Source organism: Mya arenaria, chromosome 6, assembly GCF_026914265.1.
Source record: "Mya arenaria isolate MELC-2E11 chromosome 6, ASM2691426v1".
Taxonomy (NCBI): Eukaryota; Metazoa; Mollusca; class Bivalvia; order Myida; family Myidae; genus Mya; species Mya arenaria.
In genome coordinates, this window is record NC_069127.1 from 36756653 (window position 1) to 36811281 (window position 54629).

Below are 54629 nucleotides of genomic sequence, written 5' to 3' on the forward strand. Positions count from 1 at the left end.
AATATCCTCTATGTATAAATATTATCGCGCCATCTAACCACGCACGTTTCGTACCAACTAAAGAGTTTGATTGACCAGTTTATTGGAGGTTAGAGACTACCAAACAAATTTTACCACTGTGCACGCGAACTAGCACTGTTTGTTAATGTTCCACAACACCAAACCGGCATCATATATGGGCAAAAAGCTCCACTTGTGTACTAAACATTCGACAACGTTAGGATAAAGTAACGTTCTTGGAGGAATGTTGACAATGTGGTGAAATTGTTAACAAAACGAAGATCAAGTAGATCAAGCAAGTTCATGTTTTTGTTTAAATCACAAACCATATTCAACTCCTAAACCTTTACAGATAGAAAGTAGCCAATGGTCTGAGATGGTATTACCATGCAATCATTCACTGTCACGGGCTAAAAAAGGGAAAAAATACACTGAGTAGTAACTTCCGCATTGGTGTTATTTGCCCTGGAACTTGCCAAGTACTGTTTTCCAATTTGCATTGTAACCCTCATTTAATATAGAACTAAAATTCTTGATCATACGATATTATGATCGTTGATAAGGTGGGCATAAAAAACTAAGAATGCCCAAGAACACACTATTCGCAATAAAACAACTCTCTTTAATCAGACAGTTTACTTAATTAAACGCCCACAAACAGGTACATAAGCATATATAACATAAGTAATTTATATAATTTCATATTTCACCACATCCTGTTCGCATTTCTTACTTGGGGTGCTGTATCTCGGGTAAATGAGTTTTGTGTGCGTCACTTTAGCGCGGTCAATGGTTTGTAATTTCAGATATATCAGTGTGTGTATACCACGTGATAAATTACGTCATCTTTATATATGCTACGTCGGAAGGCAATCTTTTGCTTAAAATAAAGACTTAAATCAAAGATTACTTTTCGCTTACAACACCATTTTAAATTAAAAAGGCCACTCTATGCCGCTTAAAGGGCTCCACCTTTGTTTTATAACCGGAGTTTGATAAGGTGATTATAGTTTCATCAAACACTTCGACAAACCTGTTTCCCAAACAATGTTTTGACAGTGCTCCGTCAGACGGCCGTATCGTAAAAGGTTTGTCGAAGTGTTATAAGAAATGTAATTTTCTATGTTTGAATGCAATGAATTAGTAGAAAATTGATTTCCCTTTGTATCGATGAATATCTCCGTCAGGTGTCGCAAGTTAAATAGGTGCACGAGGTTTTCGTGCAAATCTCAGTTTAGGCTCATTCAGCGTTGGGCAGCCGATGAACACGAACGTAAATTTTAAGATTTTGTTGCTGCATTTTGAAATGGTTTAACATGATAAAACGAAGGTATAGAAAGTATGTGTTTTCATGTTAAAGTATTATAAAATACATGCAGTGTTTATATGAAATATTTATGATAGATATTTATTTTTGTTACATGTACATCTATCAGTCGGTTGCCCGAGTGCTATATACAAATTAAAAATTAGTAATTGAATTTGGTTGTTTGTCATTATTTCGGAGATAGTAAATGGAAAGGGAAACTACCATCTCAATCAAAATTTGGTAAAAGACCGAAGGCGGGGCTCCTTAAGCGGCATAGACTGCGCTATGTTTCATTTAAAATGGCAAAGAAAGTGAAAAGTTATCATTGTTTTAAGTCTTCAATCGAAGCAAAATATTGCCTTCCGACGTAGCATTTATGACGCAATTTATCACGTGGTATACACACACGGTATATGACAGTGTGTGTATACCACGTGATAAATTGCGTCATAAATGCTACGTTGGAAGGCAATATTTTGATTTAAAAAAGACTTTAACAAAGATAACATCGCTATTTCTTTACCATTTTAAATGAAACATAGCGCAGTCTACGCCGCTTACGGAGTCCCACCTTCGGTCTTTTACCAGAGTTTGATTGCGAGTTTAGTTTCTTAAAACACTTCGACAAACCTTTTCACAATACGGCGGTCTGTCGGAGCACTGTCAAATCATTATTTTGGAAACAGGTTGTCGAAGTGTTTGATGAAACTAATGACCTCATCAAATTTTGGAAATGATACAAATGTGGGGGCTCTGTAAGCGGCATAGACTGCCCTTTGTTTCATTTAAAATGGTGTTGTAAATGAAAAATTATCTTTGATTTAAGTCTTCATTTTAAGCAAATGTATGCCTTCTGACGTAGTATATATGACGTAATTTATCACGTGGTATACACACACTGTATGATATTGTAGATATTACTACATACTTTTAAGCTGTCCAGGGTTTATTTTTTTATTTGGTTTCTGGGATTAGCAATAGACTTTACAGTTTGAAAATAGTAATAGAATCATAAACTATAATTGGTCTTGATATATTCTTAATAAGTCATAAGTTAGCTTAAGAAATTAATGCTAAAAATTCCCTGGTTCAATGGAAACATCGTGTATGGCGACATATTTTTCTTCTTACTGCATTTCATCATTTGTCTCACTGATTTTCCGTCTAATTTTTATAAAATTCTTGGGGTAGCTTTGTAGCATCCTTTGCCCCTACTTTTGCTTGTTGGTCTGCAAGTTCGTTACCCCTGATGTTTTTGTGTCAAGGTATCCAATGCACTTTCAAAATGTTCTCTTTTTCATCAATAGTGGACAGATGTGATTTTATGTCAAGTATAGTTTCAATGTTTTTCGAGGGTAGCTCAGCAGAAGCAAAAGCTGTGTGAATTGTGCTCTGGCAGTCGGTGAATATTTGTATTGACCTTTTTATCCCGAGTGAGACTAAGAACTGCAACGCTATTTCTATAACGACAAGTTCTCCTGTGTAGTTGTTGCTATTACTTGAGACACTCTTGTTAAGAAGCATTGGGCAACTATTGTAACCCTCGAGGAGTATAGCAGCCCCTGCTCCTGTTGGTCCTGGGTTACCTTGTGTGGAGCCATCCGTGAAAGCCAGAATATATGTGAAATTGCAGTTTTCTAGAATTGCTTCAATGTTTACGACTTGGTTTTCTTTGCTTTCCGAAAATGTTTGTGTATTTACTTTTGCTTTAGTTTTTGATAGACCTATGGATTTTATGTTGTAATGAAACTCATTTTCAATGTTTTCTAGCTTAATGTTGACTTTCTTTTCATTGAAGCGGCTAATCAAAATAGCAAACATGGTTGGCTTTCCTTTTCTATGGAAACTGTTGATAATCCAATCATTAAAGTCCTGCTTAAGTGGTTCCTGCTCCCCCTTTTCTGCGATGCGCACTACTTCTTCTGCTTGTCTATGTCTAGCATGTAGGTCCATTAGTAACGTATTGGTTAGAACTTCAAGAGCTTCAGTACTTGTACTAGGAATACAACCACTTGCTTTAATCATGGCACTACGTTGTACTTTCTCATATGATTTTATACATTTGTCTGTTTGGGTGGCTGCAACAGAGATCCCATAGTCAAGAATAGGCAAGACTAATGCATTATACAATTTCATGTATGTGGTCTGACTACAACCGTTTTGTTTCCCAATGAAAGTGTCAAGTCCCTTTAAAGCTCTAAACCCACTGCTTGTTTTCTCCTCAATTAAATTATCAAATGACAATTTGTCATCCAATGTGATTCCTAGCACTTTCTTTGTTTTAACTATTTGAACTTCTTTGTTATTGAAAATTATTTTGCTGTCACTGACGGCGTCTGATCAGTAGAGCGTGGGTTTTCTCTGGTGCTATGTTCATATGCCATCTATCACACCTATCCTCATTTCTTCAAGATCTTTGTTAGAGTCCTTTATTGCATCTTCGGGTGTTTTGGTGCAATTCCATACACTTGCATCATCACTGAATTCAACATGTTTTCCCTTGACTCTGTCCATGCTGTCACTTGTATACATATTACACAGGGTCGGACTAAGAACGGACCCTTGTGGAATTTCTACTTTTGGTGTCATTTTTTCGGATTGGTAATCATTCACCAGAAGGTATAATTTCCTGTCTGTTATGTATTATTGTAAGTACACACATAACCTACCCTCAATTTTGTTGTCATGCGCTTTGAATCATCAGACCAGCTCTCCGGACCCTTTCAACGCACGACTCATAATCCATTACCACCAATGCTGTAGTGTTGTTACTGTTGTTATTTTCCTGAACACTCTGCACTAGACGTAATAGGGTCTGAGTACATGATTTGTTTTTCCTGTAGGCATCTTGAGAATTCGACAGTGCATTTTCTACTTCTAATATCCAAGTGAGTCTGTTTTTTATAATTCTTTCCATTAATTTTCCAATAATGCTCTCTAAAGTAATTGGGCGGTATGATTTTGTTTGATTATAGTTGTCTTTTCCAGGTTTTAGCAACATGAGCTTTGGATCTGTCTTAAAGCCGATCGGCAGTTTCCCTGTTTTCCAGCACTTCTGGTAAAGTGCAAGAAGGCTCAGCTTCATTTTATCACCTCCTATTTTCAACATTACACCAAATATCTTTTCTTCCGGACTAGGCGCGCTGTGCATGTCAAAATTCGCTATCACTGATTCAACCTCGTCTATGGTAATGTACGCATTTTCATACCCGTGTTGGCTCAGAGCATCTGATAGATTTTGTCTTTCTAAAACTTCCAAAGTTCTAACTTTGTCTTCAATGTCAGTGAAATGAGCAGGGTCTTAAGTTTTTACCTCCAGATGTTCTTTTCCTTATCTCTCTTTCATTTCGATGAAGATTTCTTCATCTGTTACCGCTAGTGAGTTGTCATCCCTCAGTATTGGTTGAACTGCACATTTCGATTCATTGTTTCGTGCCTTATTTATGATTTTCCAGAACTTATCAGGGCGTTTTGTATCTAAATTACTTGTTAGTTTGTCGAGATATTCATGTTTGATTTTTCAACCGCTTCAACAAATTCTTTTTTGGCGGTTTGAACCCTTAATTCATTAGCTGGATTAGATCTTTTCTGAAAATTTCTTTTATCAGCTTTGATTTTTTTTACTGAAATTGGACAATTCTTCAGTCCAGTAGCCTTTGCTGTGTGGACAAATGCTCTTTTTCTGTATCACCTCTTTAGCACATTTAATGATTATGTCCACTAGAGATGTGTAGTCATCTGTTTTGATATCATTATAGTCTGCAAGCCACTCACTAAACCTTGTTTCACTGACTCTATCCCATTTTGTCCAATCAGTCTCTCTAAAATCCCATCTTTTTATTGGGTGCCATCTCTCTTTTCCCCCTTTTTCGAAGGTGATCAATTTGTGGTCTGAATTAAGGTAAGCCTCGTGTTAAACCTTCCATTCACTTATGCTTTGTGCGAATATATTTGACGCTTTCGATAAATCAATAATTTGTTCCTTTCTAGTAGGCATCTTATTATTTAAAACTAACATTTGGGTTCCTTGTAAATAAGCATGTAGGATTGTTCCTAATTTATTTTCTGTGTTACTGTTCCAGTATTTATGTTGTGCAATCAGATCTCCAAGAATTAGCATTGGTTTTCTTAATCTTTCCGCTTTTAGTACTACTTACATGAGTTTGGTCATCATTACTTGGTATGTTAACTGAGCAGCACAAAAACAGAATTGGTCATGGTATATTTCGCACCAGACTGCTTCTACATCACAAGTCTTTAAATCTTTTCTTTCAAATATTTTCAGACTATTATCAATCATTAAAGAAACCCCTCCCCTTGCATTATCCTTCTTTCACTAGTGACCCAATGCCACCTTTTCTTGATTTTATCTTTTATGTTGTTTCTGACAATGCAAAAATCTTAATATTTTGAGCTTTCACTATGCTTTCAATAAAACTAAAAGAGGTGTTAAAAGATATTATGTTCGCCTGAGCAACCTGTATGATTTTAAGTATTTAAAAGTTTTCCAATTTCATTTATTTGTACAAGACCGTGCAATTTTAGCAGTGTTTTTTTTCTGAAAAATATATAAAGTCTCTTTTGCAATCTTTCAAGCATGTTGACGTATACAGGACAGTCTCTAGAACCAGCCGAGTGTTTGTCTTTGCAATTTGTGCATTGCTTTTTGCTTCTGCAATTGTTGGTCTTTGTCTGACACGATAACGATAGTGTTAGGGGAAGGAACTCCAGACTATGGGGGCGTTTCGACTAGCTACTTTGGATGTTTCGACTTTTGGTGGAGACGTTTTGACCAAAATGGGAACGTTTTGACCAGCAACTAAGTTCCGGTTACTTTTGTTGGCCACACCTATGCCCGGCAGACGAAGTGTCCTGACATTCTCCTTTAGGTGTTTCTTCACACTCCCAGTGTATGTTATGCATCAGTCAATTGTAACCACGCCACCCCCCAGGTCCGGGGAATAGTGGGGACTGACTTTCGGTCCAGCCAACCCTGGGTGCAAATTCCCGCCCTGTGGGGATGAATAGTCCACCTAAATGGCCGTCAACCAGTCTTTTGACAATTTTTAGACTATGGCAGACTGGTATACACATGAAATGTCAAAATAATAAAAAAGTATCCCTGATCTAGCATGAACCACAAGGGAGACAACTCCGATATGGTAAATAACACACATGCCGAAAAGTTGTCTCGCTGGAACATGATTTTGTAGGGTGGTTTGCACAGCTTGTAAACTGTATTTTGATTGGACAACCTATCGGAAACCAACCAATAGCAAAACTAGATACATTAATCTTGCTAAACACGTGATTTATTCTCTCCCGCGAAATTTCTGCAAGAAAATAAACACGAATCGAAAGTTGAAATTCCATTCAAAAGGTATGTACACGGCGTGTTTAACTTTCTAGTTGTGATAATAATGAAGAACTATGTATAAAAAATAAAATAACAGTTATTATTTTACTATATTTTGTTGTAAAAGATAAGAATTTGGATATATTATGACCCCACTGTAAGATTTACGGAAATCCACGAACGCTTACGAGTGTTTCCGGAATTCTGTTTATCATTATGTACTGTGTCAGTATTTGATTTTAGCGAGAATTGACTGTTGTTTTCATACTGTATGTTAGGATTAACATTTAATTTAACGATTATTTGTAGTCCCTGGACAAGAATATTCATTTCAGAGTATTTAACATTGTTTGAAAAACTGTTGTTTTCGGACAAGCACAATATTCGGATAGAAAATTTATCTGAATGTTGTCTATGTATGTTGGTCTCATAAATGGGCAATATTATGATCAATATATTTTATCCAATCTATTTTTGCTTAGAAATAAGCATTTGTTGATTGGAATTGTTAATTTCATCATTTTTTCAGGTTTCACTGTTATTAATTTTTGTTGAATGGTGTTTAATTACTGTCACTGATATGTTCCATTTCTGGCTTCTTTTCGGTAATAGATATTTGAATAAAACTTCATTTTGTTAATATTTTAAGGTCATGTCCTCATCGGAATCTGATTCAGCAAATGAATACCATTTGAGAAGCTCGCAAGACTTGTTCTTGGATAGTCCCATTTCTGTGAAACGCCTAAGGCAAAGACTTAACACACCTGAGCCCGAGGAAGCATGTGATGTTATTGTAATAAGTTCTGACTCGGGCACTGAGACACAGCCCCCTGAAACCGACAATTTTGAACGTTCATCCTGTTCCAGCAAACATGTAAGTTATGTTATATACCTTATTCCCAGTATTTGAAATAAGTATTCCAAATAAGAACAATATAATTATATAGCTTCCTTTCAGTCACTAAACACGGAAATGAATTTTTGTTAATGGTTTTGTTTGGTATTTCTTCCCAATATTTGTTGTTATTTTAATACGCATGTTATAACAAGTCAATTAATGTTTTAACTACAATATTTGAAAAGAAAGGAACATTTTGAAGTATCATCTTAGGATATAAAAGTTATAAAAATATGGTAGTGTATTAATTAATAATATTAAGTTAATTACAAAAATATATATATACTTTTTTGCATTATTAATGTGCCAAATAATATATTTTCAGACCTTCTGAGGCACACAGAATCACCATTGGACACCCCATCCACATCAAAGCAGTAAAGGAGAAAACTGACCATCGGGAGTGTCGCCACAGGGCTGAATTGTGATTATTATACCCCCCAAAACAAAGTTTGGGGGGGTATACTGGAATCGGGTTGTCCGTCTGTCTGTCTGTCTGTCCGTCTGTCCGTCCGTTTTTTTTTTTTTGTCCGGGATTCATCTTTGTCGTTATTGAACAAATCTTTTTCAAACTTTCAGATATTAATGGCCATGATGTAAACTTGCGCCTCTATGAAATTGGTACGGGTCACATGACCCTGACCAGAGTTATCTCCCCTTGATGTGTTAAAGTAGGCAAAATAAGCCCTGTCCGGAATTCATCTTTGTTATTATTCAACAAATCTTTATCAAACTTTCAGAAATTAATGGCCATGTTGTAAACTTTCGCCTCTGTGAATTTGGTACAGGTCACATGACCCTGACTGGAGTTATCTCCCCTTGATGTGTTAAAGTAGGCAAAATAAGCCCTGTCCGGGATTCATCTTTGTTATTATTCAACAAATCTTTATCAAACTTTCAGAAATTAATGGCCATGTTGTAAACTTTCGCCTCTGTGAATTTGGTACAGGTCACATGACCCTGACTGGAGTTATCTCCCCTTGTAGGCAAAATTAGCTTTGTCCGGCCTAACTCCAGGGCAAACAACCTAGACATGGAGGGGTGGGGGGTATTCGTTAGCCTATGGCTTACAGTTCTAGTTTTTCACTATATTTAAGTGCATATAGACTAATTTTTAGAAGATTTGTGTTGTGTTTGGTTAATATCATGTTATATTATTGTTATATATTGTGAAAAATGCAAGAAAGTATAGCTGTGTTTGTTTGCTAGATAAAAAAAGACCTGGAACCGTTTTTTGGAGTCATTTTTTACATATATGCCATATGATATGGCTACCTCCCCATTACAAAAAATATCATAAAAAAATTATTTATCAATATTTTTTCAAGAAATAAAAAGTTTTGTACTTTAAAAACATTGTTCTAACAAATAAATCTTGTTTTTTGTTCAAAACTTAACATTTGAAAAATGAGTGGTTCATGCTACCTGATCGCTCATTATTGTAGCTATGGGGATGAACTGATGGAAAATCCCCGCCAAATGCCCTGAACCCTGGGGACACTAGGTTAAAGGCCCATTCGCCACTATGTTTAGCGCGAAGACAAAACCACGGCATTCACCCTGGCACTGCATTTACCATTTGCCGATATTTGAGGACTAATAATAAAATTAAAATCAATCGGCATGTTTGCACTTGACCCCATCTGTAACATTTACCTTTGTTTATTTAAAACTTTTAACCAACAAAATCCTTTACCTTTATATTATTACGGGAGTAAGTTTTTTCGATGTATATACATATTTTGTATAAACATGTTGATTATATAGTGTTGCTTTCAATCTAAACTATCTTTATCATTAACTTCAGTGAAATCCCCGCCAAATGCCCACGCCCCGCACCCCTGGGACCCTAGGATAGGCCAAATTCCACCTTTTATGGCGCAGACAAAACCACTGCATTCCTCCGGCACTGCGGGGCCACATAGAAGTAAAAACACGACCCATTTCCAGTATACCACCTGACCTGGTGGGGCTGTGGATACAACTGACTGGTGCATAACACATTCACTTGGCACTGCGGAGCTACCTTAAAAGTTAAAACTCGGCCAATTTCCCGACTATCCCCAGACCTGGGGGGACCGTGGTTACAAATGACTGATCAAATAATGCATAGATCCTTCCCATAGTACTTTAAAACACTTCCCATACAGACAAGCAAACAAACCCACTCTCATCACAATTAAGTGATAATAATTTTCTTCCGAGGGGCAGTTATCATAAATTTGGGCTTTTAAATGCTGTTAAAACGTATATGGTTATCTAAAGCGTTAGTCTTTTTTAACATCCCTCAATGACAGTCTGTCACAACAAAATAATTATAAATGGTGAGCTCAAACATTGAGCTTGACATTCTTCAACCACTGTAGAGGCTATTTTTCATCGCCCAGAACTAATCTTTCAGTGAAATCACCATATGGTTGGCTAAAACATTGGCAAAAGCAAGCATGCTTGAATCAAAGTATTGAAATCTTCATATGCCTGAATGTTGGAGTTGATTTCGCAACATTGTCAATACTGTAAGCAGCCATGAACGTCGTTTTTAACCTCCTTTCTAAGAGTTCAAGCTGCAGACAACAGTTTATAAACATTATGATCTTTGAGCGAATAATGTTATGATCATTAGTGTTTACGTACATTTTGTGTGTCAAGTATAATTCATCAACAAAAAGGGTAAATCGTGAACACGACTAAGTGGGACAATGTAGGACTTCCAGTTTGCAGGTACCGTGATTAAAGGTGTTTGTTAGGCTGTTAATGTGATGATGTCACAGCGGGATAATACATTTTTTAGTCTGGAATTAGGAAAATTTGCGTGAAATTAGTGGATAGATCTTTTAACATCTACATGAGACGGAGTGGATGAGTGGCACTTGTTGATTTTCTTTTCACTATAGTAGGGTACTAAAACATGCTTTTTTTAATAGCAAAGTGACTTCTCCCTCCAGTCAAACTAGGGAGAAGTGGGGAGACTTTTGGGAGAAGTGATACTTATTATAACACCCTATACAAATACTTTGCCAAACCACACACATCAGCTTATATTCACATTCAAATTGATTGGTTTTACTATAAGAAATTTTCATATAAGTGTGTTTTTCTATGTCACATAGTGAATCTACAAATGGCATCTAAAAAGAAACAAAAACCAAGACAGCTAAGCATTAGTCCATAAAAACAGCTGCTTCAGAGTCTGACAATTTTTTATTTGGCGACTCTATGCATCCATATCCCACTTGGTGTTTTCCTAGCCAAGAATGACAGATCCCAGCGCTAAGTATATTGAGCGGGGTAGGGTACGAATGTCACATCATTCAGCCGTGCTATTATTACTTGTCTATGGTTCAATAATTATCAATATGCTGACATTTTAGAACCAAATGACTTTTAAAAGCACTGGCCTTGATGTAAAAGTTACATGTACCATTACATAATAAATGGTTGTGAATTAAACTCCGAAATATGTTCTGACAAAATGGTGATCTCCTCAGTTTTTTTGACATCATAAATTAAGGAAAATACTGTAAGTAAACGCTACATAAAGCAAAAAAAGTTGTGTGATTACATAACATTTTTTATCATGAACATTTCACTATAAACTGATGATCGCCTGCTTCAAAAGCAAGAATGTTTCAAGTGTCTTGCCTTGTTTGTACAATATATATATATATATATATATATATATATATATATATATATATATATATATATATATATATATATATATATATATATATAATCAATTATTTTTTGACTTGATTAATGATACAAATAGGCGAAATCTGGGAATTATAGGCGACCACTTCGCCCAAGTCGCCCCCTCGCAAGAGCCCTAGCTTTTATGGTGCAGCCCAAAACATTCTGCAAAGGACTAAATAACCAAGCCACAATTCTAGTTAAGGATTTTATTAGACAAGCTTGTCTCACTTAGAACATGCACGAAGAGCATTTCATCTTCATAAAGCTTAGACTAATGTGTTTAAATTCTGTTTAATACCAAATACCATAAGTCCTAAAAAAAATACATTTGGTTTGGGTTACCCGACCCTACCTACGGAATGGGCGCTGATCCTACAGCTTTTAGTCAGTTTTAAAAAAAATTGAAAAAACTAAAAAAAAAATTAAAAAAATGGTTTTTAAATATGGAGTTTAAAACCTTAAATGCTTATACAGATAATAACTTTAACACCATTCTCCAATGATGAAAATGACATTCTTATATAAAGCCTAATTAAAAAAATAAAATAAAAAAAATAAAAAGCCTACCTACCCTACCTATTTTTGAAAAGGGTGTAACCCTAACCAAGCAAAAAAAATTTAAGGCTTAAGGGATAGGATTTGACTACCATGTAGCTTCTCCATATAAGCAGCCACTACAGACTCTTTGACAATTTTTGTTTCGGCGAAGGGAGCATAATGAATGTCCAAATGATAAAAAAGTTCCCTTAACCAGTCTTTCCAAAATGTGCTGGTCTGCATCTTGCAAATGTTATACTGGTCTGACAGCTCTTTCGTGAATGATGGTCTTATTGACTGACATATTTTGAGGCAACTAATTAGCAAAAAGTTACCTAAAAGCAAAATGTATGCAAAACTTTTGTCTTTTCGCTTATTATTAGCCCAAGTGGTAGTATACCACTACAGTGATATTTGACGTCACAAAACATCACAAAAAGTCTGGCATTTCCGGTTTGGATCATGATGTTGATTGCTCGAGATAAACAAGTAAATACGATATATCTGTAACAGCATTTTATTACAACTGTTTTGATAGGTTTTTGGATTGTATAAAGGCACTATCAAAAGCTTCAGCACTTAATATGCTTCGGCTTCGGTGTCATGATTGTTCGGAAAGGCAAATACTGCCACACATTATTATGGCTACCCAGCATACTATCCAGAAGTACAGTATCTCAGAGGATCGAATGGCTTCATTCATTACAGATATTAATAATTCAAATAGATTATTCCTGGACATTTTAATGTTAAAATTGTAAAAACTGTCTTAAGATATATAACCATTTATGAATGAATTGCTGGGTTGATGCCATTATCGGGGTATGAACGCAATTGGGTTGGTCAATGTGTGTGGAGTCTGAAGGACTGAAGACCAACCCAATTGCGTTCATATCCCCGATAATGACATCAACCCCGCAATTCATTCCTTATATTTACACCAATAGTCATTATTTCATTCAAGAATTGTTAAAAAACTACTTCATTTCATTTAAGAAAACCTTTCAGTAATCCGTTCTTACCCATTCTGTAAATAGAACGACCCGACTATAACCGGAAACATTTTTTTCAAATGACGTCACAATAACGCGGGAAAAGATCAACCACTTGAAATCACTTTAAAACGTAAAAATTGAAACACTTCTGGCACCAATATATTTAAAATATAATAAACTAACACTTTCTTAAATGTAGATCTATATTTTATGGGACCTGCTGACACAATACAACCAATAACAAGATCAATAGCTTTCATGTTTATTGTCATGCAATGAATTACGATCCGAACATATCCGAAGATGTTGCGTTCATCGATTGATGAACGCAATTGCCGCAAGGCAGTTCATTTAAGGTATTGAAGCTGAGGTGTAAATATACTACAATGAAGATCAATTTCAAAAAAACATGATACTGCTATTTGTTCAATAAGGGCATTTGAGAAGATAATAATGATTATTATAAATATGCACTTTCATATTTCACTGTTGCTTGTTTAGAAAATGTGCTTTTTGTTAAATTAAACTTTACTATCAATTCATATATTGTTTTTTAGTTCGACTATTCGAAGAATATGGAGAGCTATACAACTAACCCAAGCGTCAGCGTTGGCGTCACACCTTGGTTAAGGTTTTGCATGCGAGCACACATAGGTTTATATCTCAGCAACTACTTGAGGTATTGCATTGAGACTTTATACAATGGTACTCAACCATCCAACCTACTTAATTAACAAGTAAGATAACTCTACTTTGCATTTAATGCAAATAATAGGTCTTTATTATTCGACTTTGAAATTCTGGTTAAGGTTTTGCGTGAAAGCACACAGATTAATATCTCAGCAACTACTTGAGGTATTGCATTGAGACTTGATACAATGGTACTCAACCATCCAACCTACTAATTAACCAACTTAGATAACTCACATTTGCATTTAATGCAAATAACAGGCCTTTATTATTCAACTTACAAATTCTGGTTAAGGTTTTGCGTGAAAGCACACATACGATAATATCTCATCAACTACTTGATGTATTGCCTTCAGACTTTATACAATGGTATACAACCACCCAACATAATTGAATAACCAAGTTAGATGACTGTGTTTTGCAAATGATGGCCCTTTATTATTTGACTTAAAAATTCTGGTTGAAATTTTCCATGTAACCACATTTATGTTAATATCTCAGCACATTATGTATTGCATTGAAATCTAATCTAACAGTGATCCATGCATGTTTTGCCAAATTTTTATGCCCCCGAAGGTGGGCATATTAAAATTGCACCGTCCGTCCGTCCGGCTCTGTAACATTCCCTTGTATGGACAGATTTTAAAATAACTTGCCACATGTGTTCCATATACCAAGACGACGTGTGGCGTGCAAGACTCGTGTCCCTACCTCAAAGGTCAAGGTCACACTTAGTGTTTATTCACAATGGAGTGCTGCATATAAGGACATAAAGTATAGGTTGTCGTGTCCGGGCTGTAACTTTCTCTTGTATGGACAGATTTTAAAATAACTTGCCACATGTGTACCACATACCAAGACGACGTGTCGCGTGCAAGACCCGTGTCCCTACCTCAAAAGTCAAGGTCACACTTAGTGTTTATTCACAATGGAGTGCTGCATAGAAGGACATAGAGTATAGGTTGTCGTGTCCGGGCTGTAACTTTCCCTTGTATGGACAGATTTCAAAATAACTTGCCAAATGTGTTCCACATACCAAGACGACGTGTCGCGTGCAAGACCCGTGTCCCTACCTCAAAGGTCAAGGTCACACATAGTGTTTATTCACAATGGAGTGCTGCATATAAGGACATAGAGTATAGGTTGTCGTGTCCGTGCTGTAACTTTCCCTTGTATGGACAGATTTTAAAATAACTTGCCACATGTGTACCACATACCAAGACGACGTGTCGCGTGCAAGACCCATGTCCCTACCTCAAAGGTCAAAGTCACACTTAGTGTTTATTCACAATGGAGTGCTGCATATAAGGACATAGAGTATAGGTTGTCGTGTCCGTGCTGTAACTTTCCCTTGTATGGACAGATTTCAAAATAACTTGCCAAATGTGTTCATCATACCAAGACGACGTGTCGCGTGCAAAACCTGTGTCCCTACCTCAAAGGTCAAGGTCACACTTAGTGTTTATTCACAATGAAGTGCTGCATATAAGGACATAGAGTATAGGTTGTCGTGTCCGGGCTGTTACTTTCTCTTGTATGGACAGATTTTAAAATAACTTGCCACATGTGTTTCACATACCAAGACGATGTGTTGCGTGCAAGACCCGTGTCCCTACCTCAAAGGTCAAGGTCACACTTAGTGTTTATTCACAATGGAGTACTGCATATAAGGACATAGAGTATAGGTTGTCGTGTCCGGGCTGTAACTTTCCCTTGTATGGACAGATTTTAAAATAACTTGCCACATGTGTTCCATATACCAAGATGACGTGTCGCGTGCAAAACCCGTGTCCCTACCTCGAAGGTCAGATCACACTTAGTGTTTATTGACAATAGAGTGCTGCATATAAGGACATAGAGTATAGGTTGTCGTGTCCGGGCTGTAATTTTCTCTTGTATGGACAGATTTTAAAATAACTTGCCACATGTGTTCCACATACCAAGACGACGTGTCGCGTGCAAGACCCGTGTCCCTACCTCAAAGGTCAAGGTCACACATAGTGTTTATTCACAATGGAGTGCTGCATATAAGGACATAGAGTATAGGTTGTCGTGTCCGTGCTGTAACTTTCCCTTGTATGGACAGATTTTAAAATAACTTGCCACATGTGTTCCACATACCAAGACGATGTGTCGCGTGCAAGACCCGTGTCCCTACCTCAAAGGTCAAGGTCACACTTAGTGTTTATTCACAATGGAGTGCTGCATATAAGGACATAGAGTATAGGTTGTCGTGTCCGGGCTGTAACTTTCTCTTGTATGGACAGATTTCAAAATAACTTGCCACATGTGTTCCACATACCAAGACGACGTGTCGCGTGCAAGACCCGTGTCCCTACCTCAAAGGTCAAGGTCACACATAGTGTTTATTCACAATGGAGTGCTGCATATATAAGGACATAGAGTATAGGTTGTCGTGTCCGTGCTGTAACTTTCCCTTGTATGGACAGATTTTAAAATAACTTGCCACATGTGTTCCACATACCAAGACGATGTGTCGCGTGCAAGACCCGTGTCCCTACCTCAAAGGTCAAGGTCACACTTAGTGTTTATTCACAATGGAGTGCTGCATACAAGGACATAGGGTATAGGTTGTCGTATCTTTCCCTTGTAAGGACAGATTTTAAAATAACTTGCTACATGTGTTCCACATACGAAGACGACGTGTCCTGTGCAAGACCCATGTCCCGACCTATAAGGTGAAAGATACACTAAGTGTTTATTCACAAGGGAATTCTGAATATAAGGACATAACAGTTTAGGTTGTCAAGTATGGGTGGTATCTTTTTATGTGCAGAGGAAATTTAAATTAACTTGCCATATGTATTTGACACATAAATGCAAGATCAACTTTTCATGTACTGACCTTGTTCGTAGGTCAATGTCACATTCGGGGGCATTCGTCACATACTGTGACAGCTCTTGTTCAATCCTTACATTGAAAAGCAGCGGAATAGTCGAGTGCACTGTCTCTGTGACAGCTCTTGTTCTTTTACATTTTTTACATTTAGTATATGACAGCCTTTGAACATATGCACTTTTTCCACAAGACAATACATAATCAGTGTCAAAGTAAACATTCGATTTGACGACACTTTTGATGACTTAAAACTTAGTCTACACTGAAAAACAATTTTATATAACAAACTGGGAAATTGTAACAACGGTCGATTTTAGCTAGTTTTACTGTAATTATATTTAAATGTATATTCTCAGCAAGTTAAATGTTTAAGAACACACAGGCAATATGAACAGACCCTGGCCATCCTGTGTTTATATCAAGGAAAGCCTCTGTCCATCTAAAAATATGTGCCTTTAAAACGTTATTTCCTTTACCACGTGAAATACAATTTTTCAGATTCCCTAGACATTCGCCAAATTCACTGTCAACATACATGGTTGTTTCAAAAAACACACACATACATGAAGAAACATAATTCATCTCCAAGTCTACTCAAATCAAAAAAGCTCCTTCATTTACTCATAGGTTACAAGACTGGCAGATAGAATAGACAATACTTGGTCATTGGTGATACTATAATAATAGTTCACTTGATATTGCGGCTTATATTTGATCATAACATTGTCGTTTTCTTGCAACCGTTTTTCATCATTTTTGAGTATGATTCACAAAACTATTACGAAACTGCTATAGCTAACCAATCCTTTTCCTCTTTGAAATTATGAATATGATGGTTGACACTATCAAAAACACCATGCGATCCCTAATATATTATTTCTATGATAAACAGGTGACACCTAAGAGAAATCATGCAGGCATTACGCAAAAGACATTTCGATTTACAAAAGCCGTACAATAACATCAATCAATGCTTTTCCTATACCCCTCTCTTGCTAAACAGGGGTTACCTGTACGTTTTCACTTTTTCCTCCACCTCTCTTCCACACACCAGACAGTTGGTGATATTTTCTGCGCATGGCACACACAGGCGGTGGTGACTGCATGGCAAGAATAGCAAATTACAGTCATTTCTCTTACACTGAATACACTTCAGGATCCTTTTTAGGCGCTGATTCTCTCTAATAGCCTCTGAAATATACAGCAGGGTGTTGTACATGTATATATATATAGAGAGAGTAAAGTTGGCGCATTAACAGCAAGAAAAGCGAATTACTGTAATTGTTTATATCAGTATTGCACCCTGGTTGGGTTAGCGAGATATCAGTTTACCAATTGTATACATTACAATTGTTGACTATTTTGGTAACTCTGCATGTAGCTGAAATAGAGCTATGGTTATTGTTAACTCCACTTCCTCTCATTGTGATTTACCATTGTATGAACTTTGTTTAAATTCAATCCTTGTGTTTTTTTAAGTTATTCTCCAGACAAGAAAAATTAACAATGTTCATAACTCTGTGATAAGCTGAAACAGAGATATGTTTATTGTGCACTGCACTTCCTTCCTTTGAGCTTTATCACTGCATGAAGTTTTATTAAATAAAATTACATTACATCTATTAGTTTATGAGTAATAAGTTATGTGCCAGACAAAAAAAACACAAAGGGCAATAACTGTGATTAGCTGAAATAGAGTTATTGCTCTTAAACATTGCACTTCCTCTCCTAGTGCTTTACCACTGTTTGAATATTATATATAATATAATATAAACTTCATCTTTTAGTTTCAAGTTTTGGTCCAGACAAGGAAAATTAACAAAGGGCAATAACTCTGGGATTAGCTGAAATAGAGTTATGATTCTTGTACACAGCACTTCTTCTCATTGTGTTTTACCATTGTATGATGTTTAATTAAATTCTTTCGATAAGTTTTCAAGTTATGCTCCGGACAAGGAAAAGTAGAAAAGGGCTATTTCTTTGTAATTAGCTGAAATAGAGTTAAGGTTCTGGCACACTGCACTTCCTTTCTTTGTGTTTCATCATTGTATAGAGTGTAATTAAAATCCATCCAGTAGTGTTCAAGTTTGCTAAAAAAAAGGCAAAGAACAATAACTCTGTGATAAGTTAAATAGAGTTATGGTTCTGGTACACTGCAATTCTTCTGATTGCGCTCAATCATTGTATGGAGTGTAATCAAATTCCATTCAGTAGTTTTCAAGTTATGCTCCTGATATGAAAAACTTACAAAGGGCAATAACTCTGTAATAAGTTAAAAAAAAAAGAAATGGTTCTGGTACACTGCACTTCCTCTCATTGTGCTTTACCATTGTATATAAATTTAATTAAATTTCATCAAGTAGTTTTGAAGTTTTGCTCCTGATATGAAAAACTAACAAAGAGCAATAACTCTGTAATTAACTTAAATAAAGCTATGGTACTGGTACACTGCACTTCCTCCCACTTGACTATACCAGTGTATGATGTTTGATTAAATTCCATCCTTTATTTTTTTAGTTATGCCCTGGACAAGGAAAAGTAACAAAGGGCAATTATCGGTACTCTGTAATAAGCTAAAATATAGTGTTTTTTTGTATCACTTCCTCTCATCATGTTCTATCATTGAATGAAGTTTAAAAAATTCCATCTAGTTGTTTTCAAGTTATCCTTGGGACACCAGCCCAACCGACCAACCACAAGGTGACTCCAATATACCCCCTTCAAAAATTGTATATCAGGGGAATATTTCATTTAAATATGGAAAAATTTCCCATGAGTAAGCAGTGCTTCAGCCAGGATTTCAAAAAGGCATGTTGCTAGGTTAGAAAGGGCACTTTTGATCAATTGAATGAGCCTTAATGGGGCACTAGCAAGGGCCAATGTTCATTGTTTTGGTGTGAATATGTTGTCATTAGTTTCAATACTTATAGTTTGTTATGAATACCTCAGCTGTGTTCTTTTTACACCTAATCCTTAAATTGCCTCTGTCAAGCAGAAGGGAAAAAGAGGGTGTAGTAAAAAGGCAGCAGGGTGCAGAAAAAGGACAAAGGGGTGCCCCACCCTGCTATTTAGGCCTTGTTGGAGCACTGAGTAAGGGACTGTGTAAAAGAAAGTGAGGCGCCATGAACCAAGACCGGTAAGGTACAAGACCTACATGTGTGCCATGCTACAAAAGCAACATAATTAATAACCAACTAAATAATTAAATAAAAAGAAAGATACATCTGGTATAACTGGGGCACATGCAAGGAAATAGAAGCACTTACCAGCATGGTCACAATCGGCAATCAGTTGTGGTGGCGGGGGCCAATGAATGTCTACATCATGACCTGTCGGTAAAGACGATTTTCAAGATAACAATCTGCTTATTATTTTAATTTATCAGATTTATTATTTTGAGGAATGTTTTATTTTTTATATGTATACAAGTCATGACACTCATGTACAATCTCTGATTTCAAAGCAAACAGAAACATACTGTATTTTAATGTTTTTAACTACAGCAACAGAATTGGTTATTTTAGTTCACTGAATCCTTATTTCGAAAGTTTCAAGTGCAAAGAATTGGTTTGAAGGACCAAAACATGAAATGTTTCAAACATTCATTTTGTATTGAGTTTTGAGGTTCAACATTTAGCATGCAAAATACATACATTGATACATGTGTAGTTTATACAAGGAGTTGCACAAAATTTGCGAATGCATATTTTTTTCAGACTTCTAATCAAAAAGCATTTGACGGAAAAGTCTCTCTACAAAATAAACATGTTTTTGTGTCAACATATTGAAAATCACCAATGTCTTGTGGCTTTATGTGGATTGTTTCTCTTTTAAGAAAAAAACACATTTACATTTCACTGTTATATTCACTATATGAAGACTATTTAATATAAACTATTTATTATCAACAAACTAGCTTTAGACAATACAAGTGAACGGTGTATGTAATCACGGACATACAAACAATGTATGGGAAACTTCTATGTATGTACATACATTTTTGAGTTTTCAATAATAATCAAACCAGTGTAGTTCTGGTTGCTTGCCATGTGCGCTAAGGATTGTTGGTAAATTATCTAGTCAGTAAGTTTAACTGATTTCAGCTGTGAATATACATAGGGGACTTGAGACTGGAGACTTATAATATATCAAAAGGTACAGAATAAAACGATGACAGAAGGGGTAGTTTGCGGTGATTGCAGTTGAAACAAGCAAATTCATTGAATTTATATCCCCTGCCTGATTAGGCAAAATTCTTGGATTGGAAATGAAAAGTAGGTGGAATATTCCTATATTAACATGTTATATGGCTGCAGAGAAATGGACTGTTATGAATGTTGGATATAAGTTTGAGTTGTTTGGAATTATTTGAAATAAAAGTTTTGTATATAGAGTAACATTTGTAATAGTTTCTATGAATTTGAATGATTTCAAAGTGAAAGTTCAGATATGTCTGAAGTGATTTCAGTAAATAGTGGAAAATGACATTTTAAGGTACCTGTTGATCATGTTCACTGTGTGTTATTTTCAAGCTCACAGGAGCTTCATGTTGGTGATTATTGATTATATACTATCATAATCAATTATAATGGAAGTTGATGGAAGTAAATCATCATAAAATACATATATTTATTTTCATGTGTTCAGTCATACATGTATGAACATAATCCGACCTTTCGCTACAATGAAATGGTCTCGGACAAGATTTTTGTAAGATTTGACTTAGTGACCTAACTTTTTATCACATGTGACCCAGTTTTCTAATTTTTTATCACATGTGACCCTGTTTTAAATCAGTCCAAGATTATATCAAGAAAAACATTCTGATTAAGTTTTATGAATATTTGACCATGTATAATGCCTCTATTATATATATTCCAAAGATTTTCTAAGATTTGACCTAGTGACCTAGTTTATGACCCCATGTGACCCACTTTTTTATGTGGTCAATATTTCATCAAGTGCTACATCATGACCAATTTTGAACATAACTTGACCAATTATTATCATGATACGGTTCCGGACAAGATTTTTCTAAGATTTGACCTAGTGACCTAATTTTCTATCATATGTGACCCAGTTTTATTAAAGACCAAGAGTTCATCAAGGAAAACATTCTGATTAAGTTTCATGAATATTTGACCATGTATAAAGCCTCTAGTATGTTCCAAAGATTTTTCTAAGATTTGACTTAGTGACCTAGTTTTTGACCCCAAAATCGGTATTTGAATATTCAATGTTCTTTTTGCCTACATCTGTGTTGTTATGTATTAAATTTGTTTGTCTTGCTTTAAAAACAAATTGGCCCTAATTCCAGAGGCGTGAATTTGATGACAATACGCTATACGTGTGTCATATGTCAATTAGGGCATACTGTGGGATACTTTAAACAGTCCCAGTAATTTTACAATAACTGGCTATTAGACAAGTGACATCAAACAAGTTTCAAATATTTTCGGTGAAATTTAAATGACCAGGCCAATTAAGGACAAAGGGAATCGGCTTTCACACCAAATTGTTCTTTTGGCTTCCAATTAGGTTGTGCAATATATTTCAAATCGCTGTGACAAAAGGAATGCGATGTGCTACTTATATGTACGTGCCACAAATTGTTCTCCGTCTTTCATTACATCGTCCATGCTTTTAAATGTAACCGTTTGGTATAGCGTTTTAGGATATATTTCCTGTATTGTTGTACAATAGATAAGTCAAAATCAATGATTGTTTTTGTTATATTATTTAACTAGGTCCCAAGTTTGTTTTGTTTTTGTTATATTAAGGTCTATCCAAGAACGAGGCTGATCGTCCTACAGAAAACCCCTCCGTTATCTAATATCATCATTAAACTGGGAGTTTATGATTTAGCATTGTTTATAAATATGAATTTAGTGAAATTGTAATTATTCAAGATTGTGTTTTGATTGTTCAAAATGTTTCGTCCAAGAGGCTAATTTAGGGAGGAATCGGGATCCGTCGCGTGTACCGGCTATGACAAAGAAGATTTTTTTGGCCCTGGCTGTAACTTTAGCGAAAGTAATAGTTTTATACAAGATTCATTTTGGGAATCGAATATTTGAATATTCGATCGAATGAATCATTGAATATTTGAATATCAATTTTGCCATTCGTTTGCATCCCTACTTATTACTAAGTCAAGAGCCATTTATCTTGTTGGCCTGAGATATCGATACATGTGACATAGATGGTAGATGCACAACAGTCCAGGCTGATTTATATACTCATAACATTTCATGAGTGTAGGTGTAGTATGTTTTGTGCAACATGCAATAGAATAAATTAATTGCTAGATGTTCATCCAAATTTGTTTTAAAATGAGGGCGGGGTGACACTTTATTTTTCTATCATGACTGGTCCACCGTTGAATATGTGATCATGCTCTTTTTTATTGCATAAGGGACCATAAACATATGTTTTCTAGACAAACCACAAACACGACTGTAACAATTCTCAAAACATGTGAATGTTGTACATGGACACCGAAGGAATGAATAAACGTTGTTCCTAGAGAAAACACACATAATTAAAGGTTGCAATTATTAAATAGTGTAGATACACTGTATATGCATGAACACATATCATAGATGTCAATGCAAATTTTGCAAAATAAAATTAGAGATAATCACATTAGAATGATTAGTGGTTAATTTTGAGTTGCGAAACTTTTAAAAGAAATCTTAATACAACTGTTATTTACAGGGTTGTTAAGGTATCTCACACTTAATCCAATAGATTAAATCTTGGGCTACAATTTGATTAAATATGTATTCCATATCTTGACCTTACCTGTATAAAAGAATCCAAACTCGACCATGCGTGCCGGTGCCTGATGGGCTGTTGCAGGCCAGTTAGTAAATGACCTCTGTCGTGCCGTTTGGTCCTGGTACTGGGGGTGCCTAGGGTTTGTTCTGCCCCCTCCTGCTATACTGTGCTGGCCCTGCCCCTGGACCATGTCCTGACGGGCCCTCTCCTGGGCGTATGGGATATTGAGGGTGGGTGTTACAGGGAGAGGGGTGTTGGTGGCGGTTGCTGAGTCCCTGTCGGAAAACACAGGCGATGTTGAGGTGACAATGTCATAGTTTCTCGATTCCCTGTCCTGTACTTTTGACTCCTCTGTGCACTGTGCATGATATCTAGGATGTTCCTCAGCCTGTTGTTGAGAACGCCTCCTTACTCGTCGTCTACTTGGATAAGCAACAATGTCGATGTGAAAGAAGAGCATTTCCGGAAGTGTGGTTCTTTCACGAATCATGCCTATTAGACCGTTCCAGTAACATATTTCCAGTAAGTCTAGATGCAGTTTGGTAGCATTCAATTTACTTTTATCAAGCAAAACATCGTTGTTGAGGTTTTTTTCAGCATCATGATTTTCATCATTTCTGTTCTTATTCTTACAATCAGACAATGAAATTGAAAAACCATTATCATCAAAACCAATGCCAAGCAAAATGGGATCTCTTTCTTCATCTCTAACTTCTTCTAAAGAATGTCTTCTGTACTTTCGGCTATTTATGACAGTTGGCAAATATATTGTGTTTCCTATTCTATGATCTTCTTCTGCAGAGATGCAATCAGCACATTCAATGTTATTGTAACAAAGGTCATTACAATTTGGTTGAGTTTGTTTTTGATGGCTTGTGCATTCATTACAATCTTTCTTTAACTCCCAATTTAAAAAACATTTTCTCATTATTGCTTGCTTCTTAATCTTCTCAATGATAGAGTTGATTTCGCTTGATTCCTCATGTACTTGTACATGATTTTCACCATTTTCTCTGATCACCATAACATTTTCATCTTCCTTGGAATGAATCTCAGCCAAATTCTTACAGCGTTTACTACCGGGAATGTCTTTAATTCTATCAATTGTATTCTGTTGGGGATTAAAATTTATAACAAGCTCATGAAACTTTGCAATCAAGATAAATGAAGAGGATGTTTTTTCCATCCAGTATTCCACAACTTCAGGGAGGCTTGTCCCATCTGGTAAACAAGTGATGAAACATGTGTTGTCTCTCATTTTGAGGTATTCTATCTTCTATCTTCTTTTTTACCTTTTTAGCTTTTAAATATCCATATTTGCTCAATCTAAGCTACTGTCCAAATCGTGTTTGTCCATTTTTGACATCATTTTAATTACGCCTGGAAAAAAGAACTGATTGCAATTATTCCACAGAAATCGATAAGAAACACATAAATCTGGTCTTCTTGTTCAAGTTTTATTTTTGATCTTTCGGAAACATGATATAATCCTGTAAAAGCCTACAATAATTATTTTAGATAATTCACCTTGTATTTGATATTCCCCAATTTTGTATGTATGGTCACAATTTCAATCAATCATAAAATAAAATGAATAATTATAATATAAATCTGTGAATTCTGTAAGTTATAGCTGCATGTTATTTGATTTTTAACCACCTCATCGTTGAAAAATAGTAGAAAAAATAATGTCTTCGGGAGACTTAAAACTTTCGCATTTCAGAGAAAAACATCCAATATTGATGGTCAAGAAGGTCATACTTCCAGTTTAAAATTCTTAATACCGGTAGAAGCCCTGGATGGTAAACATGACCAGAGGTAAGATATATTTCATTGAAGTAAACGAGAAATTGAAATGTTTTTAAAAGGATAGGTGCAAGATGACCCCGAGTCCTATTATTATTGATTCTATGTAAGTATTTGGTTTTGTCTACAATGTCACTGTTTCGTCAATAATTCAGGTTAAAGACGACAATTTAAATCTGATGATCTGCGAGCTTTAAAGTTAAAACACTTTGAAAAACATAACCATAGAACGACAAGACAGCATCTGTCCATTTAAAATATCTTATTAGTAGCGTATTACGATATTTCATGGTATAATTAACGTGTAAAATCATTATTGAAGGTGACCTTTCAGAAAAAAATATTGTAATGCATTGCTGTATGAAGTCTGGTGGACATGTCAGATTTTACAGATAAAGCTGGTTGGACAGGGTTTTTTAATTCTGTTATTTCAGCAATTTCTCCAACGTATTTCGTTCACTTTTACACTCAATATCAGCATATTGCAGTTATCAAATTATAGCAGCTAATATATTTGTCAAGTGTCCCTGATGTACGCTGTTAATGCAAGTTAATTACTGTCTTTCAGCGCTTTGATTCACTGTAGAGAAAAGTTTGTGTTTCTCACGTCTGTATTTTAATTTTCCCCAACAGATTCAATTTGTAGCAATTGAGCGCAGAGAAGCAAGTCTAGTATAACAATGTAATTATACGTGCACATTCATTTGTATTTAATCCAGTTTGTTTTTATTGTATTGTGTACTATTATCCCAGAAAGCATCTGCATGCTCCAAGATTGGCCTTATAAAGGAAAAAAAATTACCTCCAAAGACCACCTATCAAGTTGATAACAATGACATTTTATAATATTAATTCTGGACCAGGCTTTATCTTTGATGTAGTTAATATGAGCATGCCAACTGCAACCACCAGAGAGAAAAATTCCTAGATGTTTGTGAGATTCAACAAAAGGAATAGCTGTGTCAAACATATACACTGGTGGGTAAATGGGTTTATTTCTTTTACGAGATATGACCATTGATTACGATTTTGTGGGGTTGAACTTATCAAGCCATCTGTCGGCCCAGTCTAAAAAGATTGTTTTTTTTACAAATCAATATGGGTGAAGGAATTTGATACAGGATCACCTAAGGAGCATTTCAGTGAAAAAAATGTTGAAATCATGCCAGTAGTTTCTGATATGAAGATTTTCAAAGTGGACCGGTATCTTTGGGTTGCTATGGCAACCAGAGTTCTGCATGGAACAACTTTGAAGGAATCTGGGAGAAGACCATCCAAGGACCTTCCTGTTAAGTTTGGTTGACATTGACCCAGTGGTTTAGGACGAGAAGTTGTTTGAAGGAAAATGTTGACCAAGGACAAAGAAAGACAATCACCATATCACAATAGCTCTCGCTTAGCACTTTGTGAAATCTGCATAGTGATCATAAGAATATTTCAGATCAGAAAAGTCTCTTTCAAACACTGCATTGTTTCAAAACATTTTAATTTAACTGAATATGGTTTTACTGGATAATGCAAGATAATTTTAGACACAGTTAATATTCTTTTTTTCAAAATTGATGATTTATTGTGAATTTCTATATCGTAGCTGTGACACATAATAATAATAATTCTCATATTATAAACAGCAAAACTCAAGTTGTTTTCAATGCTGACTGGTATATATATGTATAGTCAAACTGAGGTCAAAATAAATCTTATACACACACTTGTGTAAAGCATAAGGGATATATTTACTCATGCTTTATTTAAAACAATGTTTGCTCAACAATGAGGGGCCAAGAGACGGGACTTGAATGAGGTGAATCAATTCACCGGAGTGATTGATTACTTAGCAACCCCGTCCCCATTCATGGTAGTCATTTGCAGGAAACATGCTGTGAATTATGACAACTTGGAACAAACATGTACATTTGTGATTTACTAGCCAGACTTGTTGTGAGTCCAGATCTTAATTTATATGACTGCAATAAAACATTTAATTAAAGGGTTTATGACATTATCTGATTCTCATATTTCATTTCATGCTCATGTTTAATCACATGTCCATCAAGTGTGTTTGAATCGTCTGTCTCCCTGTTACATTCACCATTGATATAAATGCAAGAGAGTTCTGCTATAAAGGTGTTTTATAATAGTTAAAAAAGTGAAATATCATGTTGTTTGATGCTTAATGATACAGTCAAACTCCGATGAGTTTTATAAAACCGAAATGTAATATATGTGATAATTTTTTTGTAGTTCCAATCATTTATAACTGTGATCTCTATCGATACATGCTACATCAGTGTGTGTTTACCATGTGACGAATTGCATCATAAATGCTATGTCGGAGGGCAATATTTTGCTCTGAATGAAGACTAAACAAAGATAACGTTACAATTTCTGCACCATTTTATATGAAACATTTTGCAGTCTACGCCACTTACAGAGCCCCGCCTTCAGTATTTTACCAGAGTCTGATCGAGAGTTTAGTTTATGAAAACACTTCCACAAACCTTTTCACAAAACCCGCTCCTGAACGAGCACTGTCAATACATTAGTTTGGAAATAGGTTTGTCAAAGTGTTTGAGGAAACTAATCACCTAATCAAACTCCGGTAATGAAACGAAGGCGGAGCTCTTTAAGTGGCATAGACTGCCCTTTATTTCATTTAAAATGTAGGAAATTTTTTTTCTTGGTTTTAAGACTACATTTTAAGCAAAATGTTGCCTTCAGACGTAGCATATAAGGTAATTTATTACGTGGAATACACACACTGTACATGCTGTGTTTGTGAGTTAAAATCTATTGGAATTATAGCTAGCATAGATGTTGAAAATAAATTCTAGTTAAATCATTGTTCTCATAAATGACCCCTTAATTAAAATAATACTATGGCATGTCCAAAAGACATAGGATTATTGATTAATTGAAACAGATGTGCACCCCAACTTGTATATTAAATTTGAAATACATTACATACTTCAACAATTTTGTGACTTTTTACCTTTGACAAAGTTTCCTTACTGCGCTGAGAACACCCCTACTTTGGTCCGAAATTAACCAAGGTGATCTGGAATTAAACAAACTGGTTAGGTTAAGTGGAGTGTGTAAGTATCAATTACAGAGTCAACATTTTGTTACTAGTTTAGGTCAGCTTGGTGGGGGGGGGGGGTCTGTGTGTGAGGTGTTGGGGAAGTCAGAGGTGAAGGATTGGGCGAGTACCTCGAGAACTCGGCTTTTACCTATCGTATAAATGATTGTGTACGAGGGGGACGGGGAGGCTAGTGCTCATACTATACCCTGTGTGAGGAGGACATGCTGTATGCAAGGGCCTGGGACGGTGGAGAAGAAGGGGCAATAACAAGAGCTGTCACAGAGACAGCGCGCTCGACTATTCCGCTGCTTTTTAATGTAAGGATTGAAAAGTTTTGGCGAAACATGCATGGACCACTGTTAGATTAGATTTCAATGCAATACATGATGTGCTGAGATATTAACATAAATGTGGTTACATGGATAGTTTTAACCAGAATTTTTAAGTCTAATAATAAAGAGCCATTATTTGCAAAATACAGTTATCTAACTTGGTTATTGAATAACGTTGGGTGGTTGAATACCAATGTATAAAGTCTCAACGCAATACATCAAGTAGTTGCTGAGATATAATCCTATGTGTTCTAACATGCAAGACCTTAACCAGAATTTCTAAGTCTCAGAATAAAGGGACAAAAATTATATTATATGAAAGATAGAGTTACCTTACTTGATTAAAGAAGAAGGTTAAATGGTTGAGAGCCTGTGCGTAAAGTTTCAATGCAATACATGATGTATTCGCTGAGGTATTGACTTAAAAGTGGTTACATGCAAAACCTTAACCAGAATTTCTAAGTCGAATAATAAAGGCCTATTATTTGCATTAATGCAAACTAGAGTTATCTAACTTGGTTAATTAAGTGGGTTGGATGGTTGAGTACCATTGTATCAAGTCTCAATGCAATACCTCAAGTAGTTGCTGAGATATTAACCTATGTGTGCTTGCGCGCAAAACCTTAACCAGAATTTCTAAGTCGAATAATAAAGGCCTTTTATTTGCATTAAATGCAAACTAGAGTTTTCTAACTTGGTTAATTAAGTAGGTTGGATGGTTGAGTACCATTGTATCAAGTCTCAATGCAATACCTCAAGTAGGTAGTGAGATATTAACCTATGTGTGCTTGCACGCAAAACCTAAACCAGAATTTCACAGTCAAATAATAAAGGGCAAATATTTGCATTTAATGCAAAGTAGCATTATCTCACTTGGTTAATTAAGTAGGTTGGATGGTTGAGTACCATTGTATCAAGTCTCAATGCAATACCTCAAGTAGTTGCTGAGATATTAACTTATGTGTGCTTGTGCTCAAAACCTTAACCAGAGTTTCAAAGTTGAATATTAAAGGGCAATTATTTGCATTAAATGCAAACTAGAGTTATCTAACTTGGTTAATTAAGTAGGTTGAGTACCATTGTATCAAGTCTCAATGCAATACCTCAAGCAGTTGCTGAGATTTAACGTATGTGTGCTTGCACGCAAAACCTTAACCAAGGTGTGACACCAATATCGACGCCGACGCTTGGGTGAGTAGTATAGCTCTCCATATTCTTCGAATAGTCGAGCTAAAAATGGTTATAAAGGTACAATTAATTAACAGGAAAAAATCTTCCATATCATACACATTATTGAGCAAAGGGGAGAGGCTTAGGGTTCATACTATATTGTATGGGAGGAGGTATATCGTGTGTGGGTTGGGGTTGGTAGTGAGTGGTTGGGAAGCTTGCGGGGGGATAGGCGATAAAAATGCATAAAATGCTACAGTTAACTACTGCAAAACACTGTCATATTCCCCATAATATACATCAATGTGCGTGTGGGTGGTGGTGAAGGCTGATGCTCACACTATACTTTCTATGCGGAGGGTATGCCATAATTTTTTTTTTATGTGAGGGGTGTGAAAGGGGTTGTTGAAGACAGAGGAGGGTTGTCGCTATAAGGAAGGGTTTAAATGCTACAGCGAATTATTCAGGCCTTCCAGCAGCCACTAACAAAAAAAGTGGGAAAAAAGTAGGAGGTTTTCTGACAGAAAAGAAGGAAATAGTAGGAATATTTTTTACAAAAAAGTAGGAATATTTTTGGTTAAATATGTAATTATTAATAGCTATTAACTTAACTAGAGGAGATGTTTGTAATGTAAAATCATACCATTCTATATGCCACATTGAATATTTTAGTGAATGATGCTTGGTCAGTTTCTGTTGCTGAACTGTGTGGGTGAAAAGATGATGCACGTCAAAGTGGAACATGTTGCCACACCTTTCAACAACAGAAACCAGCCAGTTTGACATCTTTTGTTCATTTTCTGCAAATAAAACTAGCACAAAGATCAAACTTTAATATTTTTGCGGACTTTGTTTTCAAAAAAGTAGGAATAGTAGGAGGTTTTTAGAAAAAAGTAGGAAAAAGTAGGAAGCTGTTAAAAAAGTAGGAAAAAGTAGGAACGCTGGAAGGCCTGATTATTGGAAAAAAAACCATCCCACTACACTGCACAGTCAGACTAGAGATCTGATAAGGCAGCGCCGGCGGGCAATTAAATTAAGATCAACAAGCTAAAACAAAAATTACGTACTATACACTGATAGGGATTATTGTTTATTCATGCAGGGGTGTAGAAATGGGCCGGGAGCCGGTAAAATCATCCGGTAACTTCACCCGGCTAATTTCCTCACAACAACGAAAATAAAATCTGATAATTTTTGTCATTTTTTATGTTTACATCTGTTTAAAACCCCGATAGTTTGTGTAGTTAATTTTGGTTTCCATACAATACAGCATTAGCTCCATACGTGACATCATTAGGCGCATCCCACTGAGGGATCTGGGTTCGAATTTAACTTTTTTTGATACTCGCACATATTTGCAAGTGCTAAAATTTTCAACTCGCAGAACCAGACTGACACTCTAATTTAATCTAGTGAGTTGCCGTTATCCATGTTAAACCAGAAAGAGTGCAAGCATTTTAGCTATATACCACTGTGTCCAGGGTTCGACACTAACACTTCAGTAGTCACACTTCAGAGACAACCAGATTTTTGGTCGGACTACAAGAAATTTGAAGTCAATTCTGTTGGACTACTAGAAAAATTAAGTATCACATCAGTTAATTGAGCATACAATCTTCATATCGATATTTAAAAACAAGAAAATTTGTTGAATTAATATCCCCCGCCTGATTGGGCTAAGTCAAGGACTGGAAATCAATTGTTGGTGAAATAATTATATATGTGTTTGAGTTTGATTGCAACTGTTTGAAATAAAAAAAATATTGTATATAATGTAGCATTTAGCCCAAGAAAACTAGTTTTTGACTCCATGTTACCCAATTCCGAACTAATCTAAGATTTCATCAAGGCAAATATTTTGATCAAGTTTCATGAAAATTGGTCCAGATATATTGCCAAAAAGAATATAGCCTCTAGAGTATCCACAAGGTTTTTTTAAGATTTGACCCAATGACCCCACATGACCTACTAGTTTTTAACTATTCCAAGATTTTATCGAGGCAAACATTCTGATTAAGTTTCATGGAAATTAGAGCAGATGTATTGCCTCCAGAGTGTTCCCAAGATTTCTGTTAGATATGACCTAGTGACCTAGTTTTTTGACCATATGTTACCAAGTTTCGAACTATTCAACAACAATAAAGGAAAACAGTCTGATTAGGTTTCATGGATATTAGATTGCCTCAAGTGTGTTCCCAATATTTTTTCTAAGATTTGACCTATTGACCTTGATTTTGACCCATATGACCCACTTTTAAAACGCAATCAAAATTTAACCCAAGAGAACATTCTGACCATGTTTGCATAATCTGACCAATCACCACTATAAAATAGTTTCGGACAAGATTTTTAAAAGATTTGACCTAATGACCTAAACAAGAGCTGTCACAGTATGTGACGAATGCCCCCGAATGTGACATTGACCTACGAACAAGGTCAGTACATGAAAAGTTGATCTTGCCTTTACGTGTCAAATACATATGGCAAGTTATTTTAAATTGCCTCTGAACATTAAAAAATACCACCCATACTGGACAACCTACACTGTTATGTCCTTATATTCAGAATTCCCTTGTGAATAAACACTTAGTGTATCTTTCACCTTAGAGGTAGGGACATGGGTCTTGCACACGACACGTCGTCTTCGTATGTGGAACACATGTAGCAAGTGATTTTAAAATCTGTCCATACAAGGGAAAGTAACAGCCCTGACACGACAACCTAAACTCTATGTCTTTATATGCAGCAATCCATTGTGAATAAACACTAAGTGTGACCTTGACCTTTGAGGTAGGGACAAGGGTCTTGCACGCGACACGTCATCTTGGTATGTGGAACACATGTGGCAAGTTATTTTATAATCTGTCCATACAAGGGAAAGTTACAGCCCGGACACGACAACCTATACTCTATGTCCTTATATGCAGCACTCCATTGTGAATAAACACTAAGTGTGACCTTGACCTTTGAGGTAGGGACACGGGTCTTGCACGCGACACGTCGTCTTGGTATGTGGAACACATGTGGCAAGTTATTTTAAAATCTGTCCATACAAGGGAAAGTTACAGCCCAGACACGACAACCTATACTCTGTGTCCTTATATGCAGCACTCCATTGTGAATAAACACTATGTGTGACCCTGACCTTTGAGGCAGGGACACGGGTCTTGCACGCAACACGTTGTCTTGGTATGTGGAACACATGTGGCAAGTTATTTTAAAATCTGTCCATACAAGAGAAAGTTACAGCCCGGACACGACAACCTATACTCTATGTCCTTATATGCAGCACTCCATTGTGAATAAACACTAAGTGTGACCTTGACCTTTGAGGTAGGGACACGGGTCTTGCATGCGACACGTCGTCTTGGTATGTGGAACACATGTGGCAAGTTATTTTAAAATCTGTCCATACAAGGGAAAGTTACAGCCCGGACATGACAACCTATACTCTATGTCCTTATATGCAGCAATCCATTGTGAATAAACACTAAGTGTGACCTTGACCTTTGAGGTAGGGACACGGGTCTTGCACGCGACACGTCGTCTTGGTATGTGGAACACATGTGGCAAGTTATTTTAAAATCTGTCCATACAAGGGAAAGTTACAGCCCGGACATGACAACCTATACTCTATGTCCTTATATGCAGCAATCCATTGTGAATAAACACTAAGTGTGACCTTGACCTTTGAGGTAGGGACACGGGTCTTGCACGCGACACGTCGTCTTGGTATGTGGAACACATGTGGCAAGTTATTTTAAAATCTGTCCATACAAGGGAAAGTTACAGCCCAGACACGACAACCTATACTCTATGTCCTTATATGCAGCACTCCATTGTGAATAAACACTAAGTGTGACCTTGACCTTTGAGGTAGGGACACGGGTCTTGCACGCGACACGTCGTCTTGGTATGTGGAACACATGTGGCAAGTTATTTTAAAATCTGTCCATACAAGAGAAAGTTACAGCCCGGACACGACAACCTATACTCTATGTCCTTATATGCAGCACTCCATTGTGAATAAACACTAAGTGTGACCTTGACCTTTGAGGTAGGGACACGAGTCTTTCACGCCACACGTCGTCTTGGTATGTGGAACACATGTGGCAAGTTATTTTAAAATCTGTCCATACAAGGGAAAGTTATAGAGCCGGACGGACGGACGGACGGACGGAGCGATTTTAATATGCCCACCTTCGGGGGCATAAAAAAATTATCACATGTGACCCAGTTTAAAACATGCCCAAGAGTTCATCAAGGAAAACATTCTGATCAAGTTTCATGAGTATTAGACCATACATAATGCCTCTAATGTGTTTCAAAGATTTTTCTAAGATTTGACCTAGTGACCTAGTTTTTGACCCCATATGCCCCACTTTTACAAGCGGTCAATATTTCATCAAGGGGTACATCATGACCAAGTTTGAAGATAATACAACCAATCATTTCAATTCCAGACAAAAAATCTAATATTTGACCTAGTGACCTGAATTCGATCATTTTTATGACCCAGTTTTGAATAAGGAAAACATTATGATTAAGTTTTATGAATATTTGACCATGTATAATGCCTCTATTATGTTCCAAAGATTTTTCTAAGGTTTGACCTTGTGACCTAGTTTTTGACCCCATGTGACCCACTTTTTTAAGTGGTCCATATTTCATCAAGGGGTACATCATGACCAATTTTGAACATAACTTGACCAATCATTACCATGATATGGTTCTAGACAATATTTTTTTTCTAAGATTTGACCTAGTGACCTAATTTTCAATCATATGTGACCCAGTTTTATTTACGACCAAGAGTTCATCAAGGAAAACATTCTTAATAAGTGTCATATATATTTGAACATGTATAATGCCTCTAGTATGTTCCAAAGATTTTTCTAAAATGTGACCTAGTTTTTGACCCAACAGGGTTCGAATTTAAACTCGCATACTCGCAAAATGCGAGCGACATTTGCAAATTGCGAGTGACTTTTATTCAAGCGCGCAAAATTCTGCGTGTCATGTCTACACTACCAGTATAAAGAAGACAGTACGGAGTCAAGCTCTAGTTGGTTTTCAAAAATAGAACAAATCCCGAAAAGGCAGAGTTTCATCTCGAATCTTTCCGGGATGCTCCGAGGCGTGCATAATTCAAAGCGAATACAAATGATGTAATCACCTAGCTCAATCATTGGCTAAATTTAGCGCTTTCGCGCACTTTATGTAAACCCCATCAACCTTTGAATATATTTCCGCCCAACTGTCAAAGTGAATAGACTTCGTCGATCGATATATTTCATGGTCTAAAGCATCCTTGCAACATTTACTGTTGCTTTTATTTATTTTGAATTTACAATGTTATTGTTTTTAATACTTATAATACTTAATGACATCTGTAGCGTGCTTGCCGAATGGGTATTACCCGATGGCGAGGGTGAATATACAAAGTGAACAATGTCAAATTATTGGACAGCTTTGTTATCAAAAAGCGGCCATCATCTGATGAGTCTTTCCGTACCCCCCCAAGATGAATAAGCCATCAACAAGTTCTAGTAGTTGAGTGACTCAAGATTTATACGTTTTAATATTCATAATATGTCTTAGGTGTAAATTTCTAATTAAATTACACAATATCATAAGGGAATAAAGCAAATAATAAAAGTGCAAGTTGATTTTTCATTTTGCGAGTTGCCTCAAAAAGCACTCGCAAAATTTTGCGAGTGCTCCTCAAAGTTAAATTCGAACCCTGCCCAATGTGACCTACTTTTACAAGTGGTCGAGATTTGATCAAGGGGATCATTCTGACCAAGTTTGAACATTTTCTGATCAATGCCTACCAAGATATGTTACCGGAAGGACGGAATGAAGGACGAACAACACCAAAATAATATCCCCCCTCCCAAAACCTTCGGTTTTGTCTGAAATTGTTGTTTTTGTCAGTATTTGGTCATTTAATGACATTAAAATATCATTTAAGACCAAACACTGAATCAAATTGCTGTGGTTAATACTGTGGTAAAACAGAGATTCCGGTTTACCACAATATTAACCACTAACAACATATCTAAATATTTATAAAAATTATTGCACAGGGGGCAGAAACAAATTATTTTCCAGTGCTCCAGCCAGGATTTGAAAAGGGCAGGGTGGAGTTTTGAAAAGGGCAAGCTACATGAGTCGTGTAGGGGCGATTGGGGGTGGTTGTGGGAGGGGTCCACCCCTGTCACAAGGGTTTTTTTCGGGGGGGGGGGGGGGGGGGGGGGGGCGGGGAGGTCTCACCCTAGAATGTTTTGTTTTCATACTCATTTTAAATCATTTTCCATGATTTTCAGACTTGAACAAAATGGGTCTTTTTCTCAAAATTTAGAAGGGTGTGTTTTAATATCAAAATAAAAATTTGTCTTATTGTCTGTGGTATAGTGTGATTGTACTTGACTGGAGTCTTCTTTAGTGCAGTGTCACATATTTCTCCTAAAAATCATGTAAAATGAAGAAAAAAACAAAGACAGTTAAATATTTGAAGCAATCAAATAAATAAATACACAAAAAACAAATATGTAAGGGACGAATCTTAATTTGGTACGTTCAGGATTGGGTACGAATGTTACATTCAGCCTGGCTGTTATTTAATTGTCTTTGGTAAAATAATGTTTAATATGCTCATGTTTTAGAATAAAATGACAATAAAAATCACTGCCCTTTCTTAAAAAGTCACTAATAAAACATAAAACACTGATAAAATAACTCCTAAATTCGGTCTGACAAAATGGCGGTTTCGGCGAATTTTGACAAGATCGTGGACATGATAGGTAAACACTAGATAAAGCATCAAAATATTTTGTGGGTTACAAAGAAATTTTTATCATCAATATTTTACAAATAAACTTTCAAAACATTTACTGAATAAGTGATGTATTTGATTGTGTTAGCGCCACTTTTCCTGTGTTCATAAATCGGCAGTGACCGTCTGCTTCAAATCAACACTGTTTAAAATGGCGAGTCTCGTCTGTACAATACAATAAACAATTATTTAAAAATATTTAATTGTGCTTGACAACATTTCTCACCATCCCCTCACATTTTCTATCGCATTTTACGAACTTTCATCATTGAATAAATGAGTTCTCAATGTATATTCTGATTGGCTGGTATTCAATAGCTCCGCCTCCTGCCGATGTTCCCTATTTGGCTTTTCCTAATTATCGGATTAAAAGATGACCGGTTATGAAAACACATGTCGTCTGCTCACTACACAAATACACAATTAGCTGTCATATGACTTGGACAAGGCACATGGGAAGATGAAAGGGCAGTACGGCATATTTTAAGCAGTCGGCAATGGGGCAGCATGGTGACACCTAGCGGGAACACTATTATCATAAATATTACGTAATTTGTCTCAATTATGACAGCGGCTGCCGATCTTTAATAATGATTTCAATAGTAAAAAGGGCACTAACGGGATAATTAGCGCTAATAGAGCATTTGTGAAAAGGGCACTACTCAAAAAGGGGCAGGGCGGTAAGAAAAGGGGCACGGGCGCTGCGCCATTGAAAAACGGGCTAGCTGGAGCACTGTTTTCTTATATGTATATATATAGAATATAGGCTTAAATAAACAAAAAATAATTTGTTTCTGGCCCTTGTGAATTGTTGTGGTGTTAAAACATGTTTCACGCCTCCTTCATTCCATTATTCAGTTATTTACTAGTGTATTATTGATATGCTTGAAAGACTGCTGTTACTTCAGGGACTTGAATTTATATTTAAATAAAATACCGGCCTATAAGAACAAAATGAAATATCTAAGCGAAAAATAATGCAATCCAACAAAGCAAATTGTAAATAAGTCAATGGAACATCTTTCGTTCATTTGAAAATAACAAACCTTATATGTTCCTGATAATTAAGGTAGACCTAACGTTACTGGATTTAATTCTGTAATCTTAACAAACTGCTAAATATTCCATGTTGGAGTTCCATGTTGGTCAACTTCGTGTTTAACCGGAAGTTTGGTGCCGGAGCTCCTCACGAAAATTCCGGACTAAAAATTGTATTATCCCGCTGTGACATCATCAAATCAACACCAAAAATCCATCATGATACCTGCAAACTGGAAGTCCAACGTCGTCCCACCAAGTCGTGTTCACGATTTACAATCTTTGTGAGCCGGCTAAATCGTCAAAATCGTTGAGCAGGAGCAGTTCTTAAATCTCATAGGGATGCTTTCGATATTTTCCACATTGCACGATAAAATGTGAAGAACAGTGTGTTTTTAAAAATCTTGACTTTAATTGATAGCGAAGTCTTAAATGATAACGGCCCTGAATATTGTTTTCTTTTAATATTGATTTTAAATACCAACTTTTCCCTGATGATGGTTACACGGTACTATAACTTCCTATATGGTTCTCAGCCTCCTCTGCAGTAGCCTCCCTTGGAAAGCAGCGAAAAGGGGAGTTTTGAAATTGTTTGTTTTGCAGATGTCTTTCGAAAAAATAAATTCATGATTATTTCCTCATAATGTATAGTCTGTTTTATCCCCATTCTATTTACTCATTAAAGTAAAGTGTAAAATCATCGTAACAGTATTATCAACAATAATGTTTCACGAACATATGTATACGTAAGATGTTATCATTGAAGAAAATAACAAGTTATTTTAGTCATTTGCATGCATGTTTTTCTTATATTTTTATTGTTGATAAATTTCTTTACATTTGTGGGACGATAATATATACACATATATATATATATATATTTCTGGGAAGACCGGTTGCGGGTAGATGTGGGCTAATGACAAATATATACATATATACAATATCTTACAAACAATAATATTGACATATGCGGTATTCCAGAACATTGGTTGTTTCACAAAGATCTGTACTTTTATAAGCTGTTTAAATAGCAATTTTTCACATCATTCTGTGGAAGATCCTGATTTATTGAATGTATTATAAAGTAAATGACGTGTTGGAAAAGGTGGACTTTCTAAAATAATATATAAAGCGATATAACGACATTGTATCACCGCTTGCAGTTAATTCAATGTACATAATTGGTATTGAAATTATTTTTTTTTACCCTGGACACTATATATATACTGTATATATATATATATATGTTTTTCAAGTATATGTACCCTGTAAGAGGCACAATGAATCAACATATAAGAATCGTATTTATGACTTTGAAAACATTGTACGCAGCTACATATGTAAAGGGTATATTAATGTTATGGGGGATTACAATACCAAACGAGAATAACTTTAGAAAGTTTAGACGCTAGAGGCAAAAAGCTTCTAAACTTTATGACGCGACACCAGTTAGTCGCTATTAACGAATTACTACCAAATTGTACAGTCGTGGAATTTAGTAATGTGCCGTAAAACAGTGTTAAAGAAACGCTTATTTACCATATCTTAATTCAACGTGAACATGTTAATCGTGTTATATGTTGTAAAATAGCAAACGGTAATTGTATAAATGTATCTAGCGACCGTCCTATTATTTTAAATATAAAAAACATGTTACCATATCCTACAAATTTGACCCAGACTGTATAAACTGGATTTTTTTTTTAAACAAATCCAAAAAAAATCAGTTCAATGACAAGTACATGGACATAAATAATAATAATAATTAAAGATGTGTGCTGTTAACTCAGAACAACCTACTTTGGTCTAACAGATTGCGGGGCTTTCGATGATAGAAGTCTACACTCACTAACTATGAAACGTTTATATCAGACTATAGTCCTTCCAAACGCATTATACGGTTGCGAGGTTTGGAACAATATTTCACCAACACATATTAATTCTCTTAATCGTGTGCATATAAACAATGTATAAAGTCAATTCAAGGATGTTCACGTTCATGCAGGTTGGACGTAGCACTAGGTTACATCAGCATGTTAATCTATTGACCACGAAATTGACAAGAGAAAACTACTATTTTTTGGACAGCTCTGTAAGTTGGACCCAGAGAAAACAGTAAAACGTATATAATTGTACAGAGACTTTTTACTTCTTGAACATCCACGAACAATAAGAGGATTTATTCCGGGTTATAATACTCAGAGTCTCTGCAAATTGCAAATACAAGCTTTTGATACATGTGAACACATATGTAGAAAATATACTATTCCCTGAGATATTTATATGGAAAAAAAACATTGTAAAAAATCCATTCAAAGCATTGGTATCGTAGAATACCAATCAAGGCTAATCAGAGTGAAAAAAAAAACATGTGCGAGTTTGCGTCTATAAATAAGGAAATACTACCAGGTGCTTTATGGAAGTTTCGCCAAATTTATCGTGAGCAACTTAAATATTGCATGACGGTGGCGCTAGCTCTTAGTACAATATTTAGCAAGCCATATGCTACATGTACTTTGGACTCCACACACTTTTACCAGCCCATTCATTGCGTTCATACCACGATGATGACATCAACACCGCAATTTATTCCTTAAATAAAAATGTCTTTAATTCCAGTAAATGTCTTAATGTACAAACATGAACATAAATATGAACATTATTTTGATATATTGTCACCTTGTACAGCAATAAGTTAATTTTAGAATGTGTAACAATCATCTTCGTATTGAAAAACTTTTATGGGCTAATGTTCAACGTAACGATAGAATTTGCAATGTTTGTAAACCCGGGGCGATTCCACAGAAACACAAATTGTCTTAATTTCGAATCTCTTATGAATGAAAACGATGAAAAAACTCAATTAGGCAAATTTTTAGCTATTATAATGAATCATTTTAAAAACCCACCCAGCATTTCAAACACATAAAACTGTTAGATAATCATAGAAGCATGTATTTTCCTTTTGATAAATGTGTAACCATTTTCCCCCATTATATCTTCCCTCTGACAGTAAGAACCCACAGCCTGGTTATTTAATTATTAGTATACTATTTTATAACCTTATCGTTTGTTATGATGGAAAAAAAATAAACAATGAATTCCGGTTTATTTTGTTTTTAAAGCAGCACTCGCACAGTTTTGACAACTTTTTTTTATTTTTGTCTTGAAACGAGCCAATTTTTACGTAAATATCTGAAAACCAGTAATAGAAGACTGCTGACAAAAGATCTGAAAACAGTTTTTCATATTAACTTTTGAAAATAAATGATTTATGGCTAAAGGTGCTACATTAAACGCTTTAAAATAAATGCATAATACATCTAATTTAGAACATCAATATGAAAAGACATGGGTCTTGTGTGCAACACTCCACTTTATCATTGTGAAGCTTTATGGCAAGGCCTTTTTCTATATTAACAGTTCTGTTTCAATCTTATAAGTACTTTCAAAGATACATGTATGGCCTGGACAAGAATCCAGTTCCTAAATAGTACGTTAAGGGCAGACAACTTAACAAATATGCAAGGGATGATTACGGTTCATGTGCACTGCACCTCCTCTAATTGCCATATATCTACAACTGATATTTCTTTAGTAGTTTCCAAGATATGGTCCGGACAAACTACCAATTTCAACTATCAAGAAAGTTTCAGGGGAGTTAACTAAACTAGACGCCAACGGCAAATTGTCAATTTTATTGAAACAGCTTTTGACACAAACATATTTCAACATTTGTCCTGCAAGCGAAAGAACAGACCTGTGTCTTGTGCGCGACCCACAGCATGACGAACCTTCATGGCAAGTGTTTTTAACATCCTACAATGCAGGGTCAATATCTAGCCAATACAAATGTTATTTCAACCTTTGCCCTCTTGGGATGACCTTGACCTTTGAGGTGCAGACCTGGGACATGTGCGAGATATACCGCCTTATCATGGTGAACCTTCATGGCAAGTTTTTGAAAACCGTATAATGCATGGTCAAGATACAGCCCAGACAAGGCTTATTTCAACTTTTGACCCCTAAGGGTGACCTCAACCTTTCAAGTACATATCTTGGTATTGATGCTGAGTCGCAATCTCATTATTGTGAACGTTGTTGCATCTTTTTTTGAAAAACCAATTATTCATGGTCAAAATACAGCCTGGACAAGGCTCAGTCTGGATGGATACACTACCACACGCACATACACGAAACTGCCATTATGACAACTATGTCTTGCTTACTGCCTGCGGGTTGAACAATAAATGAGAAACCACAACGAATACAGAAAGGACAGTACCATAACCAATTAAATTGTTGATAATATATCTGTTGAAAAGCCATACAGCTTTATAATTACAATATGCCAAGAAGTTGTGGGTATATCAGATTTTGAATATGTTGACATTTTTTCAAAAGTTGCCTCCCAGACAATCTAAACAAATATGATAACACAACATCAATATGATTTTGCCTTGTGTGGGAATAATGTAAGTGTAATATGTTATCATTCTGAAAGAAAATACAAAGTATATTTTGAATTTTATTCAAAGTCTTAAAAAAGTAATATTTACAATAATGCTTACAATTAGTGATGTATGTAGGTACTCGTTCATGTTTTTGGTAAAATGCTCTTTTTTGTATGCCAATATAAAGTGTGGTTAATCATAAGGAGTGTAAAAATATGAGCTAAAAGCTTGAACCCTTCAGCAAATGATGGTATTGGTTCAAATATCATCTTTGAAGACCACAATTCTCATTAGCGTCAACAATGCTAATAATCACTTAATTACAACTTTGTTGTTGCATGATTGGTTGATTGACATTATCATGTGATGTTATCAATGTATTGATACATTATTGATTAAAACACACTAAAATAAAATATAACAATAAATAATCCCAAGACAGATGCAATATAATATTCAAATATTCCTGACATTAGAAAGCTCAAGCAATATATACATGCATACATTACATCATAGAGCCCTGAAACATGTACAATTTAAAGTTTTAATCATAATAATCATTCATTTCATAACTTACCCTTTTGAATATTTAACCATTTTTACAACCTTTTATGGAAATGCTCATTATAATTATGCTCACATATACATTTCCTACAGAGATTAAATAGCACGAAAATGCCAAATTTCTTGACTGACCAAGGTATGGTTAATCTTTGAGTATTTGCTTGACAGATTTCTTTACCCTTTTCAGATGGAACTGCACAAGCAAAACGATCCTTTAAGTTATAATCACTTATATTGATATTTGAGCAATTATTGGTATGCCAAATATGGTAAACTTATCTTAACGTTTTTATAAAAAACTTTTCACAAATGTATGGTATCTGTTGTATACAACAATACTAAATTGTAAATAATTTTTTTATTTTTTTTATTTTATCAGAAAAAAAATGGGTTGTTTTATTAAAACCATACTTTCACATGATTGAAAGGTGGATTCGTCACCATTTAAGCAAAGAAAGTACTGTACATTAACTAATCTATAATAAAATAATATAGAAAATTATTCCATGGATGTCAGTAAAAATAATTGATTGAATACTACTGCTATATGCATTTGCATCTGCATTTGGTAGTCTGCATAAGTATCAAGATCATACAAGAAATATCACAGTTTATGATGGTTAAATACTGCTCTTTCATGTTGTCAGTAACTCAGTATAATTAACAGCATAACAAGTTATTTTGGCACCAATGATGGATAAACAAGAAATCTTTTTAAACTTAATACCTAATTAAAAATTAAGGCCTCTGATAAAATATACTTGAAATTCAGAATTTAACAACCAATGCATCGGAATGTAGATTTTAATATACTCCTCAAAATAATTTAAGGACCACAAAATGCAAGGGCTATAATTAAAGTACGTAATAGCGAATAACAATGGTAAACACATGAGATCAAAAGGTGTGGTCACTACTGAAATTTAATTCTTAACTACAGATATCATGTAGTTCATATAATAAATTGTTTTGTTTGTAATAATTATATTGATGAAATTATAGCCCTTCAATTTTGTAGTCCTTAAATTATTTTGATGAGTATAATTAAGTCCTATCAGAGGCCTTTAATAAATAATATCACACAAACAATTGACCAGTTACAGTTGTCAATCAAACAATGAGTTGACCACAATGAGTTGACCAATAACACATTGTTGCACTGCCCAGTGGATTTACTAAAATGATATCGACAATTTGGAATATAAGAATAATATGGCACATAACTTGTAAAATATAGTAAATTTCATCATTACCAGTTCTCAGATATCTAAGAATCTAATTATAAGGTTCATTTTTAAGGCAGCCAGGTGCATTTAAAAAAGAAGATCAAAAAGACACTTATGTGATGAAAATGGTCACTAAAATTAAATTTAAAATGGTATAAATTCCACCCATACAACAAAAAAAAGAAATCGGGATTTTCCATTTCTGGCCATTATCAAAATTATCTATTTTTAGACATATTTGATATGACAACACAAAATATATATACTATTAGTGCAGTATTTCAAAAGCTGGGCATTAGGTCTGGAGAAAAAAAAATCAAAATGTGTTTTATTTTGTGTTGCATTATTTTGTAAATTTCTGCTTGTCTGCCTCATTCTTATTCATCAGAGGTTTGATAATGATAAATCTGTGGTATGCATAGCATCATCACTCTGGTGAAAGAAAATGGGCTGCCTTTAAGCACACATGCATCAAACTACAACTCCATACATTAAATAAAAATTTACACAAAGCAATGCCAAAATAACCAGCAATTTATGGTATCAATCACACCTTTGTTCTTCACCAATAATAATCAATTCAACATTTTATTTTTCTCTAGAAAATCAGAATCTGTTTTATTATTTTACTAGTTCCCCAGTTGGTTTGGGTTTTCCATAGTTATATTTCGTCAATTTAGAGGTCAATCTCAGAATGAGGCTGCTTGTCCTACGGAAAGACCCTCCGTTGGTGCAAAACATTATTTGACTAGGAATCCATCTTATTTCACATTGTTTACACGTATAAAAGCAGCGAAATTGAAATTATTTGATTTTGATGTTTGTCTGTTTATATTGTATTGGTTTTTTTCTTCCTGAAAATTGCGACTTTCAAAGGCACATTTGGGGAAAATCGGGGTCCGCCGCGCGTACTGGCTACGACAAAGAAGGGAAAAATTGCCCCGGCTAATACTTAAGCGAATAATAATTGTAGTTTACTATATCTTCCAAAATATGTATTTCGGTAATCGAATATTCGAATAACACTCCTCTGATCTTATAAAGCAAGACAGTCCAGTCCGGCTTGCAAAAACCAATTCACTATTCATGACAGCATGTCCACAAATCTGACAAAGCTTTTCTATACATTAGCATCATGCAGTATATTGTTGTCATGATATGTAACTGAATTGAACAAGACTGTGACCATGTATCCAACAGTCCTCAGTGATTTGAGCATAATATAGAGGACACTTGGAAAACTTTATTAGTCTAAATTTCGAGGATAAAAGAACACTCTGACTCTGTCAGTTATCCAACCTTTACACCAAGGACACTGTGTAAACATTAAAGCACAGATTTCACACGCCACCAGGTGACCACACGGCAGGAAGACGATTTCTACTGGCTTCTCTTTGCAGGAATGACACTGTGCAGTTCGCCGCAATCCCTCATTTACCTCAACATGAGCTAAAAACAGGTAAAATATATAAAATGATTTTTTTTAGTATTTTCGGAGCATAATTTGGAGACTAAATAAATCATGTATATATGGTACTACTTATACAAGTAATTAAGTGATAGCAAAAAAATGTTTTTTCTTGCGTAATTAGATTTTCAAGAACTTGAAAAGCATTTAAGCGAGAGGGTCAATATGGCATATTGAGGTAAAAATATAAAGATTGTTTCAGACGGTATTGTTGGTATTTGCATAAGCATGTTTTGTATGTGTAATCATATGATTAAATAAGAGATGTTTGTCAAACATTATGCCCCTAAGAGCACCATGTTGTCAAGATTATTTGGACAATTGAATGAAATGTGTATGGACCAAAATTACAACTGATTTGTCATTGATGTTTGATGCCTTTGAGGCAATGTTAAGATAATGACCATTCAAAGTGTAGGAATAGTAGGTACAGTTTTTAATCCTGTTCAGATGATGACTGAACTTTGCAGATAAACAACAAGAGCTGTCACAGAGACAGCGCGCTTGACTATTCCGCCGCTTTTCAGTGTATGGATTGAAAAGATTTGGTGAAACATGAATGGATCACTGTTAGATTAGATTTCAATGCAATACATGATGTGCTGAAGTATTCACATAGAATGAATTGGAAAATATTTGAGGTGGTACGCAAACTTTAAAGTAAATTCTAAGTCCAAAAAGGGGCATAATTCTGTCAAAATGCTTCATACAGTAACCTTCTCCTGTGTACAGGTTGGGGGCATGATGGTGAACAAGCATGCGAGGTTTCAAAGCCAGATGTCAATGGACTTTGAATATATTTGAGGTGGTATGCAAACTTTAACAAATATTCGTAGTAGAAAAAATCTAATGGCCAATATGAGTTGTGACCTTGACCTTTAACTTTATTACCTCAAAATCCATAGGAGTCATCTACTGGTCACCTCCAACCAAAATGTCAAGTTTGAAGGCCATGGGTGCAGGCATTGTTGAGCTATCACACAGACAAGATTTTTGCGCTCAATGTCACTGTGACCTTGACCTTTGACCCCATGACCCCTTAAATCAATAGGGGTCATCTACTGGTCAGGCCCAACTTCCAAGTCAAGTTTGATGACCATAGGTCCAGGAATTGTCGAGTTTGTGTTTAAGGTCACTGTGGCCTTGACATGATGACCCCTGAAATCATTAAGGGTCATCTACTGGTCAGGCCCAACCTTTAAGTCAAGTTTGAGGGCCATGATTGCCGGCATTGTTGAGTTATCACTCAGACAAACTTTTAGCGTTCAAGGTCACTGTGACTTTGATCTTTAACCCCATGACCCCTTAAATCAATAGGGTTCATCTACTGGTCAGGCCCATCCTTTATGTCAAGTTTGCAGGCCATAGGTCCAGGCATTATTGAGTAATCACTCGGACAAACTTTGACAATTTTTCCCAATTAAAGGTCACTGTGACCTTGACCTCTGACCCCTAAAATCAATAGGGGTCATCTACTGGTCAGGCCCAAACATCATGTTTAGTTTTCTGGCAAAAGATCCAGGAATTGTGGAATAATCACTCGGACAAGCTCAGGTCCATCGACGGACCGACCGAATGACCCGACATGTGCAAAGCAATATACCCCCTCTTCTTCGAAGGGGGGCATAAAAAGAATGGCTAAAACGAAAACAGCCTGTTTGACTTTAATATACCTTCTTGGTTTAGAGGTGTGCCCCACTCCTGCAGGATCGCTACTAGATCAACTACTTCCAGATTATTGAGGGACTGCCCTGAAGAGACAAATGGAAATGTCATATATGTGATTTTAAGCATTTTTCAGCTTATACCTAGAAAGTTATGCTTCCAAATCAGTTATTTGTGAAATCAGAAACATCGACATATATAAGTTTTGAGTATCTAATACAGTGTGTGTATATACAAAGTGATAAATGACGTCATAAATGTTATGTTGGAAGGCAATAATTTGCTTTAAATGAAGACTTTAAACAAAGATAACTTTACCATTTAGTCACTATTATACACGAAACAAAGTGCAGTCTACACCCCTTGCATAGCCCCACATTAGCTTCTTAAAACACTTCGAAAAACCTTTTCCCAAAATGGTCACCTGATGGAGCACTGTCAAAATTTGGATACAGGTGTGTTGATGTGTTTGCAGAAACTAATCACCTAATCATCTCTTTGAGCGGCATAGGCTGCCCTTTGTTTCGTTATAAATGGTGAAGAAAAAGAAACACTCTGTAATACAAGCAGTAATCATCAGTTAGTTCCTACCAACCTCAAATACTATCTACAGCTTGCTATATTCCATGATGAATCTATTGCACATCATTCTCAATAAAAGTTATGAAGATAAAACTGTTTCCCAATTTTCTGTAAATTTACCAAAATCCAACCCCAGGTTTTTACATGAAAACTACCTTGACCTTTATCCTCACTGACGCCAACAGCACTTGCAAGACGAGGTTTTTGTCAAACAATATGCCCCCCCCCCTCCCTTGAGCACCAAGTTGTCATGAACATTTGGACAACTGAATGAAATATGCATAGACCAAAATGACAGCTGATTTGTCATTGACATTGTATCCCTTTGAGGCAGTTTTACGATTATGAGCAATTCAAAGTGTGAGGATAGGTACAGTTTTTAATCATGTTCAGATGATGACTGATATTTGCAGATAAACATGTATCCTCTTAGATGCAGGAAATAAGTAAATATGATGAAAATTTCAATGACCAATATGAGTTGTGACCTTGACCTTTTACTCTATGACCTCAAAATCCAAAGAGGTCATCTTCTGGTCACCCCCAGACCATTGACCCGATGACCCCTAAAATCAATAGGAGTCATCAACTGGTTATGCCCAACCTCCAAGTCAAGTTTGAGGTCATGGGTGCAGGCATTGTTGAGTAATCACTCTGACAACCTTTTCGCATTCAAGGTTAAGGTGACCTTGATCTTTGACCTTAGAACCCTAAAACCAATAGGGGTCATCTACTGGTCAGGCTCAGCCTCCATGTACAGTTTGATCACTAGTTTCCCATGCATTGTCGAGTTATCACTCAGAGAAGATTTGTCAACCTTTTCACATGAAAGGTCATTGTGACCTTGACCTTTGATCTGATGACCCCTAAAATCAATAGGGGTCAACTTCTGGTCAGGCCCAACCTCTAAGTCAAGTTTGAGGGTTACCGTGGGAGCAGGCATTGTTCTGTAATCACTCGGATTACGTTTGAGCATTTAAGGTTACTATGACATTGACCCGATTACCCCTAAAATCAGGCCCAACCTCTAAGTCAAGTTTGAGGGCCATGGGTGCAGGCATTGTCGAGTTATCACTCAGACATCCTTTTAGCATTCAGGGTCACTGTGACCTTGACCTTTTGACCCAATAGCCCCTTAAATACATAGGGGTCAACTACTAGCAAGGCCCAGCCTCCATGTTAAGTTTGATGACCTAAGGTCCATGCAATGTTGAGTTATCACTTGGGCAAACTTTGACCTTTTCCTGTTAAAGGTCACTGTGACCTTGACCTTTGGCCAGAATTTCTAAGTCGCATAATAAAGGGGCAAAAATTATATAATATGCAAGATACAGTTATCTTAATCGATTAATTAAGAATGTTGAATTATAGGGAGCCTGTGTATAAAGTTGTAATGCAAAACATGATGTATTCCCTGTGGTATTGACTTAAAAGTGGTTACATGCAAAACCTTATCCAAAATTTCTGTGTCGAATAAAGAAGGGACATTTTTTTTAAATTTAATGCAAAATACAGTAATCTTACTTGGTTATTTAAGTAGATTGGATGGTTGAGTACCATTGCATAAAGTCTCAATGCAATATATAGTACATGTAGTTGCTGAGATATTAACCTATGTTTGCTTACATGCAAACCTTAACCAGAATTTCTAAGTCAAATAATAAAGGCCGATAGTTTCCATTATATTAAAAAAAGTATTATCTTACTTCATAAATTCAGTAGGTTAGATAGTTGAGAATAAATATCTAAAGTTTCAATGCAATACATGATGTATTTGCTGAGATATCGACTTAAATGTGGTTACATGCAAAACCTTTACCAGAATTTCTAATTCGAATAATAACAGTTGAACACCGCTATTCCGAACATCAGGTATCAGAAATTATCGCTATTTTCGAAATTATTTTTCGGTCCCGATTTTATTCCTTTTTTGTGTTACTAATTTTTTAATCTTTAATCCGAAATCGCTAGTCGGAAATAATCGCTTATACAGAGTAAAAATTTCGGTCCCAATTTAGTATTTCACACCTATTTATCAATCCTTATTTCAAACTTGATCATCTCATAGTTTTTCACAGTCGGGCATCGGCCTGAGGTGACAATGGAGCTCAATTAGCACTAGTTAAAGAATGGCATTGAGCACGCGTTTGTTACAAACATCGATGTCAGCAAAAGGGCGAATCACTTGGGTCATGTAGTGTGTATAAAGTTGCTGGTTAATAACACAACCTGAATATCATTCTAAAATGTCTATCTCATCAGATTTGATCGCCGCACTGCTCACTCGACCTGCTCCCAAAAAATCCGGAGAAGGGCCCTGTAACCAACCCGATATGATATCAGGATCGGTAAAAAAGGGAAGGGTGTTTAATGTTGTTTTAATAAAAAAGTATAATAACGGATTATTTGTCAATTATTCAACAATTATTCAACAAACATGTATACGAAAGATCACTTAAACCCAATGTATCATATTGGTAACTTGTAACCGACATTGCAATATTCACAACTGGGAATACAAATCCAAAATTTCAATGCAATAAATGATGCATTACTGAGACAATGACCAAAAGGTACTTGCATGCAAAACCTTAACCAAGGTGTGATGCCAACGCCGAAGCATGCAGGGTGAGTAGTATAGCTCTCCTTATACTTCGAATAGTCGAGCTAATAATGACATGGCTGTGGATTAAGTAATTGTTCTTGTACACTGCACTTTGTCTTTTTGTGGTTTACAAAAAAAACACAACAAAGGGGAATTACTCTGTAATCTGCTAAAATAGAGTTATGGTTCTTATACACAGCATTTCCTCTCATTATGTTTTATCATTGTATGAATCAACTTTAATTCAATCCGTTATATTTCTTAAAAGGAAAATTGCAAAGGACCTGACTTCAGTTTACCCCCACTTCAAACTTTGTTTGTCTGGAGTATAATAACTATTTAAATAAATATTATTGGATATTTAAACTTTTTATAAAAGGATACTTGATAAAGTTTTTCATATTGTGTGTAGTGTAGGTAAGATCAATGTAAAGGTTTTTTTGGCTAAAAATAGGAAGGAAAATGATACCTTGATTTTTAACAATGAAATAGCAAGCCTTAAGTATTTTCGATAAAGTGATACATATATATTGTGGTGACGTCATAACATTGTTTTACTGCTTTGAAGAGAAAACACATGTTATAAATATATTATCACATATGTGTCCATTGTTTTTTGAAATAGTAAGCTTGTTGCACATGATGATATTGCTTTGTAGAGTGCACTAAATATTAATCTGTGCAACTTGTTTAACACTTTCAATTAACATTTATATCTTATCCTCTATTTAGCATTGTCATAATATGGACCCAACACTTGATTGATTACTGGCACAAATTGCAATTGGTTCCAGTTCTTGGATCAATTCAGTTATTGTTACTGAAAGTACATGAAATGTATAAGGTCAATAAATCCAGTAAGAATTGACATACGTACACTGCTAAATGGAGAAAGCCTGGACACAAGCATGTGTACTATGACCTTTAAATGTCATATGTGACCTTGAACAGTATTGAGGAATGGACCCGGGTCAAGGCCACTGTACATCGTCTCAATAAGGACAACATTTGTACCAAGTAATATGGTAATCCATCAATGCATAAGTAAGTTATAGCGCGGACACGAGCATGTGTACTCTGACCTTTAAATGTCTCGTGTGACCTTAACCTTTGAGGTATGGACCCGGGTCGAGGTCACTGCACATTGTCTCAAGGAGAACAACATTTGTACCAAGTAATATGGTAATAAATCAATGAATAAATAAGTCATAGCGGGGACACAAGCATGTGTAATCTGACCTTTAAATGTCTCGTGTGACCTTGACCTTTGAGGTATGGACCCGGGTCAAGGTCACTGCACATCGTCTCAATGAAGACTACATTTGTAATAGGTAATATGGTAATCCATCAATGCAGAAATAGGTTATAGCGCGGACACGAGCATGTGTATTCTGACCTTTAAATGTCTAGTGTGACCTTGACCTTTGTGGTATGGACCAGGGTCAAGGTCACTGCACATCGTCCCAATAAAGACTACATTTGTAATAGGTAATATAGTAATCCATTAATGCAGAAATATGTTATAGCGCGGACACGAGCATGTGTATTCTGACCTTTAAATGTCTCATGTGACCTTGACCTTTGAGGTATGGATCCGGGTCAAGGTCACTGCACATCATCTCAATGAGGACAACATTGTACCACGAGGGGTGAAAGCGAAAAGGTTCTATCTGCTTCTTTATTTAATGTCACTTAGAACCTTTTCGCTTTCACCCCTCGACCAAGTAATATGGTAATTCCTCAATGCATAAGTAAGTTCCTCAATGCATAAGTAAGTTACAGCGCGGACACAAGCATGTGTACTCTGACCTTTAAATGTCTTGTGTGACTTTGACCTTTGAGGTATGGCAGAGTCGGATGATGATAGGGACAATTTGTCTATATTTGCATGTGGTCAAATATCTAGCCAGAACTCTGATGACGACAATGAGTTGGTTACAGAGCGATGTGTTGTCAAAAACAGCACACAAAAAGAAACTAACTTGTCAGAGGAACAGAAAAAAGTGTTTATATGACATGTTTGGCGATGACGCCATAGTGAAAAATCTGTCAAGAAAGAAGGCCTTGTTCTAGGTAAATCACAAATTGAGGTCCTGGAAAACAGTTACAGGTCGAAAGAACCTAATTTTTTATTGTCATTTTCTGAATTATTCAATTTGGACCAAACAATGAACCATGTCTTTTGTTGAGTGAGGCTGTCTTCTTCACCATCGAAGTCATAAGACTAAATTCTGGTCACTTGTATTATGACTTGAATCAAATAATATTTAATTGTTCATCACTCTGATTTCCATCCAAAAAAAATCACTAATATACTGCAATATTATAGCTACCAGTATCAGATACACATGTTTTATTGCACAATTATTGATTCAATTGATGATCCTTTAGTACATGAGACAATCAAAATGACTTCCAGCATGGTCAAAACATCAGAGCTTCAGTGTTTATACCGGAAGCCGCCATTTTGATTGAATTCATTGAAACTAATGCTAAACCAATTGATACCGGTATACAGTATTTAAAAAACACCACACATCTGTTACTTCCCTTTACAAAAAACACTTAAACTAGCATAGTAAAAAATTATAGTTTTTTTTTTTTAAATTACCACAAAAAATCTGGTTGGCGATAAAATTATAGAAACAGACGCACAAAAAAAGTTAAAATATTTTTTTTACATTTTCCAAAAAAATAGCAGCGGTAAAAAACATCAATTTGGTGTGGCCTTATGTACGTTCCAAGATATGGCCCAGACAAGCACAGATTATGAAAAAATGGTTGAACGGATATTGCTTTATAAATATGCATGATAGGATCATGGTTCTTGTGCACCGCACTAACTTTGTTGGGATCTATCTTTATACCAAGCTTCATTTTAATACTCAGCAGTTATGAATATATACTACGGACAAGCGTTTTACGGATGGATGGAACAACAGACCGACGGATATAGTTGCTGCTTTGTCCGTCGGTCTGTCGTTCCATCTATCCATAAAACGCTTGTCCGGAGTATATATTCATAACTGCTGAGTATTGAAATTTAAAATTATAAATAATAATAAAAATGTGCACAATCATTGATGTAATGAGGGAGTCATAATAATCATTAAAATTTCCGGTAATATTGCTTGTATTCAATTATCAGTTGGGATGAAAGATCATTACATGTATTGACAACACAGTTCATGTTTATACCTCTTCGCAAATATTCCTGGACCGCCTTTTGGGCGGCATCCCAGGCATGACCATGAACTTCCTCCAGAACTTTTTTGTAATGACCTAAAATGAATAAAATACATGATGGAAAGTGTTTTGTCAATTAAAACGGTAGGGTCAGCACCTGTTTTGTAGGTAGGGTCATGTTACCCGAACCAGTTGTATTTTTAAGGCCTAGCAAAGATCCTCTAACCTTATACATGCATTAAATTATGTATGTTTTAATTTATACTGAAATGAAAGATGTTACCTGTTGATGTACTTACTTCTGCAGGTCCTTTGACTGTGCATTGGGTTTAAGTCCACTGATGTACCTGAAATAAATGCATATGTAAGCAAAAAAATTATGGCATGTATATGTACATGTCCCTGTGATCAATACATCCTAATGATGTAGTCAAACAACCTTTTGATGGCCCCTTAATGTGTCAAATAATAATTTCAAAATTTTCAAAACTAACATTAATTTATGTATTTTATGTTGATACCAATTAACACGAGCTGTAACAGAGACAGCGCGCTCAACTAATTCGCTGCTTTTCAGTGTATGGATTGAAAAGATTTGGAGAAACATGCATGGATCACTGTTAGATTAGATTTCAATGCAAAACATGATGTGCTGAGATATTTACATAGATTAAATTGGAAAATATTTGAGGTGGTACTCAAACTTTAACGTAAATTTTAAGTCGAAAAAGGGGCATTATTTTGTCAAAATGCTTGATACAGTGACTTCCTCCTGTGTACAGGTTGGGGGCATGATGGTGAACAAGCGTGCAAAGTTTCAAAGCCAGATGTCAATGGACTTCGAAAATATTTGAGGTGGTACGCAAACATTAACGTAAATTTTGAGTCGAAAAAGGGGCATAATTTTGTGAAAATGCTTGATAGAGTTACCTCCTCCAGTGTACAGGTTGGGGGATGATGGTGAACAAACGTACAAAGTTTCAAAGCCAGATGTCAATGGACTTTCAAAATATTTGAGGTTGTACGCAAACTTAAACGTAAAATCTTAGTAGAAAAAGGGGCATAATTCTGTCAAAATGCTTGATACAGTGACCTCCTCCTGTGTACAGGTTGGGGGCATGATGGTGAACAAGTGTGCAAAGTTTCAAAGCCAGATGTCAATGGACTTTAAAAATATTTGAGGTGGTAGACAAACTTTAACATAAGTGGTTACGCCGATACCGACGCTCAGGTGACTAGGATAGTTCTCCTTATTCTTCGAATAGTCAAGCTAAAAACAGCAGAACAGAAAAGAATAATTGTGTATACAGTCAAATCCTGTTTGCTCAAACTCACTTGACTCGAATTCCTCGTCGACTTGAACATGATGAATAGAGCCGATTTCTTTAAACTGAAGATAAACGTTTAATACAACTTGGGTTGAATTTTCTGAGGCTCGACTTATTTCGGCCGGTCCCTGGGAGTTTGAGCCAACGAGGTTTGACTGTAATTT

General features: G+C 35.8%; 1 protein-coding gene and 1 long non-coding RNA gene across 3 annotated transcripts; one reads left to right on the top strand and one right to left on the bottom strand.

Moving 5' to 3' along the window:
* Positions 1-6597: 6597 nt before the first annotated feature.
* Positions 6598-11196, top strand: LOC128238891 (uncharacterized). The gene is made up of 3 exons (XR_008261786.1): positions 6598-6689; positions 7315-7539; positions 7889-11196. It is a non-coding gene; the product is annotated as an uncharacterized LOC128238891 (long non-coding RNA).
* Positions 11197-16786: 5590 nt separating this feature from the next.
* LOC128238211 (uncharacterized) lies at positions 16787-37708 on the bottom strand. 2 transcript variants are annotated; one of them, XM_052953869.1, is made up of 5 exons: positions 37614-37708; positions 27920-27985; positions 23146-24501; positions 19608-19670; positions 16787-17532 (listed from the first exon to the last, which is right to left on the bottom strand). In XM_052953869.1, the coding sequence occupies exons 3-5, from the start codon at positions 24377-24379 to the stop codon at positions 17348-17350; spliced, it is 1482 nt and encodes a 493-aa protein (XP_052809829.1). In that variant the 5' UTR covers positions 24380-24501; positions 27920-27985; positions 37614-37708; the 3' UTR covers positions 16787-17347. The 2 variants fall into 2 exon arrangements, with proteins under 2 accessions (XP_052809829.1, XP_052809830.1); XM_052953870.1 differs by lacking the exon at positions 37614-37708 and adding an exon at positions 37396-37525.
* Positions 37709-54629: the final 16921 nt, after the last annotated feature.

Excerpts from the sequence above, each read along its gene's own strand:
- LOC128238211 (XM_052953869.1), bottom strand. The coding sequence starts at position 24,379 with ATGAGAGACAACACATGTTTCATCACTTGTTTACCAGATGGGACAAGC. Across the intron at positions 19,671-23,145 it reads GTTTGGATTCTTTTATACAG|GTCATGATGTAGACATTCAT; the intron begins GTAAGGTCAAGA and ends CTTTACCGACAG. Across the intron at positions 17,533-19,607 it reads TGCCGATTGTGACCATGCTG|AGGCTATTAGAGAGAATCAG; the intron begins GTAAGTGCTTCT and ends TGTATATTTCAG.